Consider the following 72,089-nt stretch of genomic DNA (forward strand, 5'->3'; position numbering starts at 1 on the left):
ATCATCCTGTTCATATACTCCCATCATCCTGGTATATGGCCCCATCCTGCTCATATACCCCCATCATCCTGCTATATGCCATCATCTTGCTCATATACTCCCATCATCCTGCTCATATACCCTCATCCTGCGGCACACACAAAAAATAAACTTTTATACTGTACTCACCTTTCCTCGCTCCACGCAGCGTTGCTCCTCCTCCTGTCTGTGCCGGCAGCGCTGTGTTGAGCCGGCCACGATCCCTGCAGCAACACGATGTCCTCCAGTCTGACGGTGCGGCTGTGAAGACACACGTGCGCACAGCGATGACGTCATCGCTGTGAGCACCGCTAGTCTCCAGTCCACACTGCGCGGCCGGCAGACTGGAGGACATCGCGTTGCTGCAGGGGAACGGTGAGTACATTGATTAACTGCACCCCGCGCTGATGATGATGTGCGGGGGGCAGTGAATACAGCCGCACATGATCACTCCAGGCTGTAGTTGCCAGGGGTGATCACGGCCGGCCGTTAATTATGCGCGGGTCCCCGCCCATCATCCTGCCCACCTATCAGCGCTGAGAGATGGGCGGGAGCATTGGGCGTGCATATGTTATGAGCGGGCCCACGTGGTTACGGCAGGCGCTGCTGCTGCCTGCTCGTGCCCCCGATGACCCGCTCCACCACAGCACCCTCATTCCCCGCAGCCATGCCCTACATTCAGACCATTAGACGCACCCCCCACTTTCCCCCAACATTTGGGGGAAAAAAAGTGCGTTTTATGGTCCGAAAAATACGGTATTTTTGTGTCCAAACCAATGTTGGGGTACCTATCTAATTATTATTTATTCATTTTAGAATGATTAACATTTAAGAGAAGACCATTGACTGGTTTGCAAGCCAGGCTATTGGGGGAACCGCTGAACTACTATACGGGTATGTTCACGAGTTGGCTTGTTTTCTGTAGCAAAACATGCTGCTTCCAAAAAGTAGGTTCTGCTCAGTTTTTCAGCTGAGTTTTTGGTGCGTCATTTGTCTACAGCATATGTTTAGATAAATCAGTAACAAAAAATGCAGTTGAGTTCTTACACTTATTGCTTTCAATGAGTTGACATGCTGCTTCTTTCAAAAACACAGCAGTTTTCCATTTCAGTCAGGAAAAAAAGCAGGTGTGTGCATATCTGTGTGTACGAGATTCCTGAAATCTCATTGCTTTTGCTGGTACTGTAAAAAACAGGCTTTAATTTACATAAAACATTTGCGAAAACACAGCAAAAAAAAGCTGCAAAAATGCAATGTGTGAACATAGCCTAAGACTGTCAGCCAGGTGAGAACTCGCAGGATGTCTGAATGTGATAGTGTGTAGCTGTTTGAATGGATAGCTAAAATTAAATGAGTATAGCTGTTGTGGAGACCAAAATCCAAACATTGTATTTGTTGCATTTGTACTCATTTAAAGGGAATCTTTCAGCTGATTTTTCCTACCTTATCTGAGAGCTGCATGATGTAGACAAAGAGATCCTGAATACAACGATGTATCACTTAGATTATCAGCTGCAGCCATTCTGACACAAATCAGTATTTTTAGATTAAGCAACACAGCAGAGCAAAGAGAGAGTTGTCCCGGCCCAAACCAGGCTCTCAAAGATTGTACATTGTCAGTGAGGTGTCCATCACAACAGGGGGAAAGCGGGACTGCCGTGCACATGACATTGTAGTCCCAGCACTGAGATGTCCTGCTACTTTAATAAACATATGAAATGAACAACAGATCGGTCCTTGACAAGACAGGCATTGATGAATTCTCTGTGCTAGCCCTTGCAGCATGCAGGCTTCCACTTAGGCCTCTTTCACGCGTCAGTATTCTGCATCAGTGTTTCATCAGTGTATTATCGGTGTTTGGACGCCAAAACCAGGAGTGGAACTTACAGAGAAGAACTATAATTGAAAGACTGACACCTGTTCTGTGTTTTGGAGACATTCCTGGTTTTGGCATCCAAACACTGATGACACACTGCTCAAACACTGATGCAAAATACTGATGTGTGAAAGTGGCCTTACATAGCAAAAACCTGCTAACAGATTCCCTTTAAGTTGCTTGCTGAACCCATGCACCATTACCCAAACAAGCGAAGATCCAAATGAAAACTTTCTTATAGTAAATGTTTTTTAGAAGCACTTCAGGAAAAATATTCAGGTACATAATGTACAAACCACAATCACTCACTTCTTAGGAGGAAAAAATAAAAAATAAAAATAAAAAAAAACATATACCTGCACAAATCATACAGGCTTTTCATTGCAAAAATAAGGTTATTTTTTTTTTTTTTAATTATTGCTTGAGGTAAATTCTGTATGTTTTTTTTGTTTTGCAGCAGACTACAGTGTGCTAAAAAGCAAAGTGAACACAACTTAAATGTGTATCAGGAGTGAATGATAAACAATGGATAAGTTAAATAATACAATTTTATAATACAATCATATTTCAGCAACACTATATGTACTAAATATTTCAAGCCATTATGTTAAAGAGAAAAAACAAACAAGATATTATGCAATCTTAAAAATAGTAGTATCAGTGAAAACAGCACTGCATGAACAGAAACTACACATGAAATGTTCACAGTAAAGGGGGCCTAACTAATGATGAATGCTGAGAAAAATAATAGCTTTCCAATAGCAACTTGATTTTTGTGGGCAAATACATAATTTTAATTATTATACATCTATTCCACCAGTTTTAGTTTTTAGAATTAAGGTCCATTGTGGGTTTACAATGATTATGATTGCATAAAACCATTGAACTTTCACTACTAGAAAAAAAATAACGCCTTTCTAACATGATAGCTAAAAAGAGATTACACAAATCTATTTAGTAAAGGACACAACGTCAACATACTACATGGCTAAATTTAGAGGAGGTAGCCAAAAGAGTTGTAACTCCGTTCTTTAGGTAATTATGCTGCTTCATCAGGATGGACTTCAATGCTCATAAATGTTATGATCTGCATGAAGAATGGAAAGACTAATGGAAATATTTTAAATACGTTAACTTGTACCATTGTGCCACCTAAAAGACTTGTTGTCTAAGCCAAGAGAGATAGAAAAATTACCACACGTCAGGGTACCTACATTTTCTGGTGCACAATGAAATGTTGAAGTCCATGAGCACAGGTTCAGTAGTCAGTGTTCCTCAGGTTCTCCTTCTGGAAAATCCAGCACAGGCTTATTTCCTTCATCCTTGTGGTGGTGGTGGCGGTGGCGGCGGCTTTCACAATGTGTCTGGTGTTTCTTGAAACCCCTTGGATGATCGGTTTGAAAATTACATTTTTGACATTTATATAAACCTTTTGTGTGGGCAGAGGAATGGTGTTTGAGATGGGTCTCCACTGCAAATGTCTCCCCACATATTTTACATATAAAAGGACTAGGCATGTTATGTTTGGTGATCAAATGGTTTAAAATAGGCCCCCTGTTTAATGGTCTATACTCACAAAGTAAGCACTGATATTTGCCTTTAATACGTTTAACATGTTTTGATATTTCCTCATCTTTTAGAAGACCATCTTTATCATCAAATAAATCCAAGCTATCTGGAGCACTGAGAGAGATGTCACCAGAGTCTGAAGTGTCAAGTCCATCTTTGGACCATGATGGAGTACCTGAATAGTCTGAGAAATGTACAGTTCCAGACAGGCGTGCTGTACCAGTGAGACCCTTAGATTTATTTTCCAAGTCCTTTGGCTGTATAGGCGTAAACTCATCTGTTGCTCCATCTTCAGAAATTGGTGATGAACCCTTGAATACAGACATATCAGCATCTTCATTATTCTCGGAGTCTTTTGAGGGTGTTGAATTACCCTCCAGATATTTGGGCATATCTTTTGATTGAGGAGAAACATCCTCTTCTTCTGAAAACTCCATAATACTCTTTGGCATTGCTGGCGCTGTATCATCATCATCATCATCATCATCATCATCATCATCATCTTCTGAGAAGTCCATAATTTCCTTAGATAAACCTGGGTTTTCTTCCTCTTCCGAAAACTCCATTACATTTCTTGATGCATTTGTGATTTCCTCCTCTTCGGAAAAATCCATAACATTTTTAGGGGCAGTTGTCTCCACGTTTTTAGGTTTATCACTGACCTCTTCTTCTGAAAACTCCATGTCGTCCTTTGACAATGCTAAATTGTCTTCCTCGTCATCATCAGAAAACTCCATCATTTCTTTAGCTGGAGCAGACATATCCTCTTCCTCAGATGACTCTTCCAGCTTTGACTGAACTGGAGCACTTTCATCTTCAGATATATTATCTATAGGTTTTTCTTCCAGTGGCATCTCATCTTCAGAAATATCCTCAATCCCTCTAGACTGGTCATGTAACAAATAATCTGAAGACTCTGGGGCATCTTTTGACTGAGTTACAGTTTCATCATCAGAAAACTGGGGAATACCACCGGGCAGAGCGGGCTCGTCATCTTCATCAGAAAACTCTGGTATATCTTTAGAAGGCAAAGTAGCAATATCATTACTAGAAAATTCAACACCAGCATTTGCTTGTGCAGATTTCTTTGTGCTTATGTTATCGCTACTACTGCTGCTAGATTCAGGGTCGCAGCTAGTGTCTTTTGTTTCTTGGAAGATGGTCCTTGACTTATCCATGCTGCTGCTGCTGCTACTACTGCTGCTTTTAAATTCAATATCAGAATTGTCTTGGGTAACCTGGCATGATACATTTTCTGGCCAGGAGGTAAGTGTGTCATTTTCTTCAGCTTTTACTTCTTTCAACTTTAACTTTTCTTCTACAGATTTTTCATCTTCACTGACCATATGTTCAGAATCTTTTTTGTCTGAGCACTGAAACAAACCTTGTTCTGATTTAGGCTCTTTGATTGATTTTGATTTATTGAACTGTTTGTCAGGTTCTGTGTGCTGGCTCAAGATATGATAATATACACTGGAAAACATTTTGCTTGTGAAAAAACATCTGTGACAGTGGAACAATCTCGCACTTTTCTGGTAAAACACAAGTTTTCCCAAACCACCAGTATCAATTTCTTCACAAAATTCAGGATGTATAGTTCCCATGTGGATCTGTACAGTCTTATAGTCTGTCCCGTGAAAGTTGCACCGGTTGCAATCCAACTCATTGAGTTTTTGCAGGACTTCCATTGTTCAGATGTCACCACCAATATATGATCCACAAGTGGTGAATGAACAAAATCTAAAAGACAGAAAAATTCATCAATGGAAAAAAAACACATGTATATCTTTGCAAAAAAAGGTAGATATAAAAATTGAATAGGCCTATTTTTCAATACAACATATCTTTAAACTTAAAAACACAAGTTTACAACTTAGGCTGCTTTCACAATACGTTTTTTTAACATGCGTCATGAACGTTTTTTTAACGCAAAAACGGATCCAGTGCAAATGTGTTTTCATTTCAATGCATTTGCAATGGACTCACGTCAACATGCATTCACATGCGTTTGCGTGCGTTATAGTGAGGATCCAGCGACTTGCAGTTTTTTAACTTTTTTCAAAAACGCTACTTGCAGCGTTTTTTGAGCTGCGTCCAAATAATGCAAATCACTGTATCCTGACTAAACATCACGCAAACGCATGTGAACGCTGGCATGCTGATAGACAGGATCCTGCTTGCTCTACTGAGCATGCCCAGAAACCAGCCTCGCGTGATCAGTCCCTCACTCCCTCCCTCCCTCCCCGTCCCTCTCTGTCTCTCTCCCCCGCCTGAGAGCGGCGGATGCTCGTAAACAAGGTAAATATCGGGTAACCAAGCAAAGCACTTTTTAGTTACCCGATGTTTACCTGTGTTACGTGTGCAGGGAGCCGGCTTCTAGCAGCTGCGGGCTCATAACCAAGGTAAATATCGGGTATTCAAGCAAAACACTTCACTTAGTTACCCGATATTTACCTTGGTTACAGCTTACCGCAGCTGTCAGATGTCGGCTCCCAGTCCATCACGTTCAGTTCCCCTCACTCCTGATCACATGACTCCAATGCCCGCCCATAAACTTCAAGTGACAGGATCCTGCAAAATAACACATGCGTTTGCATGCGTTTTTCTTTGCAAAAACAGGATCCGCTTTTGCAGCAAAAAAATGATCATGATGCATGCTAAAAAAACGTAGTGTGAAAGCAGCCTTAAAGGTTTTCACATCGTAATAAGTGATGGCATATGACTAGGTGGCGGGGTCCCAGAAGGTTGATACTTGGAATGAAATGATAGCATCATGCCCCCTTTCCTGTACAGCAGCTCTCCTGTGTGTGCAGAGAGCTGCATGAGACCCTTTTCACTTGAGCAGAGGCATCCTGCAGCTCCTTTTGCACAAACATTGGCCAGGCTATCAAAGCAAGGAAAAACTGTGACTCAGAGCTCTGGCCCCTTCATTCCCAGGATCAGAAGGAATGCGAATGTTGGATTCCCACATATCACAAAATAATGGCACATCCTAGTGATATAACATCCCTTTAGAAGATGGGAAAACCTTTTATCGGGCTGAACAAACACAGTAGCAATAGTATACACGTGTATATAAAAAGGTCACGTGATAATAGCGCATGTAAAGGCTTTCTACCGAGATTGATAGTTATACCCTATCGATAATAGACTTCCCTCAAACGAAACTCTGTTGTGCCAGATAGTGTGAGGGCAGCAGCCAATGCGGACTTGTGAATGCTGCAGCCTAATATCACAAGACCAGAAAACACAGCAAGGACAAAGCTAGAACAGTAACAGTCCAGCAGGTGGATGTGATGTTTTTACTTGACATGGAGCCCCGTTATATTTAAAAAGTTTGTCTCAGTAGTGGACAACATCTTTAAAGGGAATCTGTCACCAGGTTTTTGCCACGAAATCTGAAAGCAGCATAACGTAAGGGCACAGATACTGATTCCAGCGATTTGTCCCTTACTGGGCTACTTAGTATAGTTTTGATAAAATCACCATTGAATCAGCAGTAAATCATCATTAGAGGACTACTTATCCTGCTGTCAGGTAGTCCAGCATATCCATGAGCTCTGTATAACTGCTAGATCGGCAGCAGAGAAAACATGATGTTTGATGTTATGAAAATGACAGGAAGTAACTCAGTAAGTGACACATTGCTGGGATCAGGGAGGCTGTCTCTACATTTTACTGCTCTCAGATGGGATAGCAAAAACCTGGTGACAGATTCCCTATAAACTTACCGTATTTTTCTGATTATAAGATGCCCTTTTCCTACCAAAAATTTGGCAGGAAAATAAGGGGTGCGTCTTAAAATCCGCAAGTAGTTTACCAGGGGGGTGGTGAAGAGGGGTCAAAGGGAGCAGGGGTAATCCTATGCGGTGTGCTCACGCTGGTCTGTGCGGCGCGGCTTTGCTCTGTGCGGGGCTGGTGTCGTGGCGCTGTTCATGTGGGGCTGCTCTAATCGGTTCTGCTCAGCATGTGGGCGGTCATTCTGAAAATGTAGGCAGTCAGGGCTTCAAATAATGGCGTCTAGAGTCTGCGCATGCACAGATGTAGCTTTCATTTGCGCACGCGCAAACTCCAGCCGCCATTATTTGAAGTCTCACTACCGACGTCTTCAAAATGGCTGGTAACTTACCGCCACCCGTGCAGAGCAGGGTCAGCCGCGTCCCCAGGCCCCGCACAGCAGAGCCGCACCAGCAGGCCCTGCATAGCAGAGCCGCGCCAGCAGGCCCCGCACAGCAGAGCCGCGCCAGCAGGCCCCCCACAGCAGAGCCGCGCCAGCAGGCCCCGCACAGCAGAGCCGCGTCACAAGGCCCCGCACAGCAGAGCCGCGTCACAAGGCACCGCACAGCAGAGCCGCGTCACAAGGCCCCGCACAGCAGAGCCGCGTCACAAGGCCCCGCACAGCAGAGCCGCGTCACAAGGCCCCGCACAGAGCAGCGCCCGCAGTGAGTATCTGGGCCCCCCCCCTCTGTACCAGTAGCAGCATTACAGTACTCCAGTACTGCCCCTGTCTCTTATCACCCCCGCTCCGCTGCTGCCCCCTCTCCCTGATAAAACACCACCAGATTATAATACGGACCCCATATTTATTTTTTTTCTACCTTTTTTTCTCCAAATTTGGGGTGCATCTTGTAATTCGGTGCATCTTATAAAATGAAAAATACGGTAATTAAAACCTTCTCCATTCACAATAGAAGGATGTAAAATTGTTTAATGCTCATTATCTGGGTTACCTGTCACCACTGTAATCTAGCAGAAGTGCACGATCCAGTCAGCTTTAGAGTCCCTGCGCTCCTGCAGCAGCATTGGAGAGCGCACACTTCTGGTTGCACCGCTGGTCCAAACTGTAAATCCTCAGGAAAGAACTGACCTCAGTAAACAGGACGGCAGAAGAGAGGTACATTCCCAAGATGACAAGGCAGAACCACCCTTTATAAAAAATAAAACAAAATAAAAGTTGTTATAATCAAACTACGGTAGATGTGTCAATTGTCATGTGTGGTCTTTTATAATATGTGCTGTTTTGCACATGTGTAGCGCATATTTTCAGTGATGGCTACTGTACCTTTGTTCTATAAATGGTATTTTATACATGCGCACATTATTGGGATTTGTATCCCTGTCCACATTAATGTTACCATGTAAATTCTGCCTCTAAGGCCTCATTCAGACATCCAAGAATCATACGTGTTCAATCTGTGTTTTTCACTGGCAGGATATACCCATTCTAGTCTATAGTCCATGATTCCTGTGGGCCGAGTTGTCTGTGAAAAACAGCAGACATGTCCGCTTGGGATCAAAGTCACAGATCAAAATTACCCATATACGTCTATTGGTCTGTGAAAAATGACTGACAGAACACACGGTCATGGATAGAAGAAGCTTTGTAATTTATCTTTTCATATGAGGAATATCACTGAAGAAACACTGATGGTAAAAACCGACAAATCAAAAATTAATGAATTAACTCGTGTGCAAAAAAATCATGGACGTCTAAATAAGGCCGGAGAAAAAAAAATGTTTCATAAGAATTCTGTAATGCAGTCTTAAAAGTTCAGCATTGGTGGTGTCCAGTGTCCCACCATCTTCAGAGCAACGAGTACAAGCTTGTAAAGCACTGTAAAGCACGTCACCTATTACCGCAGGCGTGAGATTATGGGTGGCGCTGTGATTGTCATCAGCAGCGTCATCCAAGTACCCGCCCATAATCTCGCGCCTGCGGTAATAGGTGAAGTGGGTTCATATGGCCAGCGCTTGCGCATAACGGTGGAGGCAGAGGGAAAAGCGCGGGCACGAGATTATGGGCACAATCACAGCGCCACCCATAATCTCGCGCCTGCGCAATCACCTCACCAGCGGTCACGCTTTACACAGTGCTGTCCCGCGATAGTGCCACTGGGCATGCGCGAGACCTCAGGAGCACGGGGCGGCGTCCTCATGGTATGGAAATGAGCAACGGGGGACGGCGTAAAGCGGCAGGAGGCGAATAACTGATGCAAGACAGCCTGCCCCCGTGACCATAAAAAAAATTTGCATACAAAAAGGTAAGACTTTATAAAGTATTATTTAGGTCTCAAAGGGGGCACAATAGAAACAGAAACCTTTCTAGAATGCAGCCCAGGAGCTGCAGAGGGGGAATCTTTTAGGTTTATTGCGAAATTTCTGCTGACAGGTTCCCTTTAAGGTCTCTTTCACAGATCCATAAAAAGCACAAACGTTTTGCACGGTTTGTGGTAGGGTGCATATGTGTGTGCGTGTCCGTTGAGCGTTTGCTGCCATTGTGCTATACGTGTGACATCTGCATAGCACACGGACAGCATGACTTTCTATACTTACCTGTCCATGTTGCTGCTGTGGCTTCCGGTCCTCGGTGCAGTGCATATGCAATGAGCATAATGCAAGTGACAGCAGGACCGAAGGCCGCAGCGCTGGAAAAAGGAGAGTATAGAAAATCATTTTATTTCACAAGTGGTTTTCTCCGTTACACAGATCACATCAGTGTGCCCTCCGTGTGACACCAATACTGGCGGAGAAAAACAGGACATCTACGTGTGGAGCACACGGATACACGTATGCTTCACACGGTGCATGTGAAAACATGCACGTGTGCGCAGACCCATTGATTTAATGGGTCTACGTGTGTCCGTGTCTCCGGTACGTGTGAAAATGAACCTCACACGTACCGGACACACAGACGTGTGAAGGGGGACTAAAGGGAACTGATCATGTGGAAAAATGCTATTAACTTGCAGATATGGGGTTAATTGCGTTTGGAACCTGCCTGACACCTGCATATTAATTCCCGCAGCAAGGAGGACATTCATTTTAATCCCCCCAACAGCAATTGGGTTTCAGCTATGGGACTGTGCCACCATGGGTCCAGTCACCGCTGAAGAGCAGCAGCCATAACCGGTCCCCCCACACTCATCATTAGAATCAGTAAGCGTGTGGGGCATTGTTTTTTTTTTTTTAAATCAGATACTGCAGCAAGGATCTCAGTGTGGATGCCAGGCAGGTTCAGAATGCTATTAACCTGCAGATTAACAGAATTTTTCCAGGTTCCCTTTAAATCCCAAGTAGCCATCTTACTGTAACAGCTATGAAGATTAAAAAAAAGCAAGTTTTATTATCACATCAGTTGCTCGCTCTGCATTCCCAGTGGAAAGTAGGCTGTCAAACAACATGCTGGAGAATTACAGCTTGCTCACTATGGAAATTGGTGACTGACCGCTCCCTGCACCACCCCAATGACTGGAAGCAGGCAGTTGCAAGAATAAAACCGGCCGCCCATAATCTCGCGCATGCCCCGTGAGACTCTCGCGGGACTGTGCAATGTGCAGTGTGACCGCTGGTGACGTGTTGCGCATGCGCGAGATTATGGGCGGCGCTGTGACTTTCATCAGCAAGTATCCGCCCATAATCTCGTGATCGCGCTTTCACCGCCGCCTCCACCGTTCTGCGCAAGCGCTGGCCAGCTTACCTCACGTCACCTCTGAAATTGCACGATGGACGGCCTAAAGCAACAGGGAGGCCGACTAACGGGCACCAGAGAGCCCGCCCCCGTGTACCATTATCAAGATCTAAATTCAAAAAGGTACCGCTTTACAAAGTCTTTATTTTGGTCAGAAAGGGGGCACAAGAACAACAGGAACATTGCTAGAATGCAGCCCAGGAGCTGCAGAGGGGGAATCTTTTAGGTTTAGTAAAATTTCTGATGACAGGTTCTCTTTAATTCATCAAGACTAGCATTTCTCCCTCTGGTTTTGATGAATGGATCGGGAGGGGTTTGCATGTTGCGCGAGTTAAAGCCTCCAATTCATTAAGAGGCACACAGCTCTTACTCAATAAGGGCTCATTTACATGACTGTTCCGTTTGTCCTGGTCAGTTTCTGTTTTTTTGCGGACCCACGGGCAAGACCATTTTTTCAATGTCTTTTGTATAGGATCAGATGGCACACGGCAGAAGTTGCGTATGCATCCGATCCTACAAAAAAAACACATCGGATGCCATATGTCCGTTCTGTTATTATGGAACATGTCCTATTCTGTTCCGTAATAATGGACCGGGACTCAATACAAGTTAATGGGTCTGCAAAATCCCTGGAAGCCGCATGGAAGCACTTCTGTGTGACCTCCATCGGGTTCCCGCGCAGTCTGTGTCCCCCTGCCAGCCCATGTCCCCCTCCCTGCCAGCCACGCGGCTGCCCGCACTGCAGTATCAGCAGCTTCTCACACTGCAGTGCGGGCAGCCGCAGGGATGACGAGCGCTGCTGTCAGGAGGTTAGATGAGATCATTACCTGCTGTGACGATCTCCTGCACTCCTGACGTCAGCGCTGTCACTGCCTTCTATGCCCGCCACTTTCTCACATCAAGTCTTGCGTGCGGCCCGAGACTGTCACTAGCGGTGCCGTCACGGGCTCCCGCAATTCCTCACTGTGAACGCGGAGGACAATGGAAGGCACTGACCGCGCTGACGTCAGGAGTGCAGGAGATCGTCACAGCCGTTAATGATCTCATCTAACCTCCTGACAGCAGCACTAGTCATACCCTGCAGTGACCTGGGCTGACCTATTGATGTTATCTCAGGTCACTGCACTACTCTCCCAGCCAATGGGGAACATTCTGTTCTTCATTGACTGGGACAGTGACTATGGTATGGATCGTCGTGGGACCCCCTTATTGGATTACGCCGGACCCGGATTTGATTGTTCTTTTCAATAAATTGGTGAAAGAGGGAATGTTTTAGGGAGTGTTTTTTCAAATAAAACTTTTTTTGTTGTCTAATTTTTTTTTATTACTGACTGGGTTTGTGATGTCAGGTATCTGATAGATGCGTGACATCACTAACCCCAGGGCTTGATGCCAAGTGACATTACACATCTGGCATCAACCCCATATATTACCCCTTTTGCCACCGCACCAGGGCAACAGGATGATTTGGGGCAAAACGCCAGGATTGGCTCATCTAATGGATGCGCTACTTCTGGGGAGGCTGTACCTGCTATTTTTAGGCTGGGGAGTGTCCATTAACAGTGTACCTCCCTAGTATGAGAATACCAGACCACAGCTGTCTGTTTTACCTTGGCTGTTGATCCAATTTGGGGGGGACCCCGTGTTTTTTGTTTTAAATTATTTTTTTAATTTAAAATAACAGTGTGGGGTGCCCTCTGTTTTGGATTACCAGCCAAGGTGAAGCTGCCAGCTGTGGTTTGCAGGCTGCAGCCGTGTGCTTTACGCTAGCTGGCTACAAAAGATAGGGGGGACCACATATCAATTTTTTTTTTAATTATTTATTTTTTGGCTAAATACAAGGCTAACCACCCTTTAGTGCCACATGAAAGTTACTAAAGTGTGCCAGCTTAGAATATGCAGGGGGGTGAGGCATTATATATGTCTTTCTCATCTATCTATCCCTCTATTCATTCACTATCTCTGTCTCTATATCTATCCATCTCTATATCTACTTATCTATTTATCTTTCTTGCTGCTTCCGTTTTTTGCAGTCCGCAAAAAAAAAAACAAAAACGGAGGGCAAACGGACCGTATACAGAACAGATGTCACACGGATGCATTTGTGAAAAAACAGACCTTTTTTTGCGGCTCGCAAAAACGGAACGGTCATGTGAATGTAGCCTAAGGAGTACTTGACAAGTGATATGCTGTAAAGTCATTGACTGGAGTAAGAGTGGGTGTAAGGAACGCCACAGCTGGTTGTGAATAAGAAGTCCTGCAGCATTACACCAGAGCCTAGCTCCACAAATCGTAGCAGAGCTGGGAGAGACTGGCATGAAAACACCAGAAGTTGCTGAAAACGTTTGCAACCTTTCATAGCAATTTATGCCAGAAACCCCCCCCCCCCTTCACCTCTCTGTAAATTGTAAGCTCTTACAAGCAGGGTTGTCTTGATTTTTGCTCTAATTATTATCATTAACTGTTAATTGCTTGTATATGAACCTCTGAATTGTAAAGCGCTGCGGAATATGTTGGGGCTACAGAAATAAAGATTACTATAGAACTCTGACAAAATTCATTTGATGAGCTGGGGCCAATTTACTACAGATTAATCCTATATATGGATGTAAAGCGCCATGGAATTGATGGCGCTATAATAATAATAATAATAAAGATTCTTCCAGGTGACAGGTTGCCTTTAACCCTATACATAGATGTAAATAAGATTCTTCCAGGTGACAGGTTGCCTTTAACCCTATACATAGATGTAAATAAGATTCTTCCAGGTGACAGGTTCCCTTTAACCCTATACATAGATGTAAATAAGATTCTTCCAGGTGACAGGTTCCCTTTAACCCTATATATAGATGTAAATAAGATTCTTCCAGGTGACATGTTCCCTTTAACCCTATATATAGATGTAAATAAGATTCCTCCAGGTGACATGTTCCCTTTAACCCTATACATAGATGTAAATAAGATTCTTCTAGATGGCCGGTTCCCTTTAACCCTATATATGGATATAAATAAGATTCCTCCATGTGATAGGTTGCCTTTAAGCCTAGAACAGTGGTACAGCCTAATGTTCAGGAGGACGAGGAGAATAGACTGGGCAATGAGCGCCCACCATGTGCCCCCTCCTCTGTGTCCGGCACGCTGCTGGGGAGAGCGGCACCATTAGCCACACACAACACAAGCGTGACCAAGAGCCGCCCCCTCCTCAGCGGGTGCCTGTATGTACGATTGAGTGGCCCGCGCCGTGCCAGCAGACACCACCTGTCCCACTCTGTCACCACACAGCCCGCCATTCTGCCAGTAACCCCCAGGCCGACACTGAACAAACATGACTGTATCGTGTAGATGAAAACAGCAGGTCACTGCGCAGACTCCGGTACAGGAGGGCACAGGCCCGGCTGTAGTGAGGTAAGCCCGCCACATACCGCCGGTGTACAACCGGCACCAAACACCTGACATCTCTACAAACCGCGCTCACCTGCACACGCCGCCAGCAGCCGCCCCTTTCCTACTTACGTCAGTCAATGGCGACGGAACACGGAGCCAATCAGAAGCGAGTAAGCTGACGTCAGCACGTTGGGCACGCATTTAGGCGCCGAAAGGCTGTTTACTAGGATAAATGAAAGTCTGCTATGTTGTGACTGGCCGCAGGCGGTGTGGCGCATCAGCATACACGCTGGATAGAGGCAGCCATGATATCTGTCCCTTGGATTATGTGTGTGAGGTGATTACTATGTGGTGCTTACATTACTGACACATTCGGGCACACAAGAGCTTAGGAAACCCAGCAGTTGTCTGACACCCAAAATAATTATCAAAGTTGTATTAAAAAAAAAATGGTGGCTGAAGGAAATATGCACGGAGTCTTGGTGAGGTTTACCTCAGTATTTAAGACTAAACCAGGAGTGGCACAATGAGAGGAAAATATAATAGAAACACCTCACCACTTCTGTATTTATCACCCACTCCTGGATTTAACTTACAAATACTGAGGTAAAACCTCACCAAATACCGTGTGCACACGGCCTTCAACTTTTTTTTAATACAACTTTGACAGTTATGTGCACTTGGCTTTAGAGGTGGTAAAACGTGTGTGTACTGCGGCTTGTCCTAAATCTTCAGACCACATTGAAAACCATTTAGATATTGAAATTGGCGCCTTCATTGCGATTATTTTACAGAATGTGAACGGAGCTGTGGAATTAGCCGTGCAGAAGTGTCCTGTGCCAGATAGAGCAGGGGCCTGGCTGTCTAATGACATTAAAACAAGAAATTTATGGCATATTTAAGTCCACTAGTAGGACAAAGGGCACTCCCACACTGGCGTATTAAAAAAATTGGTCCCAGTCTCATCCAGAAAAGTTGAACAAGTGAAATATGTTTGGTATTCCATATGTCATACAAGTGCTATGTAAGGCTGGTTTCAGACGTCCGTGTTTCAGGTACGTGTGACATCCGTTTTTAACACGGATACCACACGTACGCATGTTATTATATCCTGTTACTCATACGTCCGTGTTTTCATACGGACCATGTGACCCCTCGTGGCCCCGCACGCACACGCAGATATGTCCGTTTTTTCTCCGGCAGCACTGGTGTCACACGGATCGCACACTGATGTGATCCATGTGACATCAGTGTGACACGTACCGGAGAAAACACGGGTCTTTTTTAATAAAAATATTTTCTCTATTTACCTGTATCCAGTAATGCTGTCACCGGCTTTGCTGTCTCCCGCTCCTGACCCCCGCTCATTATACTCACTGAATATTCAGTGCTCTGTGGAGCTGGAAGCCGGAGCAGCGCTGGGGACTTCAGTGCCGGGGACCACATCGCTGGGTGAGTATATAGCAGTGTGTGTCAGTGTGTAGTGAGAACCTGGAAGCCGGAGCATCGCGGGGACAGCATCGGGGACTCATCACAGTTCCTAATGCAACCATGAAGCTGTAGCGTGGGGGTGTCATCAGGATGTCATCAGAGTTCATTGGATTATCGGTCTGGCGAGCGCTGACAATGCACAGGTTCCTTTAAAATTTAAGTTGTTTTATTATTAAAATATTTTCAAAATGCTCCTGTTATTTAATACAACGCGTTTCAGCAATACATCAATGCTTTCCTCAGGTATAACAAGAGTGGTTCTCATGCAATAAATATATAGGGATCCCACAGGTGGTAATGTGGGTGTGCCGTTAATTAGAACTTTTTGTTTCCTTTAAGATAATCTAGTAATATAAAAAATTTTTTTAATTTAATTTAATTTACATAGTAAAATAATAGTTGAAAAGATAGTTGTTAAAAAATCCCTTTAAGGGTATTGGGTATATAGTATAGATAAAATTATTGTGTATATAAAAATATTTTTAATAAGACTAAAATTTTTTTATATATAGTATTTCGTTTCAAAGTTATTTTTCCCCCCTTATATGATTAGGTTAAAATTGTGTTCTCTATGTTTCTACTTAATATGTTTCTACTGTAAATGCATATATTTTAAAATCATTATAGTTGTGGAAGAGATTCCTTTAAGGATTTTTCTTATTTTCTAAGTTCTAATTAACGGCACACCCACATTACCACCTGTGGGATCCCTATATATTTATTGCATGAGAACCACTCTTGTTATACCTGAGGAAAGCATTGATGTATTGCTGAAACGCGTTGTATTAAATAACAGGAGCATTTTGAAAATATTTTAATAATAAAACAAAAAATTTTAAAGGAACCTGTGCATTGTCAGCGCTCGCCAGACCGATAATCCAATTATTCACTATATGTTCACTCCCTTTGAGGGAATCGGTCAGAGCTGCAGTAAGACATAGGCACTCCTTTCTAAAGTGAAATTCCAGCTGGAGAACGGTGGATTGCTGCAACACTCCAAGACTCAGAGTGCCGGGGATTCTAGGAGGAACCAGCGATCCTTAATCCGGACATCTCCACTAAAGATCACGACGTAACAGCATCGCTACCAAGGCATTAAATCCCCATAGATTTGGAGGATCTCTACAACCAACACCGAGGTTGTGCGAGGGCGCACAACCTCACCAGGTGAGCAAATTCTCATCCCTCTTAGTTTAATCCTAGACCCGCGGGTACTGCTCATATGCGCTACTCTTTTTATTTCAGTGATCAGAGTTCATTGGGAACTCCAATGACCTCCTGGGTGTCACTGTGCTTGCAGAATACTCACCGGTCCCCGTGGTGCTGTCCTCGGCAGTGCTATACCCAGCTCTGTCCTCAGCACTGCTTCGGCTTCCAGGTCCTGAGTACAGTGAATAATCGAATATAATGAGCGGTGGTCAGGAGCGGGAGGCAGCAGAGCCGAAGAAAGCAGGTAAATATGGAAAATCTTTTTATTTCACAGACCTGTGTTTTCTGGTATCTGTCACATGTATGTAAACATGGATTTCACACGTATGACCATAACCATGCGTGTGACTTGTACCTGATTAAACACGGACGTCTGAAACCGGCCAAAGGGTGGGATTTGTTTTTTTCCTTGCCTAGTATCTGCTTGCTATACTTTTTTTTTCGACAGCAACTATTATATCACAATTATTTACAGAGTTCTATGCAACAGAATGGTAATTATCAAAGGAGAAATACTCAAACTAGTGCAAATCATAATGGCAAACGGATTGCCAAAATCAGGCTAAACCATCGCCAACACACAACTCCAAAATTCAATGACACAAACGGGAGAACAGGAGTGTAGAGTGCAAAATTACATTACTTTATTGACAAAAATAGATTGTGAAGAGACAACACAACAAAACCACCGTATGAAAAAACAAGCATAGTTGGGAGTGTGACAAGGATGGGGCAAGTAGAAAGGTCAATATGACCACAAGATCAGGATGATCAGGGAGACGAGGAGTAAAAACAAATGTAATACAAGATGTGATACGATCATATACCAATATCCTCCACCAGAGCAGGAACAGACACTAATCATTAATTGAGAAAAATTAATGTATGTGTTACAAGAAAGTGCCAATTACAAGGCAACACCCAGAAAAAAATATTATAAGTACCGATGTAATAAAGTGCATTTACCACTAACCACCACCCATCCAGGGCATGGCATAAGACATGATTAAGAAAAGTACCGTAATTATATCAATTACCTAAAGTGCCAAGTGCAAGCCAGTGTCCAAGTAGTCACAGGGGTCTCCACAAAAAGGACCTGTGAACCCCAACGTACGTTTCTCTAGGGGTTTTTTGCTTCTTCAGGGAGGAAGATCCTGCTATTAATGTATCCATGAAATAGAATCCCTACAGATATGTGTTGTTTTTTTCTCACACCCATTGACTTGCATTAACAAGTCATATCTGTTAGACACGTGCAGTCGCAGCATGCTGCAATTTTTTCATCAGTCAGATTTTGAGTTGAGGAAAAACTCACAGATCTGCTCTGCCTCACTGACTAAAGGCCACTTTAAACACACTGGTGAAAGCACCCGCCCCCGTCGGTTGTGGGTCATGGGCAAATCGCTGCCTGTGGCGCACAACATCGCTAGGACCTGTCATACATACCTGCCTAGCGACATCACTGTGGTCGGCGAACTGCCTCCTTTCTAAGGGGGAGGTTCGTTCTGCGTCACTAAGCGGCCGCCCAATAGAAGCGGAGGGGCGGAGATGAGCGGGCCGAACATCCCGCCCACATCCTTCCTTCCTCATTGCGGGCGGCCGCAGGTACGGTGATGTTCCTCGTTCCTGCGGTGTCACACACAGCGATGTGTGCTGCCGCAGGAACGACGAACAACCTGCGTCCTGCAACAGCAACGATATTCGGGAAAGGAACGACGAGTCAACGATCAACGATTAGGTATGTAATTTTGATCGTTAACGGTCATTCCTGCGTTTCACACGCAACAACGTCGCTAACGAGGCCGGATGTGCGTCACGAATTCCGCGACCCCAAAGACATCTCGTTAGCGATGTCGTTGCGTGTAACGTGTAGCTTAACATTGGTATGAGCGCAATGTGATTTTTTTTCTCACATTACACTCGTCCTTTTTGTACGACAGTTTGAGAGAACCCTAAAGGGTGCTTTATACGCTGCGACATCGCTACCGATATATCATCGGTGTCACGTCGTTAGTGACGCACATCCGGTAGCGACATCGCAGCGTGTAACACCAAGGAGCGACAATCAACGATCGCAAAATCGTTCAAAAATGTTGATCGATGACACGTCGCTCCTTTCCTTAATATCGCTGCTACCACAGGTACGATGTTGTTCGTCGTTCCTGCGACAGCACACATCGCTATGTGTGACACCGGAGGAATGATGAACATCTCCTTACCTGCGTCCACCGGCAATGCGGAAGGAAGGAGGTGGGCGGGATGTTACGTCCCGCTCATCTCCGCCCCTCGGCTTCTATTGGCCGGCCGCTTAGTGACGTCGCTATGACACCGAACGCACCTCCCCCTTGAAGGAGGGATTGTTCGGCGGTCACAGCGACGACGCTGACAAGGTATGTGCGTGTCATGCTGCCGTAGCGATAATGTTCGCTACGGCAGCGATCACCAAATGTCGCACATACGACGGGGGCAGGTGCTATTGCTCTCGACATTGCCAGCTATCGCTAGCGATGTCGCAGTGTGTAAAGCACCCTTAAGAGTGTCCATAAATCAACTCATTTGTGGATAAAAGATCTCAAGTAAAGCAAGTTTAAAATGCTGTCTGAAGAAAAAAAATGAAACATAATTGGTGTTGCATCATCCGTAAGGAACCAGACTTTATCCACTATCCCATACAGTGAACTTGGAACAAAAATATACATTTTTTATCGTTCCTCTGAAATATAGAGTAGGGGTAAGTTCACACAGTGCGTTTTTCGCGGGGTTTTTGCGCGTTTTTCGGGTGCGTTTTTGGCCTCAAAACTGCATGACTTTGCTTCCCCAGCAAAGTCTATGAGTTTTCATTTTTGCTGTCCGCACACAACTTTTTTTTTAAGCTGCGTTTTTGAGCTTAAAAAAAAAAATGGACATGTCAATTCTTTCCTGTGTTTTTCTGCGTTTTCCCCCCATGCAATGCATAGAAAAAACGCAGAGATCAAAAACGCAGCCAAAAACGCACCAAATCGCGGTAAAAATGCATGCATTTTTTGCCGCTTTTTTTGCCACGGGTGCGCTTTTGTGCATTTTTAGCGGCCAAAAACGCAGCGGCAAAAAAACGCAGCGTGTGCACATAGCCTAAAAAGTTGTCTTCTAGAGCTGTGCTGCCCAATGCCGCTATATTGAGGCACCACTTTAGATTTCTGAAATTGCAAAGTGGTAAAAATAAGTGACCTGACTATTCTGCATCTTCCGTTTGGAGGCCGCTTATTATATATACAATAAAAAAAATATTAAAAATTGGTGGAAAAGATGCCAAATAAATAACCAAAAAGACTCCAAAGAAGATGTTTTAGGCTAGGGACCCACTTTGCGTTTTTACCTGCGTTTCTGCAGCGTTTTGAGAAGCACCTTTTTCATGCCAAATGGCCTGCGTTTTGCGTTTCCATGATATTCAATGGATAAATGTGATTTCCAGACCGCACTTTGCGTTTTAAAACGCTGCGTTTAATTTGCATATTTTGTAGCAAAAAACATGCTTTCAAAGAAGCACGTTGTCAGTTGTTTTTGCTATTTTGGGTGCGTTTTGCTAACATTGAAGTCAATGGAAATGGTCAAAAAGCTTGGCTTTGATAGAAATATACGTTTTACTAGCGTTTTGAATGCTTTTTACCTGCGTTTTGGGTGCAAAAAACGCAGCAAATGGAGATTGCATTTGTCTGCAGAAACGTCATCATTGACATCACATCCGTTGTCAAATAAAAAAGAGGCATGTTGAATCATTCTTTTTACCCTTGACTGCTTGAAGAACCTTTTTTCCTGTGTCTGAATATTATATTGTCACCAATGGCTTGGTATCAGTGGCTTAAAATAAATGTTCCGAAATTGATTTCTCTGGTAAGTTATTTTTCTTTAACAAACAATGTTTTTTTTTCTTAGTGTGTAGTTGATTTAATATTTTTGGAAAATTAATTTCATTTTTTAGAAATTTAAAATAATTTATTTAATAAAACTTAAAATAGTTTTAATTTTTCTTAATGCCCCAAAAGGTGGAATCAATGCCATGCCTGTGGGATCCTGCTTTTCCTGACTATATGTTGAAGCTCAAACGATCAGACTGTTGGATAATCATTTGTCGGGAATTATTCCCCCAGTGGCATGAGGTTGATCAGGCAATGCAAAATAAAATTGGTATTTTTTTATTATTTTGTTATTATATTTTTTTCTATTTTGTTTTTTTTTTATGTATTAAATTTGTTTAATTTTTTAATCAGCATATATATGTTGTTTTTTTTACCAATGTAGAACAAAATGTCAGGAAGAGATGGCGTTCAGTTAAAGACCGTTTTAATAAAATAAGGTTAGAGGGAATGAAAAGTGGATCATCGCCTAAAAAAATAAATTTCATGTATTATGAAGATCTCCGTTTTCTATGTACAAGTCGACAGTTACGTCCGTAAGTTTTTTAATTTTTTTTTTTTTTGGTTGTTCATTATTTTATTGTAATATATTATTTTTTTATTTTGCTAATAAATTTACAAAAAGTATCATAAAGTAAAAATAATTGTTCTCCTTTAAAATTGGTAGAACGTCTGGTAGTATACAACCAAGGGATGAAACACCTGATGAAGATCAAGCTGGTTAAACACAAGCTACTCAGGATGAAGAAGGGGAGAGGGAATCCAGCATTCAACAGTCTATTGATGTTGATGATTTATCTACTAATACAAATATAGCAGAATACAGTGTTTCAAATGTCCTAAATCTGCCTGAAAAAATTCCAACTTACACAAAAACAAAAAACAAAAAAAAAACATTGATAAAAAAAATCTTGTGGATGACCCTATATCCACCAAAACTATGGAACTTTTAAAGGGAACCTGTCAGCAGAAATTTAGCTTGAAACCTAAAAGTTTCCCCCTCTGCAGCTCGTGGGCTGCATTCTAGCAAGGTTTCTATACTTTTTGTGGCCCCTTTTAAACCAAATTAAATACTTTATAAACTTGTACCTTTTGGTATGAAAATCTTGTAAATTATCCATGGGGGCGGGCTCTCTGGTGTCCGTTACTGTCCCTCCTGCACATTGACGCCGTCCCCCCACGCTCGTACCTGCTCGTACATCAGGACGCCGCCCACTGCGCCCGAGGTGCCGCCCACGCCAGGACTGCTGGTGACGTGTGTCACAGGCACGAGTTATGGGCAGCGCTGTGATTGCATCGCAAGTGCCCGCCCATAATCTCGTGGATGCGCTGTCCCCACTGCCTCCAGCGTTCTGCGCAAGCGCACGCTGGCCAGATGACCCGACGTCACCTCCTTCCCATCTTACCCTGCAGCAGGGCAAGATGGGAAAGAGGTGACGTCGGGTCATCTGGCCAGCGAGCGCTTGCGCAGAACGCTGGAGGAAGAGGGGAAAGTGCGGTCACGAGGTTATGGGCGGCACTTGCTAAGGACAATCACAGCGCCGCCCATAACCTCGTGCCTGCGCAAAACGTCACCAGCGGTCACACTGTGCACACATTGCACAGTCCCACAGCGCATGCGCGGGACCTCGGACGCCCAGGGACGGCGTCCTGAGGTATGAAATTCAGCGTTGGGGGCGGCGTAAATCGGCAAGAGGACAGTAACGGACACCAGGCAGCCCGCCCCCATGGATAATTTACAAAATTTGCATACCAAAAGGTACAAGTTTATAAACTATTTAATTTGGTTTAAAAGGGGCCACAAAAAGTAAAGAAACCTTGCTAGAATGCAGCCCAGGAGCTGCAGAAGGGGACGCTTTTAGGTTTCAAGCTAAATTTCTGATGACAGGTTCCCTTTAAAATCTGCAACTGAGGATGACGAATTTGACACATTTGGCATGAGTATTGCATGTCGCCTTAGAAAAATCAAAGATCCCAAAAAAAAACCATATGCATGACATCCATATGTGGCATGATGAGCTGTTTCGAGGAAGAGGGACCATATCCTTCTGGTGGGGAAATGGTTTCTCTACTTGAAAAAACATTCATGGATTTAAAAAAACCACCAACAGAAATTATTGATCCACTACCCCAACCAATAAATATTTCCAGGCCAAATCCCTATCAACAATACCAAACACAATATATTCCACCATATCAACAAAAATTTTTTTGTTAAACCAAACCAACCAGAATTTAGTCTGCAACCACCACAAAATGTCTCCAATAACCAAAATTTATTTATAAAGCCACAAGAAAAAAAACAAGGATATTTCACCCAGCAGTTGTATTCAGATACTTATTTATTTATTTTTTTTTAAACATATAATTATGTGGAAATTTAAACTATGGTTTTTTAATAAACAATTAATGAAGTAATTATTTGTTTGTTTTTTTTTAAAAAAAAAATGTTTTGTGTTGAATTTATTAAAGTATTATGTTACAAATAACAAATAAAAGTATCTTAAAAACATCAAATAAATGTCTTGTTTTTTTAAAATAATTTACTCTAGTTTAACCTAAATGCTGTTTTATAACATGGATGTTATCATGTCTACAGGACATGACATCAGTACTGAGTGTCTTTTTTTTATAAAAGACAGACATCTTGATTTTTCAATAGTTAAACTTTATGTAGCTTTGTGTTTATTTGCAAAACGCAAGTCACTATTTGCAGATCAAAACGCATGTAAAAAGCGCTGAAAACGCATCAAATACGCGACAAAAACGCATGCGTTTTCAGCGCTAAATTTCTGAAAAAGGCAACTTTGGTCAAATCAATTAAGCCAAAAATATGCGTTCTAAACTGCAAGTAGGTGAACGCAAAGTGGGTCCCTAGCCTTAGGTCAAACAAATTGCTTACATCCGGAGGAAGTGAGTGCTGCTGCTCTTCGTCTGGATGCATGTGATACGTCTGAAGGTGGGGAGAATGAAGCAGCTGCTGATTGGCCTTCAGGATCGTGTTATATTGCACTGGTACATATTCTTGGGAAAGTCAGTGGCAACACCACTGGAATAGCGCCAGTACTAGAGGTGATTATAAAGTTTTATGTTAAACAGAAACATACAGGTTGAGAAGGGGTTTTCTGAGTAGTGGACAGACCCTTTAAGAGGCACTACGCATGTGCTGATACCAACAGGCAACCTAGCCAATGAACAGCAAACAGAATTAAAAAATACCTTAGTTCTTGAGAATAGAGAGGATTTTTAATAATGTGAATTGCAAAGTTGTATTTACAACCACTGTGCAATTTTTACCGTTAAAGAACATGGATCCGTTAACCTATTAACTCATCCTTGAAAAAACATGTTCTTGTAGAGCGCCGTCCACCTAAAAACAAAAACTTTATAGTCTTGTAAGACAAAAAAACAAGGCATTTCTAAGAAGTGTTTTTATCATGCAAAAGTAGAGAAACATAAAAACTAAATAAATTGCTGTAATTCTTTGAACCCTCAGTAATGTGCCTTTGGATTTAAAGGAGTTGTCCACTACTTGGGCAACCCCTTCTCAATTGCTTTATTCTCCAATTTGTAATAACAGCCACCTCTCCTCGCCTCTGTTGCTGGTGCCATACAGTCATGGCCAAAAGTTTTGACAATGCTACAAATATTAATTTTTACAAAGTCTACTGCTTAAGTTTTTCTAATGGCAATTTGCATATACTCCAGAATGTCATAAAGAGTGATCAGCTTAACAGCAATTACTTGCAAAGTCAATATTGGCTAAGAAAATGAACTTCAACCCCCAAAGCACATTTCAACATCATTGCATTCCTGCCTTAAAAGGAGCAGCTAACATTGTTTTAGTGATTGTTCCATTAACACAGGTGTGGGTGTTGATGAGGACAGGGCTGGCGATCAATCAGTCATGATTAAGTAAGAATGACACTACTGGACACTTTAAAAGGAGGCTGGTGCTTGGTATCATTGTTTCTCTTCAGTTAAACTTGGTTATCTCTAAAGAAACACGTGCAGCCATCATTGCTCTGCACAAAAATGGCCTAACAGGGAAGAGTATCGCAGCTACAAAGATTGCACCTCAGTCAACAATCTATCGCATCATCAAGAACTTCAAGGAGAGAGTTTTCATTGTTGCCAAAAAGGCTCCAGGGCGCCCAAGAAGGACCAGCAAACGTCAGGGTCGTATCTTAAAACTGTTTCAGCTGCGGGATCGGACTACCAGCAGTGCCGAGCTAGCTCAGCAATGGCAGCAGGCTAGTGTGAGTGCTTCTGCACGCACTGTGAGGCGGAGACTGCTTGAGCAAGGCCTGGTTTCAAGGAGGGCAGCAAAGAAGCCACTTCTCTCCAGAAAAAACATCAGGGACCGACTGATATTCTGCAAAAGGTACAGGGAGTGGACTGCTGAGGACTGGGGTAAAGTCATTTTCTCAGATGAATCCCCTTTTCGATTGTTTGGGACATCTGGAAAACAACTTATTAGGAGAAGAAGAGGTGAGCGCTACCACCAGTCTTGTCTCATGCCAACTGTTAAGCATCCTGAAACGATTCAGGTGTGGGGTTGCTTCTCAGCCAAGGGAATCGGCTCACTCACAGTCTTGCCTAAAAACACAGCCATGAATAAAGAATGGTACCAGAATGTCCTCCAAGAGCAACTTCTCCCAACTGTCCAAGAGCAGTTTGGCGCCCAACAATGCCTTTTCCAGCATGATGGAGCACCTTGCCATAAAGCAAAGGTGATCACTAAATGGCTCATGGAACAAAACATAGAGATTTTGGGTCCATGGCCTGGAAACTCCCCAGATCTTAATCCCATTGAGAACTTGTGGGCAATCATCAAGAGACGGGTGGACAAACAAAAACCCATAAATTCTGGCAAAATGCAAGCATTGCTTATGCAAGAATGGACAGCTATCAGTCAGGATTTGGTCCAGAAGTTGATTGAGAGCATGCCAGGGAGAATTGCAGAGATCCTGAAGAAGAAGGGTCAACACTGCAAATATTGACTTGCTGCATTAACTCATTCTAACTGTCAATATAACCTTTTGGTACTCATAATATGATTGCAATTATATTTCTGTATGTGATGTAAACATCAGACAAACACAATTAAAAACCAGAGGGCAACAGATCATGTGAAAATATAATTTTGGTGTAATTCTCAAAACTTTTGGCCATGACTGTACTATCAATGTTGGAGCAGGGTATCCCGGGGCTCTTCTGATGTTGTTTATATCATGTGAGCCCTGCAGGTCTAGGCCTACTAATCCGAAGCAGTGTCAGGAATACTGGCATTTAGAAGGTGGATCACAGGGCTCCTGTCTGATAGACATGGACTACTGACGAGGCTCTTTGACTAGGGTCCTTCAAATCAATTCATCTATTTCTAAGGGTATGTTTCACATGTTGCTTTCCTGAGATGTGTGGGTTTTTTTCTGCTGGAAAAAAGCAGACTGTGCTCAAAAAACTGCAGTGGAAATAATGCACTTTTTGGTGTATTTTGGACAATTTTTTTATGTCTTCTTGGTGCTAAGCCATTTTGATCTCAATGGTGAAAAATGCAGCAAAAACGCTAAAGATTGGCATACTGCGCTTTGTTTTTTAAAAAAACAAGTTAAAAAAAAAAAGAAAGCAAGCCTGTGAATGAGATTTTAGAAAAGTCATTTATTTTATTTCTATAAAACAAAAAAAAAACCTAGAGGAAAAAGGAATTAAAAACGGGATGTTTGAACAAGCCTTATACTGTTCTCTTCTCCTCCCTAGTTATTTAGTGCAAAGGTTCTGGCAATTCTCCAGGTTTTTGTTTCTATATGGTAGCACGTGATGGTGGTCTATTTAGTAGTCTCAGAAGTCATGTGCCTTATTAGTGGCATCACTGTTATGCTGGAGTCACACTTGCGTATGATTTGGGAGAGTGTGGAAGGGGGGCTGCACCCCACCATGTACATGTACTATGTTTTATAGACTTGAATATTATAAGATGTATATGTTTGTACCAACAGCGGCCATCTAGCGGCAAGTCGATTTTGGATTAGATGTTAGATAAGATAGGGTGAATGTAGTGGAAGGTTGGCGTGGCAGATGGCGGGAAGAGCACAGGAGGGAAGGCTCGAGAAGGGACCAGTAGAGAATAGGGTTCAAGTTTGATAAGACGTGGTCTCGGTGCTAGGGCCAGTTAGGGAACCCTGAGGTAATTTCGAGAGGTCCAGAGCCTATGGCTCACCCCGATGGGCTTAGAAAGTTGTCCAGCTAGAGAGCCATAGGGGCCCAGAATCAGACAATGATGAATGGAGTTAGGGGGAATGAAACACAGACCCCGGAGGTTGAAGATGACATCCAATATAGCGGGTGATGGGGGGGAACAGGTCAAGGAGAAGTACCCCACATGGAGTAAAAGGAAGGAAGGCCATGTCTGTAATAATAGTGTGAAGAATAAAAGCGAACTATTCTGGTTGCCTAAGCAAACTTTGGTGTTGCGTGAGTTAGTAACTGTTCACAATGGTGACTGAAAGCGGGGTGATGGAGACCAGCCTGAAGAAACCAGTAATGTCTTGCACCCAACGCAAAGTTGCATCCTACACAGAGTCTCCTTGGCAAAGAAGTGTGGCGCCTGTGCAGCTTGAGCCAGCACATTTCTTCATGAGGATCGCATCGCTTTGCCTAGACTGGCCGCCCACCTTCCTGACAGGAGCATGTAAGCTTCATGTATTTCTTTGCAGCTGACATGCTCCTGTCAGGAGAGCAGGCGGCCAGGCAATGCGCTGCTCTCGCGAGTCACACGTAAGTGAGACTCCAGTCTTAAGTAAAGGAAATTATGATAATAATCTTTATTTCTATAGCGCCAACGTATTTCTCAGTGCTTTACATTTCAGAGGTTCATATAGAAGCAAACATAAGTATAAACAAACATAAGTAACAGTTATAGAACACACAATAATTACAGCAAAAATATTGGCAACCCTGCTCATAAAAATGTACAATCTACAATGGAGTGAGGTGGGGAGTGATGTTATGATGCCACTAATATGGGACATGTGCCACTTATTAGCTACATTGAATAAATGCCAGCTCGTTCAGGACAAACACTTATAGCGTAACAGGAGTCTGCACTGCCAGTGCTCCTAAAAACATGAACAAAATTATATTATTATTATTAACTAGCTGTAGTACCCGGCGTTGCCCGGGTTAGTAACTGTGTCTCTGTTTCTCTCCCACTCTCCCTCTCTCTCTGTCTAACTCCCTCTCTGTCTGACTCCCTCTCTGTCTCCCTCTCTCCCTTTCTCCCTCTCTGTCTCTGTGTCTATTTGTCTGTCTGCCTCTGTCTCTCCCCCTGTCTACCTGTCTCTCTCTGTCTTTCTCTCTGTCTGTCTCTATCTCTCTGTTTCTCTCTGTCTGTCTCTCTCTGTCTCTGTCTCTTTGTCTGGTTGTGTCTGTCTGTCTGTCTCTGTCTCTCTTTCTGTATTTTTCTGCCTGTCTCTGTCTTTCTGTGTGTCTCTTTCTGTCTGTCTCTTTCAATCTCTGTCTCTTTCTCTTTTTATTTCTGTCTGTCTCTCTCTGTTCGTCTCTCTCTGTCCGTCTCTGTCCTTCTATCTTTCTCTATCCGTCTCTCCATCGAAATCATATTACATCACACATAAGCCTCTTATACTAAAAATGTCCTTCGTTGCCTATAGCAACCAATCAGAGCTCATATTAATGACCTGTAGCCCCCAGCTCCATTGACTTTATTGTAAGCAGGTCTTTTGGCGCATAACTGTAAAGCACCTGGTTAAATTTTCCCCTCAAAACATAGTCTATGATGTTCCCTGAGTCAAATGAGGCAGCTGTGCAAAATTTCGTGATTGTAAATGTGTGGGTGCGGATTCCTTTAGCGGACATGTGGACATACACACACACACACACACTCAGCTTTATATATTAGATATTTATTTATAGCGCACTATTGATTCTATGGTGCTGTACATGAGAAATAGTTACATATACAAATTACAATAAAGATATTGGTAAAGAGGCTAGAGGGCCCTGCCCTTGCCTGCTTAAATTCTGTAGGATAATGGGACATTACAGGCTACTACTATGTTCAGCCACAATACTTGTTCTGCAATTGACCAACTCTGGTAAAAGTTTACTTTTTTATAATTGTTGTTGTCTTTGACTCTTACTGGTTGATCACAATTTTACTATTTTATGTCTGCAAACTCCATACCTGCAGATTAGAAACATTTGTCACAGAATGTTATTCGTTTACTAATCTAATTTTTATTAAGCTGCCATCTAGTGGCAGATTCATAAAATTACATGTTTTATTCCATTTTGATACAGGTAAAATATATCTTTGTACCGTGTTAGCCAGTAGAGATAAAAAAAAAGGTTTGTTTAAAAGAACTGAGAGTCCTCACTGGTTGATACCTTTTGATGGCTAACTGAAAAGATGGTAATAATAGCAAGCTTTCAAGACTACTCAGGTCTCTTCATCAGGCATGGTATAACACAAAATCTGAAGAGTCACATATTTATACACAACAGGACATAGAATAGTTCAGTAAAAAAAAAAAACCACAAGTTATGTGAAGCAGAACTATCACTAGTCCGGATGCTGTATGCCTGGACCAGACACCCCAATTAGAGGACAATAAAACTTTCGCACTGCTTATCTATGAACTACAACAATATTTATGGCCACAACCGTTTGCCCTCTTGCCATAGTGATAGTACTGCTTCACATAACTTGTGTTGTTTTTTTTACTGCACTATTCTATGTCCTGTTGTGTATAAGTATGCGACTCTTCAGATTTTGTGTTATACCATGCCTGATGAAGAGACCTGAGTAGTCTCGAAAGCTTGCAATTATTACCATCTTTTCAGTTAGCCATTAAAAGGTATCAACTACTGAGGACTCTCAGTTCTTTTAAACAAACTTTTTTTATGTTTTATTCCTAAATGGTAAAGTTTTTCCTTAGGCCTCATTAAAACATCAGTGTTTTTCACTTACATCAAAAAATTGTGTCATTAGTGTTTTGGATTCAAGTTTTATCACTGATTTCACTTACGTATAAATATATTACAAAGCTTCTCTTATTCAGTGCAATGCTAATCACAGGCAGTACTTGGATTGCGCACTGATGCCATCTGTTTGCTGTACATTAGTTTTCACAGACCCATAGACTTGTATGGGTAATATTCATCCAGAATGCTAATTAAGAAAAAAGGATACATCTCTGTGATATTTTTTCAATTTAGCATTCAGAGATGGTTGGTCAAGAATATGAAGAATTTGTGCTGTAAGAGTCCACTAAGAATGATAAGCACATGGACCATAAGCTAAGTAAGTGGCCACATGGGTTTATAATGCTTTTAGTTATTTTGTTATATTATAAATCTTTGATATCACACTCTAGTATACTTTATTTTCTTTAGTTTCAAAGGTTAATGCTGATATGATTGGTGGACTCCTTTCATCTCTGGGCAGAAGTGGAATACTTGGAGATATGTTCCCACCGAATTTATTGACCCTATAATTGGTGTCATAGTGGGTTGCCATGCGCAAAACATTTATTTTGCAGCTCTGTGTCAATGTACCTGAAAAGCTTTTGAAGATCCCATGATGGAGGAGCTACTCGGCCGCCTTATGGAGAGGGTGAAGACATCGGGTGAAGATTGGCTTTGCCAGTGTTTAGATTGGGAGCTGACCATGTCTGGCGGAGTGGAGTCATTCATGAATTCACTGCAGGGCTCAAGACAGTAAGACGTCACATCACAGGAAGAGGCGGGAGGATCAGAACTGAGGCTCTGTCAGGATGAGAAGAGCAAGGACATATTCACCACTGCTGCCGGCAAACTGCTGATGCAAGAAGAGACCATCACCGCTGGTTGTAAGGACAGCGGGAAGGCAGACCCCTGAAGGAGAAAAAAAAATGTCAATCATCCTTGAGGAGTACTAGCCAGCAAGTGGCTGTGTCTGCAGATTCCAGTAGGAATGCAGAAGAGCGCTGTCAGCTACTCAGAGACCAGGTGGCTTGGTCTCTGGCTTTGGTAGGGGCTGGTCTTACGGTGGACGGTCTTCTGCTTCAATCAATATTGAAGAGGATTGCAATAATGTGGGCTTCAATGTTGCTGTGCCGCCGCAAGGCAAGCCAACTAGTACCAGGGTCTGGGTTCTGGTACGTCCCTGCAAGTACCAGAAGAGAATGTTTTTTTCATGCACTGCCATGAGGTAACCATGCAGAGTGATATGATTTCTTCTCTCCCTTTTTCTAATATAGATATGGATAACCCTTTGTTACAAGATGTATTTAAATACATTGATAGTGGATTTGCTAAAGGTGTACCAGTTTCTCATGGTAGCTTAAACCCTTAAGGATGAAGCCAATTTTGTACTTAATGGCCAGGGCATTTTTTGCAATTGTGACCAGTGTCACTTTCACAGGTTAAAACTCTAAAACACTTCAACAGATGCTGGTGATTCTGACACTGTTTTTATATGACATATTGTAGTTCATGATAGTTATATATTTAGGACGATATTTTTTGCTGTTATTTGAAATTTGATAAAAATTTTGTAATTTTCAAACTTTTAATTTTTATAACCTTAAACAAAGACCAACAAAGAAATAAGTTCCAGCGCAGAGAGGACCCAACTAACAAGACTTATCATATAAAATATATGCTCTATCGCCAATTTATTCACTTTTTGAAATAATACAACAATATGGACTCTAAAATTGGTTACACAGTTTCTTCTGAGTGTGCTGATACCCCACATATATTCAGAAACCTCTGTTTGGACTAATATGAAGGCCCGTAACAGAAGGAGCAATATTTAAATTTTTGAACACAAATTTGGCTGTATAGATTGCAGGCACTATGTTGAATTTGAAGGGCCTTAAACAGCAGAAATGTCCCACTTGTGGGAAGTGACCCCATTTTGGGAACTAGACCCCTCAAGGATTTTATCTAGGAGTATAGTGAGCATTTTGAACCACCGGTACTTCACAGATTTGACACCATTAGGCCGTCATATTGAAAATTTTCATTTTTTTTCACAAAAATGTTGCTTTAGCACTAAATTTTTCACTTTTTCAAGTGGTAACGCCACAAAGTGGACTCTAAAGTTTGTTACCCACTTTCTTATGAGCACTGCAATATCCCACATGTAGTCAGAAACCTCTGTTTGGACAAATAGGACGGTTCGGAATGAAAGAAGCAATATTTTAATTTGAATTTTGCAGAGCAATTTTGGCTTAAAAAGATTGCGGGTACCATGTTGCATTTGTAGGGCACCTAAGGTACCTAAACAGCAGAAACCCACAAGTAACCCCATTTTGGAAAGTAGACTCCTCAAGGAATTTATCTAGATGTTGGTGAGTACCCTGAACACCTGGGTGCGTCACAGAATTATATAACGTTGAGCTGTGAAATTGAAAAAAAAAAAAAATTACCACAAAATTGTTACTTCAACCAGATAGCTTTTTTCACAAGGGTAACAGGGAAAAATGCACCATAAAATGTATGTGAAATTTCTCCCGAGTTTGCCAATACCTCATATGTGGTGGAAAGTAACTGTTTGGGCACACGGCAGGGCTTGGAAGGGAAGGAGCGCCATTTGACTGCAAAACTGACTGGAATAATTAGCGAAGACCATGTCGCATTTGGAGAGCACCTGAGGTGCCTAAACAGTAGACTTCCCCCACAAGTGACCCCATTCTTGAAAGTAGACCCCTCAAGGATTTTATCCAGGGATATAGTGAGCATTTTGATCCCACATGTACTTCACATAATTTGATATCCTTAGGTCATCATATTGAAAAGTTTCATTTTTTTCACAAAAATGTTGCTTTAGCACTAAATGTCTCACTTTTTCAAAAGGAAACACCAAAAAATTGTCTCCACAGTTTGTTATTTAATTTCTTATGAGTGCACTGATACCCCAGATGTGGCGAAAAATCTCTGTTTCAACAAACGGTAGGGCTCGGAATGGAAGAAGCACCACATGAAATTTGGAAAAGTTTAAATAAATTGCAGGCACTGTGTCGCAATTGTAGGGCACCTATACAGCAGAAACCCCCCACAATTTTAGAAACTAGACCCCTCAAACATTTTATTCAGGGGTATAGTAAGCATTTTGAATAAACAGGTACTTCACAAAAATGTTGCTGTAGTGCCACATTTTTCACTTTTAGGCTATGTGCCCACGATCCAGCAACACTTCGTCTAGGACGCAGTGCCAGCCCTCCTGCAGAAATGCGAGTGTTGTCCTTGGGAGAACGCAGCTGCCTGTGCCCATGATCCAGGTTCGGGCCGCTGCAGACATTAGCTCTATTTTCCCCGCAGCAAAAAATTTACATTCTGAGACTCAGGAAGCCACGCTGCAGGTCAGTTGATGCTGCAGAGAAAAGAAGCACAAGTGGGCAGGAGATTTCTAAAATTCCATTAACTGCGCTTGTATTGCACAACACAGCGTTTTGGATGAAGAGAAAACATTCTGTGTACAAAATACTCCAAACCCTAATTGTGGGCATGCAGCCTAAAAAGGTAGGATGGATGGATAGATAGATGTCAAACATATATATAATGTCCCTTTAGCAGGGGTGGGCAATTAATGTTGCCATGGGGCCGCATTGGAAATTGGGATGGTTTTAAAGGGCCAGACTAATATAATTAACTCAGTTCTACCCAATACTGTATATAGTATATATACAGTGCTGGCCAAAAGTATTGGCACCCCTGCAATTCTGTCAGATAATACTCAGTTTCTTCTTGAAAATGATTGCAATTATAAATTCTTTGGTACTATTACCTTCATTAAATTTGTCTTCAATGAAAAAAAATAAAAAAAATTGTCATAAAGCCAAATTGGATATAATTCCACGCCAAACATAAAAAAGGGGGTGAACAAAAGTATTGGCACTGTTGAAAAATTATGTGATGCTTCTCTAATTTGTGTAGTTAACAGCACCTGTAACTTACCTGTGGCACCTAACAGGTGTTGGTAATAACTAAATCACACTTGCAGCCAGTTGACATGGATTAAAGTTGACTCAACCTCTGTCCTGTGTCCTTGTGTGTACCACATTGAGCATGGAGAAATGAAAGAAGACCAAAGAACTGTCTGAGGACTTGAGAATCCAAATTGTGAGGAAGCATCAGCAATCTCAAGGCTACAAGTCCATCTCCAAAGACCTGAAAGTTCCTGTGTCTACGGTGCACAGTGTCATCAAGAAGTTTAAAGCCCATGGCACTGTGGCTAACCTCCCTAGATGTGGAAGGAAAAGAAAATTTGATGAGAGATTTCAACGCAAGATTGTGCGAATGGTGGATAAAGAACCTCGACTAACATCAAAACAAGTTCAAGCTGCCCTGCAGTCCGAGGGTACAACAGTGTCAACCCGTACTATCCGTCGGCATCTGAATGAAAAGGGACTGTATGGTAGGATACCCAGGAAGACCCCACTTCTTACCCCGAGACATAAAAAAGCCAGGCCGGAGTTTGCCAAAACTTACCTGAGAAAGCCTAAAATGTTTTGGAAGAATGTTCTCTGGTCAGATGAGACAAAGGTAGAGCTTTTTGGGAAAAGCCATCAACATAGAGTTTACAGGAAAAAAAAGAGGCATTCACAGAAAAGAACACGGTCCCTACAGTCAAACATGGCGGAGGTTCCCTCATGTTTTGGGGTTGCTTTGCTGCCTCTAGCACTGGACTGCTTGACCGTGTGCATGGCATTATGAAGTCTGAAGACTACCAACAAATTTTGCAGCATAATGTAGGGCCCAGTGTGAGAAAGCTGGGTCTCCCTCAGAGGTCATAGGTCTTCTAGCAGGACAATGACCCAAAACACACTTCAAAAAGCACTAGAAAATGGTTTGATAGAAAGCACTGGAGACTACTAAAGTGGCCAGCAATGAGTCCAGACATGAATCCCATAGAACACCTGTAGAGATCTCAAAATGGCAGTTTGGAGAAGGCACCGTTCAAATCTCAGGGACCTGGAGCAGTTTGCCAAAGAAGAATGGTGTAAAATTCCAGCAGAGCATTGTAAGAAACTCATTGATGGTTACCGGAAGCGGTTGTTCGCAGTTATTTTTGGCTAAAGGTTGTGCAACCAAGTATTTGGCTAAGGGTGCCAATACTTTTGTCTGGCCCATTTTTGGAGTTTTGTGTGAAATGATCAATGATTTGATTTTTGTTTCATTCTCTTTTGTGTTTTTGCAAGCAAAATAAATGAAGTTAATAATACCTAAGAATTTGTGATTGCATTCATTTTCAAGAAGAAACTGAGTATTATCTGACAGAATTGCAGGGGTGCCAATACTTTTTGACCAGCACTGTACCCCATTGAGGAAGAGGGAAACGTTACCCCCAGAGAACCTTGGTGCAGGACATACTCAGCCAGTGTGATCGGGTGGCACGGATCCTGTGGCTGGAGTGGCATGAGAGCAGTGAAGGCAAAGGCCTTGCGGTGTCTGTAGGCACTGGCGGCCATCTTGGCCAGGTGGACAATGCAGGCTGCGGTACCGCGGGCAGGAGGAAAAAGCCCAACAGAGCTGCACTGCGGGACTCACCTGTCGAGGGAGCAGTGAGCACTGAGGACGGTGCTGTCGACGGTGTCAAGGTCCGGTGTAGTGAGAGGAGACGGAGCAGGATCTTCAGCGGTGCATGTGTGGTGAGTGGCCTCAGTGGGTCCTAGTGCCTCCTGTAGCAACTTCATCCCAGTGAGTGAGTGGATTCAGGTAGAGGCGCTCAGAGGTTCCTCAAGGGCAGGACTCCATCACAATATGATACATTGGCGAGGCAGGGTTGTGTCTTTGTAGCAGACCTACTGAACTCTGGATATTTAATAATCTCATATGAGACACTGTCACGACGCATTCAAGCTTTTGCTGGAAACCCTTTTTTTGTTCCTCCAAGCACGCAGTTTTGCACAGAAATGCATCGTTAGTAAACCACGACTTGAGCGAGGGACAGACCTAGATAAATTTCTGAGACAAGATAGGATGCAGGTTTTCTCAAATAGTCATATATACGCAAGATTAAGATCACATTGGTTGTGGGAGACAGGAGTTGGAGGGCCTTTTAAGGGGGGGGGGTGTTACGAGGGGGACCCGGGGAAGCGTGCCAAGATGGGGAATGGACAGCTTCCGCCGGTCATGGTCCACTGTGCGGTGTAAGGGACCGCTGCTATGGTGGGTGAAGAGTGAGCGGGTTGCTGCTAGCGATCGTCTGGAATGTCACAGACGATCTATGTACACCGGTCTGCCCTAACCCGTGAGGGTTGTATGGCAGGGATCACACGGCTCGGTGTACCTGTTGCACGGGGAAGCACAGAGGTGCCCACGCACGTGTGCCAGTGGAAGTCACGAGAATATGGCACGAGGGTAGCACAGAGGTGCCCACGCACGTGTGCTTTCAATAACCAGGTGAGTCCGGTGGAGACTCGAGGAGCTCACCTGGAACAGGAACACGGCCTGTCAAAGGAGCTACTGCCGGAGCAGCAAGGCAGGGACACGGCCTGCAAACCAGGTGCTGCCTAAGCAGCAAGGGCCAAGCCCACAGAAGACGATAATGCCTGAGCAGTGGCGTGGCAGCACGCTGCCAGACATCCAAACATAGAAGGACGGTCGCGCGCCGCCATGATGGCAGGAGGAGCTTTTAAGGAGGTGTAGCTCCAGCCAAGGGCGGGCGCGAGGCGGAGATGACGGACTTGACCCAATCAGGATCCACGACATCCCAGCCTGGCCAGTCAGGATTCACCACGTCACCAGCCTTGTCATCAAGCCGTGTGACGTCAGTGGGCGAATCAGGATCCACCAAGCATAGCACATGCTCACCCTCCTGCCTCTGGGAAATAGAGGTGGGATCCTCGGTCTCATAATGTGTAGAGATAACGGGAGTCTCACTGCTTCCCTGAACAGCAAACCTCTGCACATTGCGCAACCTCACAGACCTTCGAGGCTGCTGAGCAGGAGGAGCTGCGGCAGGCAAGGAATGGGAGACCGCCTCATCTCTTGCAACAGGAGTACCACTAGGTGTCACTCTCGTGCTGCCTCTCTGAGGAGGTTTCTCCTGCAGTCTGGCAGACCTTCGGCGCTGCTGAGCAGTAGCGCTCGTGGCAGGCAAGGAGACTGTCTCATTCCTTGCCACAGGAGAGCCACGAGGTGTAACAGGGGGGGGGGGGGAGCTAATGCCAGAACATAAAACTGAGGATTTATTATTTTTAACTATGCAAGAGATTGTTAAAGTCGTGGGCAACCTCTTTAATATCCCTAACATATTACCCGCCAGTGGAGCTTTTGATATATGAGCTTTATTATCATGTATGAACAATACTTGTGTATACTCCCCCTTTGATTTTGATTAATATGACAATTCTCAAAATTTCTAAGTGGTTTTAATCAGGGTTGCCAACCTGACGTCGTATTTTTTCCTGACAGCTTACCGAAAGATCAATATTTTTTATGGACGCTGTCACAAACCACCGGGGGGGTCACTCAGAAATCCCCCGCGCTGGCTACCAGTACGTCACAATCGGGGGGTAACAAGTGGGGGTCACCCCTCCTTTATACCTCCCGACCGACAGACAGAGCACGTGATGCGCTCTCTAGCGCCCCTCTTATAGTCAGGCCAATTATGGAATTGCCCGACGATAAGCAAGGAGGCCGCTATACTACTTATGCCGATTATTGAAGGGTCCCCGGTGAGAGTAGGGTATATATTCCCCCGACCTCCGCGGGCGGAATATATAAAACCTCCCCGAATCTCACTGGCCTCCCCACAATAATCCTTGGCACAACTCGCTGCCACCAACCGCTTCACGGTAACTATTAGCCGAACACACAGACGTGGGATTCAAGATCGAGATAACAGAACAGCCCAAGATTAATTATATAATTTAATCAGCCTAAAGCACACTAGAAACTACAATATATACAATAGGGAATCTACAGAATATACATATGTCAGAGTACAGTTACAATCAAAGCATGGGTTACAAACAGGCATACACAGTTCCAGCAGTTACCTTGTTGCGTCTGGCCACAGGGGGGCGCTGTACCCAGGTTTCTAGGATCCTTCCCACAGATGTTTCCTACACGTGCCCCCAGCGAAAAGAACCCTGGAAAATGGCCGAAGTAGGGTTATCAACCTGGACAAATCCAGGTCCCCTCCTACCTTCGTGACCTCAGAGGGAGCACTGCTCCACCCCTGGCTGGAGTTATGGACAAAATCCACAACATGGAATATGGCCATAACTTTGCCTGGGAGCGTCGTAGGCGGACGCCAATGCTCTCATTGTGACAGTTATGAATTTAGCTACAGAACGAGGGGACTCATGACCTGTCTGCCAGTTCCCCATTGGCTGATATCACGCCTGGGGCATTTCCCAATGTCCTGCTCCCATAAAAAGGGTGTGCCGGCATCGTCCGCATGCGGAGACACCATTTTTATGGTTGCCATATTTATCGGAAATATGGCTTGCGAGATATGAACCATTTTTTACTGGAGTCGTTCTGTCTAGCTAGTTCCATAGCCTTGCTAATGAGATACAACTCTTGTTACAGGGTGACGGCAGGGAGTCATCCTGTGTCCATTGTCCCCAAGCCACCTAATTTCCATATCACAGGACATGGCCATGGGATTTGTTGCTAAACCAGTTGTGTGAAGGAAAGGGGGGGTGACACCAGGAGAGGGCTTCCTGACATACTTGAATATCATGATTTATCGTCATATCTCCGGATTTACCTCACACCTCCCCCCTTTTGAGGGCGCTAGGGGGCAGCACACTCCGGTGTTCCCCCGTGCGCCCGTCCGCGACCTCTCCTTGTCGGGACAGCCCGTCTGCGTTACCGTGGTCACGGCCCCTTTTGTGGCGAATGGTGAAGTTGTATTGCTGGAGCGCAAGGCTCCATCGCAACAATCGCCCATTCGTCCCAGAGACGGTGTGCAACCAGCTGAGGGGATTGTGGTCCGTCTCCACGATGAAGTGGCGCCCGTATAGATAGGGTTGCAGACGCTGCAGGGCCCACACTATGGCCAGGCACTCCTTCTCCATCGTGGAATAGGCAACTTCCCTTGGTAACAGCTTCCTGCTCAGGTACAAGACTGGGTGCTCTTGGCTCGCAGAGTCCACCTGGCTGAGCACCGCACCGAGGCCGAAGTCACTGGCGTCGGTCTGTACTACAAACGGCCGCGTGAAGTCGGCTGCCTGTAGCACGGGCGGGCTGGACAGGGCGTCCTTTAGGGCCCGGAAGGCTGTCTCGCAGTCCATTGTCCAATCGACTGCAGAGGGCAGCTTCTTCTTGGTGAGGTCCGTCAAGGGCTTTGCCAGGCTACTATAGCATGGAACAAACCTCCTATAGTACCCAGCGGTCCCCAAGAAGGACATCACCTGCTTCTTGGTCCTGGGGGTGGGCCAGGATGCGATGGCTTCCACTTTCTCAGGCTCGGGCTTCAGTGTTCTCCCACCTACCCGGTGACCGAGGTACTGGACCTCGCTCATGGCCAGCTGACACTTCCCCAGCTTGATGGTCAAACCTGCCCGGTGGATCCGCCTGAGCACCTGTGCTAGATGCTCTAGGTGGTCCTCCCAGGTGGGACTGAAGACGGCAATGTCATCCAGGTACGCGGCCGCGTACCCTTCAAGTCCCTTGAGCAGGGTGTTGACCATTCGCTGGAAAGTGGCAGGGGCATTCCTCATCCCGAATGGCATCACCGTGGACTCGTACAGTCCAAATGGGGTAATAAAGGCAGAGCGTTCCCTGGCCTTGCGAGTCAGGGGGATCTGCCAATATCCCCGGCTCAGATCCATGATGGTCAGGTACTGAGCCCCGGCCAACTGATCGAGCAGGTCATCGATGCGTGGCATTGGGTACGCATCGGCGACCGTGACCGCATTGAGCCCCCTGTAGTCCACGCAGAACCGAGTGGTTCGGTCCTTCTTAGGGACGAGGACTACAGGCGAGGCCCAAGCGCTGTTGGATGCCTGGATCACCCCCAGCTTCAGCATCTCGTCAATCTCCTGGCGCATGTGTTGCTGCACCTCCAGGGAGACCCGATATGCTGAACGCCGGATCGGGGGATGATCCCCAGTGTCCACGTGATGGACAGCCAAGTCAGTCCTTCCGGGCTGGTTGGTAAACAACCCCCGGAAGGGGAGGAGGGTGGCCCACAGCTGGGACCGTTGGTCTTCCAAGAGCTGGTGGCCAACCTCCACATCCTCAATGGATCCGCCTGCCCTAACCTGGGCTAGCATATCCAAGAGGGTTTCCGCTTCTCCCTCCTCGGGCAGGTTGCACACGGGGAGCGCACATGCCTCCCGCTCATGATGTGCCTTCATCATGTTCACATGGAAGGGCTTCCGCCTTCCACGGGCAGGGTCCCGGGTGACCAGGTACGTCACAGGGTTGAGCTGCTGGTACACGAGGTATGGGCCTTCCCAGGCTGCCTGAAGCTTGTCCTGTGGTACGGGGACCAGTACCCACACCTTTTGACCCACTTGGTAGGTCCTCTCACAAGCGTTCTGGTCGTACCAACGCTTCTGATCGGCCTGGGCTTGAGCCATATTGTCGTGTACCAGTTGCGTCAAGGCCTGCATTTTGTCCCGGAAGCGCATGACATACTCGATAACCGACACTCCAGGGGTGGCCAAATCCCCTTCCCAAGCCTCTTTCACCAGAGCCAGGGGGCCCCGCACACGTCGCCCGTACAGGAGCTCAAACGGTGAGAATCCTGTTGAGGCCTGTGGAACCTCCCGGTAAGCAAATAACAGGTGTGGGAGATACCGCTCCCAGTCACGCCCATGGGAGTCGACCAACATCTTAAGCATCTGCTTTAAGGTGCCATTGAACCGCTCGCACAGGCCATTAGTCTGTGGATGGTACGGGCTGGCCACCAGATGTCGCACCTGGACCTGCTTACAGAGGGCCTCCATCAGCTGGGACATGAATTGGGTCCCCCGGTCAGTGAGCATTTCCTGGGGAAAACCCACTCGGGAGAAAATCTCCAGCAATGCGGTGGCCACCTTGTCAGCCCGAATGGACGACAAGGCCACTGCTTCTGGGTACCGGGTGGCATAGTCCACTACCGTCAGTATGAAGCGTTTCCCGGAGCTGCTGGGGATGGCCAGCGGGCCGACCAGATCCACAGCCACCCTCCTGAAAGGCTCATCGATGATTGGCAGAGATACTAGTGGGGCTTTGGGGTGTGGCCCCGCCTTCCCCACTCTCTGACAGGTTTCACACGAACGGCAGTAGGCAGCCACATCGGCCCCCATTTTTGGCCAGTAGAAATGCTGGTTTAACCTGGCCTTGGTCTTAGCGATCCCTAGGTGTCCGGCCATCGGAATCTCATGTGCGATCCGCAACAACTCCGTCCGGAACGGATAGGGTACCACCAACTGTCGGTCCCTGGGCCATGCCTCCGGTGAACCCTGCTGGACCGTGGCCCGGTACAGCCGTCCTTGGTCCCAGACCACTCGCTCCGGGTCCGAGTCCGAGGGAGGCTGGGCCGCCTGCTCCTTAAGAGCTTTCAGGCTGTCGTCAGCTTCTAACGCTGCCTGAAACCCCTGACTAGATGTGGCCAGAATCGACGAGACTGTCACATCTTCGGTCAGTACCCCGGGACCTGTGTCCTGGCCTCCACCTGACTCGGCTGCCACTTGGTCAGAAGGGGAAGAGCTATCGGACCTCCGGGAGGCCCCTTGGCTTCCAGCACTCCCACTGCGGGTGACAGCGGCCACAGCCGCTGCGACCGTGGGTCGTGCCTGCTCCTCCTCCGTTCCTGACCAAGTCGCCGGTTCAGGCAGACCTACCTGGCTTCCTGACACCCCGGTTGTGGGGGAACCATGCACCGAGATCTTACCTGGGAGCACTTCCGCTCCTGGACCGGCCCCAATCTCACCTGCCTGTTCCCCTCCTGCAGCAACAGAACCCCGCTGTGAAATCTCTGGGGACCCCACATTTGCTGTGGTAGCCCCCACCCCACACACTGGTCCCCCCCCTGCAGCACCCTGCTCTCTGCTTATCCCTGCAGAGGGCAACAGATCCCAGCTCACAGGCTGATTACTTGTAGAGGCATTGTCACACCTTTCTCTGACCCCCTCCCCTGTCACAGCTGCAGCTGTGTGTGTGTCTATGGTGTCTATGCAAGCAGAAATATCAGAGTTCACTCCCTCCTCCCTTACATCATTCATAGATAACACATTAACATTGTCCGGAGGCATGTCAGTACTGGCTGAAGGTTCAGCCCTTGGTTGGGGCCCAAACTGGGAGGTTATCTGCCCCAAATCTGTCCCAAGTAGCACGTTTGCGGGGATCCGATCAGTTACCCCCACCTCCCTCACCCCTCGCCCTGCGCCCCAGTCCACATAAATGTCAGCAACAGGCAGCGCCGGGTCAGTGCCTCCAATCCCGGAGACAGCGAGGGTTTTTCCAGGGATCAAGTCTTGGGGGGACACCATCTCAGGCCGCACCAGAGTCACCTCCGAGGCGCTGTCTCGCAGTCCTATGGTCACAGACCGGCCGACGGTGACAGGTTGGAAGCTGTCCAGGGACCTACCACCACCCCCACCCACACAATACACCTTGGGCGGCCCTTGGGACGGGGACGGAGCCGGGGCCTTGGGACGCTGAGGGCACATGGCCTTGAAGTGTCCAGGTAGGTTGCACTGGTGGCACCGTCTTGGTTCCGCCACGGGCCTGGAGAGGGGAGTTGAGGGGGACACCCCCTGCAGTCTAGGGGCAGGTGGGGCAGTCGCAGAATTCATCTTACCCCCTCTCCAGGTGCTGCTGGTGGCCGCTCTCCTGGCCTCAGGGGCCCGGTTGTTGGTGTAGTCATCGGCAAGGGCAGCTGTAGCCGTGGACCCCTTTGGCTTCTGGTCTCGGATGAACTGGCGGAGATCCTCAGGGCAGTTCCACAAGAGTTGCTCCGTGATGAACAAGTCCAGGATCTCCGGTCCGGTGGAAAGCTGCAGGCCTTGGGTCCAGTGGTCGGCAGCTCGGGCAAGTGCCCGCCGGTGGTCAGCCCAGGAGTCCTTTGGTCCCTTCTGTAGGCTCCGGAACTTCTTGCGGTAGGACTCTGGAGTGAGGTTGTACTGTTGGATCAGGGCCCGCTTGATGGTGTCGTAGCCCTGATCTGCCTCAGCAGGCAAGTCCCCAAGGATATCCAGGGCCTTACCCCTTAAACGGGGGGTCAGGTATTTGGCCCACTGGTCCTTGTCCAGATGGTGCTGCAAGCAAGTCCGTTCAAAAGCAGTCAAGAAAGAGTCCAAGTCTCCATCCTTCTCCAGCACTGGGAAGTCCTCAACACGGACCTTTGGAAGTTTGGTGTCTTGAAGGTCACGTGTGGCTGATGAGGGCCGGAGCTGAGCTAGCTGCAGCTGGTGGTCACGGTCTGCCTGTTGCCGTCGCTCCGCAGCCTCACGCTCTGCCTGGCGCTCTTCACGCGCTGCCTGCCGCTCTGCCCTGCGCTCTGCCAGGAGTTCCTTGTAGCCCTCCTGGTCTCCAGCCTGGAGAAGGGCCATAGCCATTTGAAGAAGGCTATCCGAGCCTCCCAGGCTCGGTGGAATGGCACGTGGTGATCTGCGGCCCGCTGCGGAGCCTGGTGATTCACTGTCCGTTGCAGAGCGGAGGGCTGGCATCTGGCTCGTTGAGGACCCTTGGGCGAGCTCCTCCTCATTTTGTCCAGCAGTGCCAGGTTGTGCGATGTCCTCTGCAGAGCTGTTCTCTGGCGTCGGGCTCTTGGAGGGCTCGTGGACAACCTCCTCATCGTCTCTGGCCTGAGCATCGGCCATTCCTTTGGCTTTGCTCCTGGTGCTCTCAGCCATTCTTGCAGACTTTGGTCACTGACACCGAACTGACACCTGATGCCTCCACACACCTTACAGTATCTGCACTCTGACACTCTAGTGTTGAGCTAGTCTGAAGACCCCAGCAGCCACAGCTGCTGCAGGCAGTCTTTAGTGTCTGGGAGTATGGGTCTCACACTCACACACACTATTATCTCGATCCCACCGCTATGCCACCAATATGTCACAAACCACCGGGGGGGTCACTCAGAAATCCCCCGCGCTGGCTACCAGTACGTCACAATCGGGGGGTAACAAGTGGGGGTCACCCCTCCTTTATACCTCCCGACCGACAGACAGAGCACGTGATGCGCTCTCTAGCGCCCCTCTTATAGTCAGGCCAATTATGGAATTGCCCGACGATAAGCAAGGAGGCCGCTATACTACTTATGCCGATTATTGAAGGGTCCCCGGTGAGAGTAGGGTATATATTCCCCCGACCTCCGCGGGCGGAATATATAAAACCTCCCCGAATCTCACTGGCCTCCCCACAATAATCCTTGGCACAACTCGCTGCCACCAACCGCTTCACGGTAACTATTAGCCGAACACACAGACGTGGGATTCAAGATCGAGATAACAGAACAGCCCAAGATTAATTATATAATTTAATCAGCCTAAAGCACACTAGAAACTACAATATATACAATAGGGAATCTACAGAATATACATATGTCAGAGTACAGTTACAATCAAAGCATGGGTTACAAACAGGCATACACAGTTCCAGCAGTTACCTTGTTGCGTCTGGCCACAGGGGGGCGCTGTACCCAGGTTTCTAGGATCCTTCCCACAGATGTTTCCTACACGTGCCCCCAGCGAAAAGAACCCTGGAAAATGGCCGAAGTAGGGTTATCAACCTGGACAAATCCAGGTCCCCTCCTACCTTCGTGACCTCAGAGGGAGCACTGCTCCACCCCTGGCTGGAGTTATGGACAAAATCCACAACATGGAATATGGCCATAACTTTGCCTGGGAGCGTCGTAGGCGGACGCCAATGCTCTCATTGTGACAGTTATGAATTTAGCTACAGAACGAGGGGACTCATGACCTGTCTGCCAGTTCCCCATTGGCTGATATCACGCCTGGGGCATTTCCCAATGTCCTGCTCCCATAAAAAGGGTGTGCCGGCATCGTCCGCATGCGGAGACACCATTTTTATGGTTGCCATATTTATCGGAAATATGGCTTGCGAGATATGAACCATTTTTTACTGGAGTCGTTCTGTCTAGCTAGTTCCATAGCCTTGCTAATGAGATACAACTCTTGTTACAGGGTGACGGCAGGGAGTCATCCTGTGTCCATTGTCCCCAAGCCACCTAATTTCCATATCACAGGACATGGCCATGGGATTTGTTGCTAAACCAGTTGTGTGAAGGAAAGGGGGGGTGACACCAGGAGAGGGCTTCCTGACATACTTGAATATCATGATTTATCGTCATATCTCCGGATTTACCTCACAGACGCATTGTAAAACCATAATATATCATTATGATTATAAATGATCCATGTCTACAGACCATAATTCTGACATATTAGTTACAAACACTATAAACTGTAAAAATGCTAATTAAAATAAAAATAATCTGTATAAGTTTATTCAGATTCAAAAATTTGAGTAACATTTTGAGTAACATTTTGTTTATGGTAGTCATTTTTATAGATTTATAGACTCCCAATAAAGAGGTTACAGCAAAGATTTTAGACTATTTTGATCTCATTATCTTCTTAACAATAGTTATAAAAACTGTATGCAAATATCATATTCATCTGTATGCCAATGAATGATAATTCAGATGATTACCTTTTAAATGTATTCAAGACAAATGACTAAAATGTAACTTTTAATAGAAACGATTACAATGTTCACACATGTGACTGAGAGTATTACTCCAAAAATAAATAAAAAGCTGCCCAGTTTGAATTTTCTAACTGCAGGGGACCTCAATCAAAGGGAAGCATATAGTCAGAGGTGTAGGTTTCCTCTGTACTGGGTTCACAGGTCAATTAACTACTAGGTGTACACAAAAAAAACACAGCTTGGACAAGAGTTTCTCCATCCATGTAGCTTAGGACTGTACCTATCTCTATGCATCAAGTCCCTTGATGAATCTGATAGGAAGAAACGCATCGGTACATGCTTAGGGACAGAGTAGGGATTTTTCCTAATAGGGCTAGTTGTGGACTGCCCTTGTCAGGGTGGGAATATTTGGGGGCATAGACCCTTATGTTGACTTGAGGGACGTGTAGGGTGAGCGTTCCCAACAACCTAGAAGACCTATTACTAAAAGAGGATGTTCCCTTTGTTTGGCACCCGACAACGTATGGTGACATTGTTCCATCATTTTAAATCATGTGTCCAAGAGTTATACTGTCTGCACCTGCAGCAGCAACGATATTTGGGAATGGAGGAGCGTGTCAACGAGCAACGATAATGTGAGTATTTTTGCTCGTTAGCGGTTGCTCGTACGTTTCACACGCAACGACATCGCTAACGAGGCCGGATGTGCGTCACGAATTCCGTGACCCCAACGACATCTCTTTAGCGATGTCACTGCGTGAAAAGCGGCCTTTACTCAAACACTATCAAACAATCCCACGGTCTGAGCATGGGTAAGGAGCAAAGGGAGGGAGCAAAGAAGCTTAAAAAAGGGAGAGTGTTTGTAAATAGTGTGAGTGCTGATTGTTGCTAGAGCAGCAGTCCAAAGCAGCTTCTAAAATAGCAGATCCTTGCTAGAGCAGCAGTCCAAAGCAACTTCTAAAATAGCAGATCCTTGCTAGAGTAGTAGTTAAAAGCAGCTTCTAAAAAAGCATGAACTGAGGAATTAAAACTATGCTTTCAGCATGGTGTTCGAGAGAGATGAAAGCAAATTAAGGTAATGGAGTATATTACAAAGATTTATAACTTTGTAAAGGCTAATCAATAATTAAAAAAAAGTTTTGTTATTCTTTAATGTTTAATTCATAAAAAACTAATTGAAAAGTGACAACTGATATTTCTGCTGATACTTTTGCCTGCTACCACAAACAGAAAAATGTTCTTGTATATGAAACAGAAATAATTACCAAAGTTTGTCTAAGCTTCTGTTTATCAACATAAGGACAATATTATGTATTTGGTGCAAGTTCTCTGAACCCTTCCTCCTCTACGACAAACTGTCATGTCATCGAGAAGGTGTGGGTGTATGAAGAGGGCTTAGGAGCTGACATGCCTCACAAACCGCAGATACTGGCAGTGTTATCCAGCCGGTATCTGCCTCTAACAGCAGCGGTTGGTGCAACCATTTAAGTGGCACAATCCTGCTATAGCTTCTACTCAGGCACCTATCAGTCCCTAGAGACTGTGAGATGTCAATGAGTTGCTTTTCTTACTGGAGTCTGCTGAATGCTCCCATTGCTGTCATCTTGGTGCTCCTGTGACCAATGAAAAGCTGGTCTTAAAAGTTTTTAATTTTTTACTATATGCTGTATGCTGCAGTAAATAGTACAGGGTTCAAGTCCCTTAGGGAGAGTAAAAAATAAAGTGATATGTAACCCATAAGGTAAATATGAAATGCCCAAATTGCCATTTTTTGGTCATCCCACCTCCCTCAAAAATAGCTTACAAAACAATCAAAATTGTCTTATGTAGCCAAGAATAAGTTAAGAATTTTTGTAAGCCGCTAGTCTTAGAAAAAAAACTGTGAAAGTTTGGTATTAACAAACAAAAACAACGTCAGAATTACATGTTCCTTCACTATTTCACCTAACTTGGATTTTTGTTTTTATTTAGTACATCATATGATAAAATAAACGGTGATGTCAATGTAGCTATAAAAAAAAAATACTGGCTCTTGTAAAGAGGAGAGGAAAAAACGAAAGCACAAAAACACCGGTTGCATCTTTGACATGTTAATGTTTTGTTCTTTAATATTACATACCATATCTAGCCAGTGTATTTAAAGGGAAGTTACTAGCTGCATTATGCAAAGGTCAATGCAAAAAGAAAAAGATCACACATAACAGACGCACATCAAGATAAGGAAAAAAAAATCTACAATTTTATTAAATCCATGAAAAACACTCACAATATAAAAACATTTAAAAACACAGAATCAAGTAACAACCTCTCCAAGGATGTAAAATTGCTCCTGACAATAACCAGAGACAATAGTGAAAAATTAGTAGAATAAAGTACAATACAGTGAAATACTGATTTCATCATAGAACATTATATATAATATGCCAAAGTAACATAACACAGTAGTTGGATGTGTCCAGAGACCCAATGGGAGATGGTAAATAATTCAATGAGTAAGTGATGCAGTGTGTACAGAACCTTAATGCATAAGCTATGCATACCGATTAGTATGGATAAACAATTAGCTATAATTTAATACATAGATCAATTTTTTCTTCTTGCATTGATTCTCGTTTTTTCACACAAGAGGCTGGACTCTATCTGGGTATTGGGCAGGCTGCGCACCCCTCATCTTTGGTATAGTTTTTTCATTATGCAAAGGTAGCAACATTCATGCAAATCAAAGGTGTGCGACCAAACAGCGATATATATATATATATATATATATATATATATATATATATATATATATATATATGTATGTATGTATGTATGTATATATATATATATACACACACACGTGTGTTTTTTCTTACTAATTCTAAATTATGCAATTTTTTTAAAGCAGTCCTCCTTGTTTCTAACAGTCACGCTATATGGTAGGAAATGTAGGGTACATCCTCTGAATCCTCTGACAATTATCATAATGCAAACACAACTGTGCCTGGAATGGCGGCTTATCGTTGTTATGATCGTCAGGGTGTTAGTGGTTATAATACTCCTTTATCATAGGTATAGTACTACATTAGTACTATAGTATATTATTACTATTAGTATTTGTCTGCTCAAGCAAGATTAGATGAGATCTGAAGATCTGGAGTGCTAATAACATTAGACTGTTTTTCACTTGCAAGTCTCAGCAAGTAACTGATCACCATGTCTTTGGCCTTGTTTGTCTCCATGTTTTGCTCTCTTGACAGCTGCATGCTTATCTGCTGGATGTTGTTCATGATGAGCTCTGAGGTCATCATGTGGTTTGTAGATGCACTGCAGCTTATGTCCATCATGTACTGCTTATAGAGCTCGAGAACCTTTTTTTCCAAGTATTCATTGAGAACTGAATTTGACATTGGTTGCTCATGGTTAATGATGCTCTTATCTTTATCACTGCAAACTTTCCATGAATACCGTTTGCTACTTTTTTTGGTGATAACATTTGCTTGGACACCTATCGATTCTATGTTAGATGGAATTTCAGAAGATTGCAGAAATGGACCCTCACAATATTCAAAGCTGCTATTGCTAGTGAAATCACTCATGGTGGAGTTGATAGCCATCACCTGGTCTCCAGCTACATGCAAGTCATTGTAGTCCCTACAGATATGTTGACAAGATGATGGAACCAAGTAGGTCTCTTTGCTCAAGCTTGAGTTCCCACTTATGCTTGCAGTGGGTGACTTTTCACTTTCATACGTCAAGCTTTCCGTTATTTCATGCACATTGGTATCAGCCCCTTGTGTTTTTTGACATTTGTGCTTTTTAAATGAACCAAATTTCCTGAAAATCCTTTTGCTTCGTGTTTCATGTGCAGACAAATAATTGATGGTGCATACACCAGCCACTTCTTTTGGTCCTTTAGTTCTATTCTTGCCATGCAACATGCTTATGTCATTTTCATATTGAGCCTGGATTTTACACAGGTACCCCTCTGAAAGCATATCTATAACGAAAAACATATAGAAAATATAAGGATAATAAACTTTGTGCATCCATCAGTCTTTATTTTACACTAGTGATGCTAGTAGATATGCACACTCTACTCATATCATTTGTGCTATTTAATACAGCCTTTTAAAATAAAGACAAATAGCAGAAATATAACTATTTATTAAAAATATTCTTAATTTTGGAATACAAAATGAAAATTAACATCAATAAATTGTGCAAATCTGTAGATTAATAGTTATTCTCCACCAAAATTGACAAAAATAAAAAATATATATTTTATCTATATTGTTAATACTGTTTGAATTTTTTAAGTATTTTATTTTCTCTTTACAAAAAGCAGAACATTTTGGAAAAATAAAGTTATAGAATCATTATATATCTGTGAAATAAGAAATGTGATTAGGAACCTTTCGTTTCTACAAAGAAAGGGGAATTTGTGTGTTTCTAAGGCATCTGTAAAACACAAGACATATGAAACAGGAAATAATTTACAAATGAATTGTATGATGCAACAGAGGGGAGATTCATCATGAAAGCTTAAGCACAGAAAAATTCCAAACAGACAAAACATGAAATGAAATTAGAATCTTGGACTACTTTCATCTGGCTTTATTATGCAACCACAATAGTTTGTGAAAGTTTGATGGAGAAACTGCAGGTTTTAATTTCACTAAATCTGGCATACAGTTATGTTCTAAAAATAACGATTATTGCCGGAGATTCAGTGGTCAACAAAAGTCTTCAAAATGAAGTCAAAGTGGGACAGATGTTTTTTGACCCAACACCAGATCAAAGTCCCATTTCGATATGGGCTATGGGACGCATCTGTTTGATTGCTTTGACTTGCTTAAATAAGAGTGTCATTCACACAATCACCTTATTTTTCAAAAAAGCAAAGTAAACAGCAAGTTATTGCTTCTTGTATCTATCTTTGTAATTTTTTTTCCATCTTCATGTGTCCTTCTATACATCCAGAATCACACAGCTGAATGAACAGTCCTATTCTTACACTGCTAAAACTATGTTTCCCAGCAGCACCATGTTGCTCCTCAGTGCAGAAGACCCTTTCCTCACTCTTCTGTGTGCTGCTCAGTAAGGCCTAAGCCACACGGCGAGAAAATCGGTGCGAGTGGAGTGCGATAAAACATCGCATTCCACTCGGACCAATTGTAGCCTGTGTGTCAGCGCACATGAGCGATTATTTTCTCAGTCCTAATCGGACCGAGAAAACAATTGCAGCATGCTGCGATTGTGATGCGAGACTCTTTTCTCTCGCACCCATTCAAGTCTATGGGGCGAGAGAAAAATCGCACTGCACTCGCGATACTCCGGTGTACCGCGCGTACAGAGCGAGAATCATAATAGCCGGCTACGGAGGAGAGAGGGAGAGAAATCCCTCCCCTCCTCCGTGCCGGCCCGCCCCTCCGCAGCACTGGCCCGCCCCTCCTGAGAGCCGAGCCACCCCCCGCAGCTGAGGTCCGCTCGCACAGTCGGACCGCAGTCGCATGGATACTAGCATGACACTCTGCTCCCGCTGTGCTGCCAGCGCGAGCCGAGTGTAATGCGAGCATCGCAGTAGTGCCCTGTGTGGCCCCAGCTTAATCCCACCTCTCTCTGCATTTATGAGTCAGAGCTGCAAGCTGGATGACTGATCAATTTGTAAAATAGCACAGGCATCCAGCACAGCTCTGTTATAATCTGCTCAGCGTCATCCACCACTGATAGCAAACTAATTTATGTTTAGAATAAACGCTATTCTTCTGTGAACTGTATCAGATATTATGCAGATCAAACTCGTCACTGGCTCTATGTGCTATCCGTATATTGCTGTTTAATTGGTAGGAGAAGCTAAAATAAATGTTTCTTCATAAGAAAAAAGTGGATTTTTTTTCCCCAACAATTTTTTGGGGAAAAAGTTCAATTTTTGAAGGAAGAGGAAAAAATTGATGTGTGAAAACAGCCTTAGGATATCTATACATGATGTTTTTTCAGTCCGATTCCCACTGAAATCTACCCGAAAAAGCTCTTAACCCCTTCACAACTGGACGATTTTTCGCTTTTGTTTTTTTTTTCATCATTCTTCCGAGAGATGTAACTTTTTTATTTTTTTATCAATATGGTCATGTGAGAGCTCATTTTTTGCAGTATGAGCTGTACTTTTAAATGAAACCATAGGTTTTACCATATAGTGTACCGGAAAATGGCAAAAAAATTCCAATTGCGGAAAAATTGTAAAAAAAGTGCGATATTTTGAGATATTTTATTCACCGTGTTCACTATATGGTAAAACTGATGTGTGGGTGTGATGCCTGAGGTCGGTGCGAGTTCATAGACACCAAACATGTATAGATTTACTTTTATCTAAGGGGTTAAAAAAAATCTGAAGTTTGCCCGAAAAAAGTGGCGCACGTTTTGCACCATTTTCCGCGACCCGTAGCGTTCTCATTTTTCGGGACTAATGGCTCAGTGATGGCTTATTTTTTGCGTCTCAAGCTGCCATTTTTAACTGTACCATTTTTGCGCAGATGCTACGTTTTGATCGTCTGTTATTGCATTTAGCGCAAAAAACGTAATTTTGGCGTTTGGATTTTTTTGCCCCTGCGCCCTTTACCAATCAGATTAATTGATTTTATATTTTGATGGATAGGGCATTTCTGAACGCGGCGATACCAAATATGTGTATATTTTTTATTTTTTTAACCCTTTAATTTTCAATGGGGCGAAAGGGGGTGATTTGAACTTTTAGTTTTTTTTATTTTTTAAAAAAATTTTAAACTTTTTTTTTACTTTTTTTATTTTATTTTACTAGTCCCCCTAGGGGGCTATATGGATCAGCAATCTGATCGCTCTGCCATATCTGTTGATCACAGCTATACAGCTGTAAACAGCAGATATGCTCATTTTCTGCCTCACCCAGCTCTGGGCCAGATGAAACCGAAAGTAATTAATGTGAGCTACAGGAGTCATCACATGACCCTTTGCTACCATGACAACCACCGGTTACCATTATAATGGTTCTGTCACATATTGACAGCGCCATGTAAGGAGTTAAACGGCACAGGCAGATAACGATTCTGCTCGTGCCTGGCAGGCACACATCAGCTGAGATGTGCGCCGATCGCTGCATGCTGCCGGCGGCAGACCATGGGCAGTAACACTATGACCGCTAGGACGTAATATTACTGCCCGCAGTCGTTAAGGGGTTAATGATGCTAAAATTAATGAATACCTCCCATGAAATGTCAAAACGACTTGCTCTGCATATGTTAAATCTTTCTGTGCTTCATTTAACCTCTTTAGGTTTCGAAAGCTGAAGGCTGAAGCAGCGCAACAGGTTATATTTACAGTTAATGAAAAAAAAAGTAGCTGGCAGGGCAGCAAAGCTGCTGCAAAAGCATCCAAAGAAATGTCAAAGATACTTGAGGAGGATCACTACTGGCATTTTCCTGAAGCGTCCTCTACTTGAAAACCTCAGCAAAAACGCCTGTATCTAAAAGACGCCATGTGCACATACCCTTAGACAAAACGCGATTCATGTGTTCAGGCGTTTGAATGTTTGAACACTTCAAACTTTCAAAGCATTTAAAAGAAATAGCAAGTACATTTTTCCTGGCTCTTTCCGCTAAGATGACACTCAATACTGTATAAGGCTAAGTTCACATGTCGTGTAATCATCTGTTAGAACAGATCCTGCAGAGATCCATTGGCAAAATGATGTCTGCCGGATCTATTTTTTTTAACATGGGAGTCTATGGAGAACGGATCAGTTAACCGATTGCTATTTATCTTCCATTTGAAACATCCTCTAAGAAAAAAACAGATCCAGGTCTATTCTTCATAGACTTCAATGTTCAAAATACTGTATCCAGCAGACATCAGTTACAGTATTTAACAATGGACAGAAAAGTTGTTTGCACAGTTTTTTTTGCCACCGGATCTCTGCAGGATCCATTCTAACAGATGATTACTGGACATGTTAACTCAGCCTTAAACAAGTCAATGGGAAGGCTAAAAAGATGCCTTGGCATCAATTTGAGCTTTTTCTCAGTGTTTGCTGAAAAAGTAAGTATTTTCTTCATTGTCTACTGCATTTAAAAAAAACGTAAGAAAAGCACCAAAACATACATCCAAAATCAGTGAGAAAAATGTTAAAAAACACGTGAGGTCAACACATTGATAAAGCGCTCAAGAAATGACAGAAAAAGAAACGATAAAAAAATGCTTCAAGTTTTCAAAACTTCAGAGAAAAGGAGTGATTCCTGTAATATCTTATATAAAAAAAAAATTGAGTTTAAGGGGAAGCTGTTCTCCTTGCGAAGACAGACACCAATCTGGCATGCCAGTAGTGAGGAGAGTTTAAACCGCAATGCTCCTCTGGGAAATATGCAAATTAGCTCTTCAGGGAGGAAGCAGATGAGCTCTAGTGCGACCTATTGGAAGAAAACATCTTGAAAGTCAAAAGAGTTAGAATTTATGACAGATCAGGACATCAGTTTGCAGACACAGTGTTTCAGGATGATTGCCCCTCGTCAGTGCGAAGTATTAGATCTGATCTGGCTGTATGAGAGGCTAAGACAGGGTCTAAGGGGAAAGCTATTCTCCTTATGGAGACTGACACACCAATCTGACATGCCAGTAGTGAGGAGACTTTAAGCAGCAATGCTCCTCTGAGAAATGTGCAAATTGTTAGATCAGATCTCATATTTTGAACTGACGAGGGGTAATCACCCCAAAACACTGTGTCTGCAAATTGATGTTCTGATCTGACATAAATCTTAAGTCATATGACAAGGATCGTTAAAGGGTTACTTTTGACTTTTAGGATTGCTACTTCCAATAGGTGGCACTAAAATTTGCCTACTTCCTCCATGAAGAGACAATTATAAATTATTATTATAAAACAGAACTGTGCCAAACAATAGTGAGACATTGACTGAGTAGCTCAAAAAGCAGAGATATTATTACATATTATGTATTACAAAACACAAAAGCGGTCAAACATTATCAAAAAGAGGAAATTGATGTATAGTATACAAGAAAGAAAAGGAAAAGAAAGGCAAATAAAATAATTAAGGAACACACAGGAGGTAGGAGCAAGAGGAAGAAGGTAAGGAAGAGGGGACAGAATAAAATGGTTGTGTTATAAGGGAAGTAGAGGAATCCACTGGCCCCTTTACTAGTATGAAATCACTGGGGGAGGGGAACTACAGTAGTTTAACTCCATTTGTGCAGAAGTAATATTAATGACCCTCATATCCACAGAATATTGTACTGTACTTGGTTATCCCTTATAGTCATATACATAATGAGTTGAGCAGTGGTGTCAATACTTGACCTCCACTCCATTCAGACTGATGCAGTTGGAACCCTTGAAATCAGCAACTTATAACTTAATATCTTGTTACAATGATTCTAAGATATCTATAAAATATTTAGATACATTTATATATTAAAAAATAAATATGTGAACATTAAATTGGCTATAGTTGTGGATGGAGGAGCAGCCTTTAATACTTAAAATGTTAACTTATCTCCTACACACCCTTCCTTTTTTTCCCCCTTAAAATGCAGATCTGTTTCAAAGCAGACTTCAAAAAGAAACATGAAAAATATATTATTTAAATTTTTGGAAGGTATAAAAAAGTAGAAAGAATATACACAGTGTCCAAAATATTTGCATGATTGTGATTCTTACCTTTATGTTATAGTCAAACAATTCAGGAAAATGACCATCAACTACCGTATAAATGTGTCCAACTTGCTGCTAAAACATACGTTCAGTTCGGAAGCTGACACCCGTCTTATCTGTCGGTTGGAGTGGAAGGGGAAGTTTTCTCTTCGCTGTAACTTCCTCTTTTTTATTCGTCTCGATGCCATCAGTTTTGTTTTCTACACGATACTTTCACAGGGGATTTTTTTTTTTTTTAAAAAAAAAAGTACATTGGATGAAGGTACCAAAACTCAATAACATTTAACTTGATATTTTTAAGCGTCATTTTTAAACATCTAAGCTAATGAAAACGCATTTTAACTTCAATTACTTGTGCAGGAAGGCAAAGAATTTAGCATACTGTAAATAGCAAAGAGTTGTAAACTACATACAGTAATATGAAAAAGTTTGGGCACCTCTATTAATGTTATCCTTTTTTCTTCATAACAATTTGGGTTTTTGCAACAGCTATTTTAGTTTCATATATCTAATAACTGATGGACTCAGTAATATTTCTGGATTGAAATGAGGTTTATTGTACTAACAGAAAATGTGCAATCCGCATTTAAACAAATTTGACCGGTGGAAAAGTATGGGCACCTCAACATAAAAGTGACATTAATATTTTGTAGATTCTCCTTTTGCAAAAATAACAGCCTCTAGTCGCTTCCTGTAGCTTTTAATGAGTTTATGGATCCTGGATGAAGGTATATTTGACCATTCCTGTTTACAAAACAATTCCAGTTTAGTTAAGTTTGATGGTCGCCGAGCATGGACTGCACGCTTCAAATCATCCCACAGATGTTCAATAATATTCAGGTCTGGGGACTGGGATGGCCATTCCAGAACATTGTAATTGTTCCTCTGCATGAATGCCTGAGTAGATTTGGAGCGGTGTTTTGGATCATTGTCTTGCTGAAATATCCATCCCCTGCGTAACTTCAACTTCGTCACTGATTCTTGCACATTATTGTCAAGAATCTGCTGATACTGAGTTGAATCCATGCGACCCTCAACTTTAACAAGATTCCCGGTGCCGGCATTGGCCACACAGCCCCAAAGCATGATGGAACCTCCACCAAATTTTACTGTGGGTAGCAAGTGCTTTTCTTGGAATGCCGTGTGTTTTTGCCTCCATGCATAATGCCTTTATGTATAACCAAACAACTCAATCTTTGTTTCATCAGTCCACATGACCTTCTTCCAAAATGTAACTGGCTTGTCTAAATGTGCTTTTGCATACCTCAGGTGACTCTGTTTGTGGCGTGCTTGCAGAAACGGCTTCTTTCGCATCACTCTCCCATACAGCTTCTCCTTGTGCAAAGTGCGCTGTATTGTTGACCGATGCACATTGACACCATCTGCAGCAAGATGATGCTGCAGGTCTTTGGAGGTAGTCTGTGGATTGTCCTTGACTGTTCTCACCATTCTTCTTCTCTGCCTTTCTGATATTTTTCTTGGCCTGCCACTTCTGGGCTTAACAAGAACTGTACCTGTGTTCTTCCATTTCCTTACTATGTTCCTCACAGTGGAAACTGACAGTTTAAATCTCTGAGACAACTTTTTGTATCCTTCCCCTGAATAACTATGTTGAATAATCTTTGTTTTCAGATCATTTAAGAGTTGTTTTGAGGAGCCCATGATGCCACACTTCATAGGAGATTCAAATAGGAGAACAACTTGCAAGTGGCCACCTTAAATACCTTTTCTCATGATTGGATACACCTGCCTATGAAGTTCAAAGCTCAATGAGGTTACAAAACCAATTTAGTGCTTTAGTAAGTCAGTAAAAAGTATTTGAGTGTTCAAATCAAGAAATGGATAAGGGTGCCCATACTTTTGCACCGGTCAAATTTTGTTTAAATGCGGATTGCACATTTTCCGTACAATAAACCTCATTTCAATCCAGAAATATTACTCAGTCCATCAGTTATTAGATATATGAAACTGAAATAGCTGTTGCAAAAACCCAAATTGTTATAAAGAAAAAAGGTTAACATTAATAGGGGTGCCCAAACTTTTTCATATGACTGTAGTTAATCTCATCTGCACACACCTAAAATATATTATCTGGGGAGGGGTAGCTGTTGTTATGGTTTTGTAAAAATTGTTGATTGTATTCTTATTTATTGGTCCCTTGATGGATCTTCCATTTGTACTGTTCTCTGTATTTATTATTTATCTGAATAAGATACATTAAAAATAAAATATATCACCAGACTTGTAGACATTTCAGACAAGCTTTCCTGTTAGGATTAATAGATTCCTGGGTAGATTCAGGGAAATCAAACTCCACATTTATGTTATTAAACAAAACACAACATTGTGCTTGCACGTTTGTGTCAAGAACCTGTGTTTGTAGAGATGCCTTGCTGGCACTCTCAATAAAACCAAACCTACAAGTATTTCCTCCAATAAAGTATATTACAAAGAGAATATTTGAAATATTTGAAATGTTCTGAAAACTATTTTAAAATAAAACAACTTTTTTTCCTGCAGCAACCTAATTGCAGCTCAGTAAATGTTCTTTTTTTTCAGAGATACACATTTTGACAAATTGATAGTATATTGCTGGATATAAAACCGTTACCAAAACTTAGGCGGGCTTTGCACGCTGCGACATCGGTAACAATGTGTTACCGATGCTGCAGCGATAGTCCCGCCCCCGTCGCACGTGCAATATCTAGTGAAAGCTGCCGTAGCGATTATTATCGCTACGGCAGTTTCACACGCACATACCTGCCGTGCGACGTGCCTCTGGCCGGCGACCCGCCTCCTTCCCAAGGGGGCGGGTCGTGCGGCGTCACAGCGACGTCACACGGCAGGCGGCCAATTGAAGTGGAGGGGCGGAGATGAGCAGGATGTAAACATCCCGCCCACCTCCGTCCTTCTCATTGCAGCCGGCGGCAGGTAAGGTGAAGTTCCTCGCTCCTGCAGCTTCATACACAGCAATGTGTGCTGCCGCAGGAGCGAGGAACAACATCGCACCTGTCGCTGCACCGGCATTATGGAAATGTCGGAGGCTGCAGCGATGATACGATAACGACGCTTTTGCGCTCGTTCATCGTATCATCTAGGATTTACACACTACGACATCGCAAGTGACGCCGGATGTGCGTCACTTTCGATTTGACCCCACCGACATCGCACCTGCGATGTCGTAGTGTGCAAAGCCGCCCTTAGAATATAAGAAAAACAGATGGTTTGGAGGACCCTCACTAATTTAAGGGAATCTGTCACCAGGCTTTGCTACGAGCTGGCAAGTGCCAAGGTCCTGGACAGCCGAGGGGCCCACTCGCCGTCATCAGTTCGGTGGCCACCGGGCCGAGTGCAGTGCTGGGAACCGAAGTGCTTAGACTGCACTTTCCTGTCTGTGGGCCCTTTAATCCATACTGGCACGCAGGCCACAGCGTTCGCTGCGTGCTCCTGCTTTGAAGTTAGTTCATCTGTGGGCGGAGCTACCACGCCGTGTGCTCCAGTCCCACAGATGAAGAGGATCCACATTACAGTGCTAGCCAACATCCCCTCGCACAGCGCTGCCCTCCTGAGTTGTATGGGCCCCTCTTCCACCGTGAATTGAGCTGTATGTTCCCCACCACCCTGATTTGTATGGGTTCCCCCTTCTGAGCTGTATGCCCCCCTGAGCTGTACTTGCCCTGCCCCCATGATTAATGGGCCCCAGTGAGCTGTATGGGCCCTCCTGATCTGTACGGGCCCCCCTCCAGAGCTGTATGAACCCCCGCCTGAGCTATATGGGCCCCCCTCCTGAGCTGTATGTGCCCCCCAGAGCTATAGGTGCCCCCCTTGAGCTGTATGTGCCCCCCTTGAGCTGTATGAGCCCCCCAGAGCTGTATGGTCCCCCCAGAGATGTATGTGCATCCCAGCCGTATGTGCGGCCCCCCAGAACTGTATGGGCCCCCCAGAGCTGTATGTGCACCCCCCAGAGCTCTATGCCACGCACCCAAGTAATGTGTATGTAGGAGGGTTAGGGTTAGGCCCACCCCTGCATTAGTAGCCGAGACACTGGTGGTCCATGTATAATTGATAAAATGTAAATGTATTGTGTAAAACCGCCACCAGGTGGCTGAGGTATAGTATGGCTGTCCTGGCACCTGGGTGGGCAGGGAGTAACTGCATCCACAAGAAGAGGGGTTTAGTCTGATGGTCGGGGGTCTGGAGTCTGTATTGACTGGCTTGGAATACTCAGAAGATTTCCTCACCTAACTGAAGGTAAGTGCGCCCTCGAGTAGGGTATGGCTGAATCCTGGTCTGGGCACGGATGCGAGAGCACTGTCACTTGCAGCCCTTCTTATGTATTAGCATCCCCTGTGGGTGGGATAAAGTTGCCCAACAGACTAAATTGTTGGTGCCTGCGTGAAGTCAGCTGGAGGAATGAAAGGCCTAGAGGTGTCAGACAGAACCCAAGTGCCTGGAATATGGACAGCTGCTAAATTGTATATGACATGTAGAAGTAGAAGAAATCCCTATGTAATGTGTACCAGTATCAGCGAAACGTGGGCCAAAGTAACGAAGATGTGGAAGAATAATAAAGTTTATCTGTTTGGAAGAAGAAAATATGCCTGGACTTTATTTACTGAGAGAGAAAAAATCGTGTTGCCTGAACGGTTGCAGAGTCCTCCTGTGTGTGGTACAGTGTCGGGGAGGTGTTAACGGATGGCTGCGCTGCGGCCTGTTAACTCCGGCAACCACGACTACTACCACTGCCTTCCCCGTGCCCTCGGCCATATGTAAGCCCCCCAGAGCTGTATGTGCGGCCTCCCAGAATTGTATGTGCAGCTCCCCAGAACTGTATGGGTCCCCCAAAGCTCTATGCCACCCACTCTAGTAATTTGTATGCCCCCAGAGCTGTTTGCCCTCTCAGTAACATTTATGCCCACCAGTAATGTGGATGCCCCCCCAGTAATTTCTATGCCCCATGCCCCTCCTGTGATGTTTATACTGTAGCTCCAAGCCCCGCTTGTAATGTATATACAGCAGTGTCTGTGTGCACTGTGCAGGGCCATGTCATGGCCATCATGCAACACCCAGCACAGCCACATGCCACATGAGTGAGGCTGCTGCGTGTATATATTATGCGTATATCTATCTATGTCAGTGTATATGACTGTGTATATTTATGTCTGTTTCTATGTATTTTTGTGAATTTGTCACACTAAGTCCATGTGTGGTGTATGAGTTAGAGTCCTCCGGAAGTCAACGCTAGGCAGTGATTACTGCTTTTTTATAGGGCACCTGGACATATTTGCCTGGATATAATACGGATAAAGCCCCACTTGATCTGGGCTCGCCCTCTGGATTGCTGTTGACCCTGGCCCAATTCGAGACATTTCTCTATCCATCTGTTGCATGGACTTCATCTCTACTGTCAACTCTGGCTGTTATGGTGTATCCTGGATTAAGTTTCCCCTGACCATTCCTGATGCCTCAGTTCTCTGTCCTGGCTATGTAAGCCTTCCTCATTGAGTTACGACCGTGGAGATCCTCTCTTGTACGTACATACCTGGTGACTCCAAAGTAACAGACTCTAATGTCATCATGTCGGAGGAATCTCTGCAGTCCATTGCCACGTCTATCACAGCAATGCTCATGTCGGCAATTGATACTAGATTCCAGACATTGCAATCTTCCTTGAAGCTAATCACTTCTCAGCTGACTGACCACACCAACAAAATTTTGGCGGCTCAGCAGCAGATCTCTGACTTGGAGTACACTCTGCAGTCTTCTCCCGCTCAATTGGATTATAATGCTCAAAAGTTGGGGCAGCTTCTTGAGAAAATTGATGACTTGGAAAATCAAAGTCGTCGTAACAATCTTCGGCTCATTGGTGTCCCTTAGTCGGTCAAGGACCTTCATCAGCTTACGTCTTCATGGCTCCCACGGGCGCTTAACTTAACTGATCTTCCTGGTTTCATAGTGGTGGAGAGAGCTCACAGAATGGGGCCTGAATGTTCTGGCTCAGCGGCTCGCACACGTCCTGTCATCTTTAAACTGCTCAATTACCAGGACAAAATGCAGTTGCTCCAGGCGTTCCATGCCTTATCCTCACTGCAGTATGAGGGTCATTCTCTTCTCCTGTTCCAGGACTTTTCCGCTTCAGTGGCGACCAAGCGGTGTGCCTTTTCATCTGTCTGCAAGCTGCTACATGACAAGGATATCCGTTTTGCCCTCCTATATCCTGCTCATCTACGCGTAGTGCTCCATGGAAAACCCATGTTCTTTGATGACCCCGTGAAGGTCTTGAAAGTTATGGAGTGCTCCTCCTGGGCATCTTCTCCTGTTACTTGACTGTGGCATATATCCATACATTTGAGTGCCTTCTGGAGCTTGATTTAATTTCTAGTGTGGTCTCATTTTGGTGGCACTATTTTATATCCTTAATTGGTTACTAGTTATGCATTTCTTTATTATTTTCCTGTGAAATTTCTTTTTATAGGGGGTACTACTGGTTGGGACATCATGTTTTGATGTTCTACATCCATGTTTATATGCTGTTTCTTTGTTCTTTGGGGGATTAAGGGTAGGGGTGGGTTCTTCTTCCTTGAGACAATGCACCCTTGGTTCTTTTGTTTGGTTTGTTTGGTTGGGTGATGGCCGGTGGGGTCTGTTCGCTGGGACAGGCCCTCACCCTTATGGTTTGATTTTCCCATTTCTGCTCCTTGGCCTCAATGTTTTGCTGCTTGGGACAGCTCATAGAGTCCCACGGCTTCCAGTATCATCTCTATGCCGATGACACACAGATCTACCTCTCTGGACCTGACATTACCTCTCTACTAACCAAAATACCACAATGTTTGTCTGCTATTTCATCCTTCTTCTCTGCACGATTCCTAAAACTTAACATGGACAAAACAGAGTTCATTGTCTTTCCTCCTCCTCACTCATCTCCTCCAACAAGCCTTTCCATCAAACTTGATGGTTGCTCACTCACCCCAGTCTCACAAGCTCGTTGCCTTGGAGTGACCCTCGACTCTGCTCTATCCTTCAAGCCACACATCCAAGCCCTCTTCACCTCATGCCGATTACAACTCAAAAATATCTCCCGGATCCGTGCTTTTCTTAACCAAGAATCTGCAAAAACATTAGTGCATGCCCTCATCATCTCCCGCCTCGACTACTGCAATCTCCTGCTCTCTGGCCTCCCTTCCAACACTCTTGCACCCCTCCAATCTATCCTAAACTCTGCAGCCCGCTTAATCCACCTCTCCCCTCGCTACTCCCCAGCCTCGCCACTCTGCCAATCCCTTCACTGGCTTCCCATCGCCCAACGACTCCAGTTCAAAACATTAACCATGACATACAAAGCCATGCACAACCTGTCTCCTCCCTACATCTGTGACCTAGTCTCCCGGTACCTACCTGCACGCAACCTTAGATCCTCACAAGATCTCCTTCTCTGCTCCTCTCTTATCTCCTCTTCCCACAATCGTGTACAAGATTTCTCCCGTGCATCCCCCATACTCTGGAACGCTCTACCTCAGCACATCAGACTCTCCCCTACCGTGGAAAGCTTCAAGAGGAACCTCAAGACCCACCTCTTCCAACAAGCCTACAACCTACAATAGCCCTCAGCCCAGTAGACCACTGCGCAACCAGCTCTGTCCTCACCTATTGTACCATCACCCATTCCCTGTAGACTGTGAGCCCTCGCGGGCAGGGTCCTCTCTCCTCCTATACCAGTCTGTCTTGTACTGTTAATGATTGTTGTACGTATACCCTCTTTCACTTGTAAAGCGCCATGGAATAAATGGCGCTATAATAATAAATAATAATAATAATAATAATAATAATAATGTGGGATAGGTTAATATGGCTACCACCTATAACGTAGTTTCTCACATTAATGTAGACTCCCTTAAACTATTATCCTGGAATGATGCTGGCCCTAACTCTCCGGTGAAGCGTAGGAAAGTGATAGACCATATTACTCGCTTGCCCTCTCATTTTGCATTTCTGCAGGAAACTCATTGGCTTCATAGAAGCCATCCAGCACTCTGTAATAGACATTATTTGGAATGTATCAAGGCTTCCTTTGTACGGAAAAAGCGTGAGGTTGCCATTTTATTTCATAAGGCCCTAGACTACTCTATACAGGAGATGGTGAGAGATCGGGTGGGACAGTACCTATTGGTAAGGGCTCTTATTGAACATCGGGAATATTGCCTCATTAATGTTTATGCTCCTAATACCACTAATTCTTCTTTCTTCTCCAAACTTCTGGAAGTGGTTCATGGTTGGCATCCCACTAACATACTGCTCGGTGGAGACTTGAATGCTCTTCATGACTCATTTCTTGATAGATCTACACCTATTCCTGCATCTCATTCCTCCACTGGAGCTATTCCTAACCTGTTGGATAGACTCAACCTAGTTGATGCTTGGAGATGCTATCCCCTCACGTTGAGAGAGTACACCTTTTACTCAAGAGTACACAACGTTCATACTCGTATTGATTATTGGTCAAATTCTGCCTCTCTTCTTTCTTCTCTGAAAGCGGTTGACATTCTCCCTTCTGTCACCTTGGATCACTCACCAGTTCTGCTAACTTTGGACTTCCTACTAGTAAAACCGTATCTTTTCGTTCGTGCTTTCCCTCTTATCTTTACACCTCTGATGATTTAAAGCGCTACCTAACCGGTTGATGGGAGACCTTCATGGAGGACAACATAGAATATCTGGATGATATTAACCTATCTTGGGTCACTGCCAAGACAGTGCTTAGGGGACACATTATCTCTTATATTTCCCAGAAGAAAACTGTTGTCTTCCCTGCGGCCTCTCTTGTATCGCCTCACTCAATCATATAAAGACTTCAAAATATGTAACACTCACGCATCTAGAGAGACCTACCTTACAGCTAAGCAGGATTTGAATACACTATTACATGAACAGGCACACAATCAACTGGTCCATCAACGCAACCGATATTTTCGCTGGGGTAATAGATGAGGTCGGCTTCTGGCTTACTTAACAAAGCCATTTCGGATGGCTACTAAAGTCCCTAATATTGCAATGCCTGATGGTTCTATTTCTCGTGACCCGACCCAAATATGCATGATTTTCCATTTTTTATTTGAGGATCTTTATGGCCCCTCCCTGGATTCTCAGGAGGACGACTATCAATTTCTGCATAAGGTCGACCCGCCGAGGCTTACTGCTTCTCAATGGGAGAATCTTGACCAGCCAATTTCTCCTGAGGTGGGATCGGTCATTAGATTGCTTAACTATGGGGAGATAAGGTATGCACACCAGTGACTATGTAAGGGGAATACATGGAATAGCAGAAACTGCTGTGTGAATACTGACATGAAAAATTCAATAGCTATATGTAAGGATGAAATGTGAAAAATGGAACCTGCATTACTGCCATGAATATATGAATAAAGAGAAATTTAGCTACTGAATTGATCAATGCAATAGAGCCCCAACACTACGCCAAAGTATTTCTCTACGTTGGGGTCCCTAGCTTGTGTGTGTCCTCTCATGCAGTTAAACTGCATGAGTTAACTGCATGAGAGGACACACACAAGCTAGGGACCCCAACGTAGAGAAATACTTTGGCGTAGTGTTGGGGCTCTATTGCATTGATCAATTCAGTAGCTAAATTTCTCTTTATTCATATATTCATGGCAGTAATGCAGGTTCCATTTTTCACATTTCATCCTTACATATAGCTATTGAATTTTTCATGTCAGTATTCACACAGCAGTTTCTGCTATTCCATGTATTCCCCTTACATAGTCACTGGTGTGCATACCTTATCTCCCCATAGTGATGTTTTTTTAGGTTTTTGCACCCAGTTCAGACATAGAATGGAGTTCCAAACGTTATTTCTTATTTGTTAGTAGTTTTTCGTTTGTGAACCCTCCCCATACACACCTATTGCCAATCCACATCGTATATATAGCCTGGGTCTCAGCTTCCCATACACGGTAAGTTTTTTAACTGCATGAGAGGACACACAAGCTAGGGACCCCAACGTAGAGAAATACTTTGGCGTAGTTTTGGGGCTCTATTGCATTGATCAATTCAGTAGCTAAATTTCTTTTTATTCATATATTCATGGCAGTAATGCAGGTTCCATTTTTCACATTTCATCCTTACATATAGCTATTGAATTTTTCATGTCAGTATTCACACAGCAGTTTCTGCTATTCCATGTATTCCCCTTACATAGTCACTGGTGTGCATACCTTATCTCCCCATAGTGATGTTTTTTTAGGTTTTTGCACCCAGTTCAGACATAGAATGGAGTTCCAAACGTTATTTCTTATTTGTTAGTAGTTTTTCGTTTGTGAACCCTCCCCATACACACCTATTGCCAATCCACATCGTATATATAGCCTGGGTCTCAGCTTCCCATACACGGTAAGTTTTTTAACTGCATGAGAGGACACACAAGCTAGGGACCCCAACGTAGAGAAATACTTTGGCGTAGTTTTGGGGCTCTATTGCATTGATCAATTCAGTAGCTAAATTTCTCTTTATTCATATATTCATGGCAGTAATGCAGGTTCCATTTTTCACATTTCATCCTTACATATAGCTATTGAATTTTTCATGTCAGTATTCACACAGCAGTTTCTGCTATTCCATGTATTCCCCTTACATAGTCACTGGTGTGCATACCTTATCTCCCCATAGTGATGTTTTTTTAGGTTTTTGCACCCAGTTCAGACATAGAATGGAGTTCCAAACGTTATTTCTTATTTATTAGATTGCTTAAGGCCCCTGGCCCAAATGGATTTTTGGTTGAATTTTATAAACTACTACAACCCTGACTTACACCTCACCTCACTTCCCTTTTCAATCATATTGTTAATTCTGGCTCTCTGCCTGACGGATTTAATGAGGCTTGTTTGTCCTTGTTGTTGAAGCCAGGCAAAGACCCACTTCTCCCTGCCTTATATTGCCCAATCTCCCTCCTAAATGTCGATTTTAAACTGCTTACTAGGGATGAGTGAGCAGTAAAATGCTCGGGTGCTCGATGCTTGGATCAAGCATATTGACATGCTCGGGTGCTTGACCCGAGCACCAAGCCCAATGTTAACCTATGGGAAACTCAAGCATTTTTCCGGCGGCACCTCCGGCAGTCTGCAGAAAGCCTAAAAATTTCACAAATGTATAAGACCAGTGCACAAATGACATGAGAACAGCATGAGGAAGACCCCTCTAAACAGGGCCGAACTGGGACTGAAAATCAGCCCTGGCATTTGAAATCAGACAGGCCTACCTGATATGAAGTAATGTAAAATAAATTTGTCGATTTGTGGATTGCGTAAGCAAATTTACAGTGACCGAACTGCTTGGAAGCTAGAATTATACTTTGTGGAATTTAAGTTTCCCTACAAAAAATGTAGAGGCTTAGTCTAAAGGGTACTTTACACGCTGCGATATCGATATCACTAGCGAGCGTACCCGCCCCCGTCGGTTGTGCGTCATGGGCAAATCGCTGCTCGTGGCGCACAACATCGCTTACACTCATCATATGTACTTACCTGCCTAGCGACTACGCTGTGACCGGTGAACCGCCTCCTTTCTAAGGGGACGGTTCGTTCGGCGTCATAGCGACATCACTAAGCGGCCACCCAATAGCAGAGGAGGGGCGGAGATGAGCGGGCCAAACATCCCGCCCACCTCCTTCCTTCCTCATTGCCGGCGGGACGCAGGTATGGTAAGGTTCCTTGTTCCTGCGGTGTCACACATAGCGATGTGTGCTGCCGCAGGAACGACAAACAACATCGCTACTCACCAGACAACGATATTTGGTGTTTGAATTACCTCTCCAAAACCAACGATTTTTACCACTTTTGCGATCGTTGAAGGTCGCTCGTACGTTTCACACGGTGGAATGTTGCTAACGACTAGAGATGAGCGAACCGGTCCCGGTTCGGCTCGAGGCGGTTCGCCGAACGGGGGGTCTGGCTCGAGTTCGGCTCGTCGAACGTTCGACGAACCGAACTCGAGCCCATAGGAAACAATGGCAGGCAATCACAAACACAGTAAAACACCTAGAAAACACCCTGAAAGGTGTCCAAAAGGTGACAAACAACTCACAACATAACACAAACACATGGGAAAGTGACAAGGACATATACTCATGTGAAAACAAAACAGCTGGACAAGGAAAAAGAGGGAGACACACAGATATATGAGTATATGCAAAGAAACATCGATTCCATTATTGTGCAACTTGAGCCCTGCTCATTTTAGGCTTCCAATCTGGATAAATTGCCTGAGCTCGCCACGTACGCCTTGAGGATCTTGTCGTGTCCTGCAGCCAGCGTTCTCTCGGAACCTGTCTTCAGTGCTGCTGGGGGTCTGCTGGCAGATAAGCACACGTGTCTGTCCACTGACAATGTGGACCTGGCTCTCAGAGGACTTTTCTTCCCCTGGGTCAGCCAGGGGAGGCGAAAGGCACGCGTATTTTTGAGAGTGCTTCATGCAAAGCATCTTTTTCTTTGTCAAAAGGGGGGCTCAACCGATGCCAGTCAAGTGGGGTGTGTGTGGCCCAGTTAGTGGCAACGAGGGAGACTGTGGTTGGAGTCCCCTCGCTGTGTCTCTAAAAGAACCAAGATGAACAAGTCATGGCTCTCAGAGGACTTTTCTTCCCCTGGGTCAGCCAGGGGACGGGAAAGGCACGCGTATTTTTGAGAGTGCTTCATGCAAAGCATCTTTTTCTTTGTCAAAAGGGGGGGTCAACCGATGCCAGTCAAGTGGGGTGTGTGTGGCCCAGTTAGTGGCAACGAGGGAGACTGTGGTTGGAGTCCCCTCGCTGTGTCTCTAAAAGAACCAAGATGAACAAGTCATGGCTCTCAGAGGACTTTTCTTCCCCTGGGTCAGCCAGGGGACGGGAAAGGCACGCGTATTTTTGAGAGTGCTTCATGCAAAGCATCTTTTTCTTTTTCAAAAGGGTGCTCAACCGATGCCAGTCAAGTGGGGTGTGTGTGGCCCAGTTAGTGGCAACGAGGGAGACTGTGGTTGGAGTCCCCTCGCTGTGTCTCTAAAAGAACCAAGATGAACAAGTCATGGCTCTCAGAGGACTTTTCTTCCCCTGGGTCAGCCAGGGGACGGGAAAGGCACGCGTATTTTTGAGAGTGCTTCATGCAAAGCATCTTTTTCTTTTTCAAAAGGGGGCTCAACCGATGCCAGTCAAGTGGGGTGTGTGTGGCCCAGTTAGTGGCAACGAGGGAGACTGTGGTTGGAGTCCCCTCGCTGTGTCTCTAAAAGAACCAAGATGAACAAGTCATGGCTCTCAGAGGACTTTTCTTCCCCTGGGTCAGCCAGGGGACGGGAAAGGCACGCGTATTTTTGAGAGTGCTTCATGCAAAGCATCTTTTTCTTTTTCAAAAGGGGGCTCAACCGATGCCAGTCAAGTGGGGTGTGTGTGGCCCAGTTAGTGGCAACGAGGGAGACTGTGGTTGGAGTCCCCTCGCTGTGTCTCTAAAAGAACCAAGATGAACAAGTCATGGCTCTCAGAGGACTTTTCTTCCCCTGGGTCAGCCAGGGGACGGGAAAGGCACACGTATTTTTGAGAGTGCTTCATGCAAAGCATCTTTTTCTTTGTCAAAAGGGGGGCTCAACCGATGCCAGTCAAGTGGGGTGTGTGTGGCCCAGTTAGTGGCAACGAGGGAGACTGTGGTTGGAGTCCCCTCGCTGTGTCTCTAAAAGAACCAAGATGAACAAGTCATGGCTCTCAGAGGACTTTTCTTCCCCTGGGTCAGCCAGGGGACGGGAAAGGCACGCGTATTTTTGAGAGTGCTTCATGCAAAGCATCTTTTTCTTTGTCAAAAGGGGGGCTCAACCGATGCCAGTCAAGTGGGGTGTGTGTGGCCCAGTTAGTGGCAACGAGGGAGACTGTGGTTGGAGTCCCCTCGCTGTGTCTCTAAAAGAACCAAGATGAACAAGTCATGGCTCTCAGAGGACTTTTCTTCCCCTGGGTCAGCCAGGGGACGGGAAAGGCACGCGTATTTTTGAGAGTGCTTCATGCAAAGCATCTTTTTCTTTGTCAAAAGGGGGGCTCAACCGATGCCAGTCAATGGGGTGTGTGTGGCCCAGTTAGTGGCAACGAGGGAGACTGTGGTTGGAGTCCCCTCGCTGTGTTTTACATGCTTTTAGAAGGGCATGAAATGGCTTGGAGGTTGACTTTCATCATATGCAAACTGTTGGCTACCAAAATGCTGCCTTTCCAACAACTGTGGTTATAGGCAATGAGGAACATACTGATGAAGATGAGACGCAGATACCCGATTGGGATGACAACTTAAATATTCGGTCAGGGCAAGAAGAAACTCGGTCTGAGGGGTAGGGGAGTGCAAACACAACAATTGATGATTAAGTTCTAGATCACACCTACTGTCAACCCACAGTCAGACACTCGAGGAGGTCAACAGAGGCGGTGGAGGAGGATGCAACCGACGTCGAAGTAACCTGGCGCCTTCCTGGACACAGTCGGAGCACTGGTAGCACGTCTACAACTGCATCCTCAGCCACCACTCTGCCTCTGAGCATTATTCGGGGTGGATCAACAGGTCGCATGGCCTCTAAGCCTTGCCTAGCCAGGTCCTTTTTTGACATAGAAAAAGATCGCCCAAATTATGTGATCTGTAAAATTTGTCATGGTTCTCTTAGTAGAGGTCAAAACCTCAGCAGTTTGACAACTTCTTCCATGAATCGTCACATGAATAAATATCATATGGCCCGATGGGAAGCTCACCGTGCTGCAATGCGGCCTAGCGGAGCGAACCATCCACCGCCTGCCCCTTCCAGTGCATCCGCGCGCTCGTCATCTTCTAGGACTGTGGGGACAGCTGTCACACCTGTTTTTCCACCCACAACTTCCACCACTGTAACCGCAACAGGCAGTTTGCTTGGTAGGTCGTCAGTTGGTTTGGAAGGGGAAACAAGTGAGTGTGTACAGCTCTCTCAGACATCGATAGCACCAACTTTGGATGAAGGCAACATCATGTCTCCGCCTGCACTTTCCTCACAAAGCTGCATTTTTCCAGGGACACCCGACTCAACACCGTCTACACACAGCAGCCAGATCTCTGTCCCTCAGATGTGGTCAAATAAAAGGCCACTTCCTGCGACCCATGACAAAGCGAAGAGGTTGACTCTATCCCTCTGTAAGCTGTTGACTACAGAAATGCTGCCTTTCCGCCTAGTGGACACACAGGATTTTAGAGACCTTATGTCTGTCGCTGTGCCCCAGTACCAGATGCCTAGTCGCCACTACTTCTCTAAGAAAGGTGTGCCCGCGCTACACCAGCATGTCGCACACAACATCACCGCTTCCTTGAGAAACTCTGTGTGTGAACGGGTGCATTTCACCACCGATACTTGGACCAGTAAGCATGGACAGGGACGTTACATGTCGCTGACTGGCCACTGGGTAACTATGGTGATAGATGGTGAAGGGTCTGCTGCACAAGTCTTGCCGTCCCCACGACTTGTGTGTCAATCCTCTGTCTGTCCAAGTTCCGCCACTGCTTCTGCATCCTCCACCTCATCTGGGTCCTCCACCTCCGCCCCAAGCCTGCCTGGTCAGGCCACCAGCGTTCTCACTGCGCAGAAGGAATCACGCACCCCTCATTACTATGCTGGTAGCAGAGCGCAACGGCATCAGGCGGTCTTTAGCTTGACATGTCTTTGAAATAGGAGTCACACAGCGACTGAGTTGTGGGCAGCTCTGGAGACTGATTTTGATAAATGGTTGTCTCCACTCAACCTGCAGCCTGGTAAGGCCGTGTGCGACAATGCTGCAAACCTGGGTGCGGCCCTTCGCCTGGGCAAGGTGACACACGTGCCTTGTATGGCTCACGTGTTTAACCTTGTTGTCCAGCAATTTTTAACACACTATCCCGGCCTAGATGGCCTTCTGACCAGGGCACGGAAACTGTCTGCAGTGCTCACTTCCGCCGTTCAACCGCCGCACCTGAGCGACTTGCATCGCTACAGAAGTCTTTCGGCCTGCCGGTTCATCGCCTGAAATGCGATGTGGCGACACGCTGGAATTCAACTCTCCACATGTTACAGCGACTGTGGCAGCACCGGCGAGCCCTGGTGCAATACGTCATGATGTATAGCCTGGGCCAACGAGATGCAGAAGTGGGGCAGATCACCCTGATGGAGTGATCTCAGATCAAGGACCTATGCACCCTTCTGCACAGTTTCGACATGGCGACGAATATGTTTAGCGCTGACAATGCCATTATCAGCATGACGATTACAGTCATTTACATGCTGGAGCACACGCTAAACACTATTCGTAGTCAGGGGGTGGGACAACAGGAAGGGGAGGAACTACAGGAGGATTCATATGCGCAAGACACAACAACATCACCAAGGTCCAGACGTTCATCATCACCAACGCGGCAGGCATGGGACCATGGGGGACAGGGATCAACAAGGGCGCATGGTAGCAGGTGAGATGTTGAGGAAGGTGCAGGAGGACATGAAGATATGGAGGACGAACTGTCCATGGACATGGAAGACTCAGCAGATGAGGGGGACCTTGGTCAAATTTCAGTTGAAAGAGGTTGGGGGGAGATGACAGAGGAAGAAAGAACGGTTAGCACCTCTATGCCACAAACACAGCGTGGACTTGGTGCGCATGGCTGCGCAAGACACATGAGTGCCTTCTTGTTGCACTACCTCCAACATGACCCTCGTATTGTCAAAATTAGAAGTGATGATGACTACTGGCTTGCCACACTATTAGATCCCCGGGACAAGTCCAAATTTTGTGACATAATTCCACCCATAGAAAGGGACGCACGTATGCAGGAGTATCAGCAGAAGCTGTTACTCGATCTTAGCTCGGCTTTTCCA

The 72,089-nt window shown here is 44.6% G+C and overlaps 2 protein-coding genes and 1 long non-coding RNA gene across 4 annotated transcripts; 1 reads left to right on the forward strand and 2 right to left on the reverse strand.

Moving 5' to 3' along the window:
• Positions 1-2,424: 2,424 nt before the first annotated feature.
• CHAMP1 (chromosome alignment maintaining phosphoprotein 1) lies at positions 2,425-14,460 on the reverse strand. The gene is made up of 3 exons (XM_075336492.1): positions 14,407-14,460; positions 8,194-8,389; positions 2,425-5,203 (listed from the first exon to the last, which is right to left on the reverse strand). Exon 3 carries the CDS (start codon positions 5,149-5,151, stop codon positions 3,160-3,162), a length of 1,992 nt encoding a protein of 663 aa, XP_075192607.1. The 5' UTR covers positions 5,152-5,203; positions 8,194-8,389; positions 14,407-14,460; the 3' UTR covers positions 2,425-3,159.
• LOC142291743 (uncharacterized) lies at positions 14,241-21,850 on the forward strand. Of its 2 annotated transcripts, none has more exons than XR_012750535.1 (3): positions 14,241-14,336; positions 21,294-21,444; positions 21,576-21,850. It is a non-coding gene; the product is annotated as an uncharacterized LOC142291743 (long non-coding RNA). The 2 variants fall into 2 exon arrangements; XR_012750534.1 differs by lacking the exon at positions 14,241-14,336 and adding an exon at positions 21,051-21,179.
• Positions 21,851-48,396: 26,546 nt separating this feature from the next.
• On the reverse strand, positions 48,397-55,307 carry TASL (TLR adaptor interacting with endolysosomal SLC15A4). The gene is made up of 2 exons (XM_075334276.1): positions 55,224-55,307; positions 48,397-49,520 (listed from the first exon to the last, which is right to left on the reverse strand). Exon 2 carries the CDS (start codon positions 49,516-49,518, stop codon positions 48,646-48,648), a length of 873 nt encoding a protein of 290 aa, XP_075190391.1. The 5' UTR covers positions 49,519-49,520; positions 55,224-55,307; the 3' UTR covers positions 48,397-48,645.
• Between the last annotated feature and the right edge of the window lie 16,782 nt (positions 55,308-72,089).

Source organism: Anomaloglossus baeobatrachus, chromosome 2, assembly GCF_048569485.1.
Source record: "Anomaloglossus baeobatrachus isolate aAnoBae1 chromosome 2, aAnoBae1.hap1, whole genome shotgun sequence".
NCBI lineage: Eukaryota > Metazoa > Chordata > Amphibia > Anura > Aromobatidae > Anomaloglossus > Anomaloglossus baeobatrachus.

Coding starts and splice junctions, on each gene's coding strand:
- CHAMP1 (XM_075336492.1), bottom strand. CDS start 5,151: ATGGAAGTCCTGCAAAAACTCAATGAGTTGGATTGCAACCGGTGCAAC.
- TASL (XM_075334276.1), bottom strand. CDS start 49,518: ATGCTTTCAGAGGGGTACCTGTGTAAAATCCAGGCTCAATATGAAAAT.